Source organism: Labeo rohita, chromosome 22, assembly GCF_022985175.1.
Source record: "Labeo rohita strain BAU-BD-2019 chromosome 22, IGBB_LRoh.1.0, whole genome shotgun sequence".
Taxonomy (NCBI): domain Eukaryota; kingdom Metazoa; phylum Chordata; class Actinopteri; order Cypriniformes; family Cyprinidae; genus Labeo; species Labeo rohita.
Window position 1 is genome coordinate 9,044,258 of NC_066890.1, and position 72,089 is coordinate 9,116,346.

Below are 72,089 nucleotides of genomic sequence, written 5' to 3' on the forward strand. Positions count from 1 at the left end.
GATAACCTTTTTAAAAGCTTTTCTTTTTTTCAGAGTACTCACATGCACTGTATATTTACATGAACTGAAAAAGACAGAAGCCAAGAATCTTATAGAAAAATAAATTATTATTATAAAACATTGTACACTAATCTACAATATTTTCATGTCGCTGTGGGAGAATGTGAGAGACACCGATCAAATATTTTAATTATTGTAAATATGATCAACTCTATTGAACCCTTGGCACTTGAATCATCATTGGCTATAGGGCTATTTTTTTTTTTTTTTTTTAGTTTAGGCCTATTCATCAGACTAATATTAAATATCTGATATACATACATACATATTAAATTAATAAATAGACACTAAATCAAATAAATTATTGTTATAAAACATTGTACATACTACAATATTTTCATACTGTGGGATATGTATCAAATATTTTAATTATTGTAAATATATCATATAACCCTTGGCATATAATCATCATATATATTTTTTTTTTTTTTTTTTTTTTTTTTTAGTTTAGGCCTATTCATCAGACTAATATTAAATATCTGATAGATAGATAGATAAATATATCAAGCTTAATGGCCCAGTTCTTTAAAATATCTGAAATATCTACACTTAGCTTCAATCAGTGATATATATTATGATAATTTAGCATTAAATTAGTAAATGCATATTTGTCATGTTGACTAAACTTAGGAATGGTGGTGGTGCTTAAGATATTGTTTGTCAGTGTTTCTAATAAAAAAAGGGGAAAAAACTAATAATGATACTAATAAGAAAACACTACTATTAATACCTGCTATAATAAATAGCTTTTAGAATAAAAACATCCTCAAACCTTCATTGAAGTTATTATATATGAAGAGTTCGATGGACATATAATATGTGTCAGGAGCATTCAATCACTATCATTATCTCATTTTTGACCGAGATGGCTTTTAGCTGGTTTTGCATCTGAACTCTTCATATGTTAATGCACAGCACATTAGATAATTTCCACCACATTGCACAAAATGAGTAGAAGGTTTCAAATGCAAATCCTCTTCTGGTTTTTATGAAATCAAACTGAACAAATTAAATTCCTGTACACAGCCTCCCTAACCTTTTCTACCTAAACACTATTTTTATACGATAACAGTATTTTTATGAACAATAATAACAATAAAAAGTAAAATAACTTTGGCAAAAACATTGTTAAACTTGTTTTGAGGAAATATAAGTCTTCAGAAAATTTCTCTTGTAGTTTTATTATGCATCAAATAACAAAATATACAAAGATTTATGCACAAAACTATTGAAGGGTTATATTCAATATTCAGACATAACATTTAGCAAATTTTCTCATTCACTGCCATTAACAGCATCTTTATGAATGTGTTTGTCTCACTCTTGAGAACACAATGTGAGTTGTTTCAGACAATGGACTTGGGCTACTTTTGTACTGAACTTAGTAGAATTTTGACATTTGGTCACAAATGTTGTGAGACTCCTTGTTCATGCAAAAATGTTACTAGATTATCAGACAATTAATTGCAAAGTAAATGTTTAAACATGCAAACAGATATTTAGTGCACTGAAGCAAATGATTTAAAACATTCATTTTATTTATTTATTTATTTATTTTATTTGGCACTTACATGCAGTTGCACAGTATATTTACAGGAACTTGAACATTGAATTCCCAACAGTCATTTAATGGAGAAACGAGATCCAGAGTCTGAGAACAGTACTGAAACTTTCCCCGTGGAGTTTCTGAGAGGAAACTTCTCTATCAAACTCAACAATACGGGAAAATACATCTGCCTCATCACATTTGAACTTTAGACTGCACAGCTAATCATCAACCAATAAAATGGCATTATTTTTCAGTTTAAATAAAGTTAAATGCTTTAAAATTACAGGGATACTTTGTTTAAAATCTATACTTCAATATTTTCAGGTATATTCAGTGAAGACAATGAGCCTCGTTTTTCATGTCGTTTTTCTTTCTATATATGTTCAATATCTAAAAAATTGTGAAAGTTCATGAGTTGAAGTTTTTTTTGGATATTTGCAATGTTGAATATTGGATATTTGCAAATGGAAAAAAGAATGGTTGTGCAGTCAGCAGGGTTTTAGAAGTTTGACAGAATGATTGTTGTTATTTCTACATGGTTGTTTACATTTCTACATCTATGAACACTATCTATATATCTGCGAAACTAAACAAGTTTCATACTGTTAAAGGTTAAACCACTTGGCTTTGCAGTTCACTGTGTGAAAAACTACCAACCAAGGCCAACCACACTGCCTATATTTGATCGGCAAAGAAGCGTTTGGCTAGACATCATCTAGTAGGTGGATGATTCCATTGTTTATTTTAAAAAAGAGAGAAGTTCATTTCTGATGTCTATTTCTTAGTTATTTTATAACAGAAGTATAAGCAACCCACTGATATAATGTCAGGAACAAGCTTTCTTGTTTATCATTTTGGCTGCAGGAGAAAAGCAACATATCCTGGCAAGAGAAGAGAATTATTGTCACATTTTACAAACAGATTAAATTTCATTATATTAATAAACAGAACTCACCAATCACCACAAAGACCAGAACACCATGCATTAGACCAGATACGATGATAATAATCATCCATGGTTTCTGAATCTGGTCAGTATGATTCACCACTGTATGATTCTCCTCAATATACTTCACCACAGTGTGATTCTGACACTCAGGTAATTTAGTTGGTTCTGTACAAAACAGCCTTACATTCAAATAACCAAAGCATTAAACATCCATATGGCCTGATTAATGAATGCTCATTCACCAGTGATGTGAAGTCTGGTGCCGCTGCTGAATTTTGGAGGTGCCTCTGTGCTCATGCAGTAATAAACACAGAATTTGTCAATAGTGACATTTCTTATGAATAGATGATGTTTAGGTTGCACTGAGTATTTGGAGCTGAAATGTGCATCTTAGTAAAAAGGAGTTGGTGAAAATAACCACTGTATCATAACTGGAGGATTTGGTAGCTTCAGTAGCATCCAATAAATCTCTTTTTCTTCAAGATCACAGTTTATGGACGCATTTTGGCCCAAATTTGTTAGTTCTGTTAACATTTCCACAGCTTGACACCATACTAGTAGACCTGCGAGACACACACACAAAACACATTTTGATGAAACAAAGTATACTTCTTTGACAATAAATTAAGACAATAGATTTTTGTGTCATTTCCGCAACTAAAATACATTGATATGATGAAATCTGGATGCTTTCAATAAGGCTTTAAGGTGGTAATGTAATTCAGAGCTTCGAAACCAACAGAGGTTTCAAAGAAATTCACACTCACAAACCATACCTGCCAGTTTAAGAGTTCACCCAAAAATGGCAATAGCCATCCAAGATGTAGAGGAGTTTGTTTCTCCACTGATGTGGAGAAATTTAGCATTCCATAACTTGCTTACCGATGGATCCTCTGAAGAATAAGAGTCCAAAAAGCTGATAATAACATCAGTCCAAGCAACGGTATATGGATTTAGGTCAGAAGCAATGGTTTTAAGTTAAAAACGTCTTGATGTCAAACATGCAGCTTTTCGATTCACAAGATGTTAATTGATGGACTGGAGTGGTGTGGATTACTTGTGGATTATTGCAATGTTTTTATCAGCTGTTTGGAATCTCATTCTGACAGCACCCATTCGCTGCAGAGGATCCATTAGTGAGCAAGTGTTACATTTCATAAGGCTACATTTCTCCAAATCTGATCATATGAAAAAACACTCATCTACATCTTGGATGGCCTAAGGAACTATTTTTTAAAGGTAAGATCATCATTATTATATATACAGTGTGTAACGATGGTGTTATTGCTGTAGTGGTTGTGTTTTAACCAAGTCTAAGTTACAGTACAAAAACTGCATGTCAAATATTGCCCCGAGATTAAGTTATTATTATTATTACTTTTTTAATTTTATTTATTGATCATTCAAAATAACATTTATATTTAAAATCACATGAATCATAAAAATGCAGAATTGAAATTACAGGTTACATTACACCATGTAGAAAAAGCAATGAACAAATGTGCTTAATTCATTATGTACTGTTTCTATAATTTATTACCACATGAACTGAGAGCGGCACACATCTCTCTCTCGGTTTCTCTTCATTAAAATCTTGCCTGTATGAAACATGGCTTTCGAAGTAGAAGTCCAGATTTGGGATCATTAACATGTATTAACATTTTTTTTTACTAGGGGTTAAGGAGATTTGTCTTGTAAATGACTGACTGACTGATTAGTCAACCAGAAATCATTCACTGTCAGTATAAGCTGGCTGTAGTAAATGAGCAGCTAAGGGACAAATTGCAGTCCGGTGGTGGGGGGAGGGTTCTCGGGAGAAATTGTGGTCCAGGGGCCGTTTGCTGTCCTTAGATTGAACCAAAAAGGCACTTTGACTGTGTTAGACTATAGCCTAGGCTGTAATGTTTCTTTGAATATCAAAGCATGTACAGCCGGCTAATGAAAGCACTGTAAACTAAGTCTGTATCTGTAAGGTGTTTTATTGTGTATGAACTGATTTTGAGGACTGCACACTTGGCATTGCTCAAAGATCCGACGAGAGCTGTCTGTCTGTAGACAGCGTGTGTCATATGTGACCCCGGAGCACAAAACCAGACTTAAGTAGCACAGGTATATTTGTAGCAATAGCTAACAATATGTATGGGTCAAAATGGTTGATTTTTCTTTTATGACAAAAATCATTAGGTTATTAAGTAAAGATCATGTTCCATGTTTTTGAAAATTTCCTACTGTAAATATATAAAAACTTAATTTTTAAATAGTAAATATTGTAACTTTTTTTTCTTTTTTTTTTTTTTTTGACAACTTTAAAGGCAATTTTCTGAATATTTAGATTTTTTTTGCATCCTCAGATTTCAGATTTTCAAGTAGTTGTATCTCGGCCAAATATTGTCCTATCCTAACAAACCATACATCAATGGAAAGCTTATTTATTCAGCTAAATAAATAAATAATAAAATGTCAATAAAAAATGAACCTTATGACCAGGATCTCATATGGGGTTGCGTAGAGTCAGAGCCGTAGCTACGATTTGCGGGGTGCAGGTTGTACTCGCGGGCCATGTTTGAAATCACGTAGCACAAAGAAATAAATAGAACAAAGATACAAATTATTATTATTATTATTTTTTTTTTTAATATATTGTATGTGCTCAGGTACAGAAATTAAATAATCTAACGTAAAATATCATTGAATAGTCTTCACTGCATTAATTATATATAATTCTTGTTAAAACTACCAAGTAATTCAGTAAAGAGCAGTGAGTTATTTTCTCTCTTTTATTTTCTTGGATTAACATTAAGGACACTGACAGCAGCTAGTAAATCAGGCACAGCCTCTTAAAGTGACAATGCATCTAATATGATGATACACTGTGATTTTTTTTTTTCCGTACACATCAGCATACCAATGTCATATCGTGGACCATTTTAGAAACCTTTCCGTTAGTTACATTTCATTTCTGAAATTCTTCAAGTGCCACGTTAACAATCGAGTGCTAAAACTAAATACCATGGGACAAAGGTATGTTTTTGTAAATTGAGACAAAATTTGAGACCGTCAATGCCATGTGGGTGGTGAACTCCGGTCCTGGAGAGTCGCTGCCCTGGAGAGTTCAGCTCCAACCTTAATTAAAACTCACCTGCCTGTAGCTTTCTAGTAACCCTTCAAACCTTGATTAACTTGTTCAGGTGCGTTTGATTAGGGTTGAAGCAAAACTCTGCAGGGCTGCGGCTCTCCAGGACCGATGTTCACCACCCCTGTGCTATATCAATAAGGTAGCATAAAAGCTAATAGCTACAATGTTAGTGAAACTACAATTTATTTCCCATTAGGTAGCATGAATTATATTCATTACAGATAAGTATATTAATATCTATTGTAATAAATTCGTACACCATTTTTTTGAAAACCCATAGAAGGCTTGAATGTAGTTTGGTTGTTCGGTCAAGCTTTACAGCTGCTTAGGTTGGTCAAAGGCAGAACGGAGTGAGGTGCGTGGATCAGATTAATTGTTACTTTTTGCTGTTATTCCTAGTGTATGCTGTTGTTAAGTAATAATAATAATTTATTAATTTAGTTATTTTTAATCATTTCTGTACATAGGTTAAAAAAAAGAAGCTCATTTTGGGTTCATTGCTGGTCCACATGATAATTCTAGACAAAACATCCTAACAACATTTGCTGTAATTGAAAATAAGCTGCTGTTAATCACGTTTTAATTAAAATACAAAGAGTTGCACAGTATTTATAATGACATTCTTGAGTGACAGGAAGAGCATGATTCACAGTGATCCAGTTCCTTTGCCCTAAGTGTGAATATTGGTGAGGTACGGAGGCTAAAAGTAGGTCAGCAAACTTCTGATATCTTTTTATCTTCTCTTTCTACAGGTGGTACATCATCATCTCTGTGTTTCTGCTGTGTATCACAGGTGAGAATTAAACCATTTTAAATGAAAGTCATGTCACATGCAGAATGATAAATGTTGTGTTTGCTGTTTTTTAGGTTTTTTCTCTGCTCCTCACACATGTGAGGGTCACATTTAAAGGTTTTTTTGGAGACTCGGCTGTCTTTTCTTGTTCGATCCCTGAAAGTGAGATTCAAGACAACATAGAAAAATTCAGTGTACACTTCAGAGACAATGAAGAAAGGACTGTGTGTGGCAAAAGAACATGTACAGGTCAAGCTCCAGAGTACAAGGACAGAGTTAAAACGTTTTCTGAGGATCAAAAGAAAGGCAACTTCACCTTCAAACTCAACGCTCTTCAAAAATCTGATGCAAGGAAGTACCACTGTGTCATCATAGGACCATCTCAGAATCACACCATCACAGAGCTTCTTGTCGAAAGTGTGTATAATCTGAATAGTCTCACTGAAAAGTATAGTTTATGATTTACATTTCTAAATTTAGCTGTTAGTCAGTCACTGATCAAACTAATGTTACAAACTTTTGTCTTACAGAATCAAGAGGGAACCACAGAGAACCATCACCAATTGTGCTGCTGATCAGTTTGACCGCCATTCTGCTTCTTATCTGAACAATAAAATATTAGAAATCACTGTAGATTTAACAGCACAGTGCTGTAAAAACCTACAGTACAATACTCTAATTTATATCAAATTCTGGGTCATTTTGACTTAGCGGGAATATTTTACAGTATATTTTAGTGTTGCTGAAACCTTGCCGCAGCCTGATTGTAATTTGACAGGCAAAATAATACAGGGCTGCTGTAAATAGCGCACCACCTGTCGTCACATCACACAGAACACAAGTGGTGCAGACCGGAGAGAGAAGCAGAAACACCAATAGCATCCAACTGCAGACCCACAGAACCAGAAGTGAGGGACGGAGTTATTGACAATGAGATAAGCATGGTGAGTAAATTATTTGTAAATTGTTGTTCTGGAAGTGTAACGTGCAGTCGTTGCTAGGTTACCTGATGATTAAGTTGTACATTTTGTAAAAAAAAAAAAAGATCTTAAACAGTTATGAATAAATGATTTAATAATACATAAAAACCGGTCATTGTCATTAGAGTTTTGTGCGTCAGATAAGACGGCAGAGAATGGCATTTGTTTTCGCTTAAAAAATAAAAGCACTGTTGCAAGTTTTATTGCAGAACAGGTCATTGTTATTCGTGGCTGTTTCGTTATTATTGGTAGTATATTGTAAATATTATTCTTATTTACTACTCATTTAATTGATTTTTGTAATTATTTATTATGCATTTTACACCATTACAGTTCATAAAGTATATCATGGTCAAGATCTTATCTATTATATAAAGTAACAAGTTTAATTTCACCAGAATATCTTTATTTATATAGCCTATATGATGCACACGCACAGGATTGTGGGAAATCGAAGGCAGCGAAGGATACATGTATGCTGCCTTCAAAACTGGATCAGAAGAAGGTACCTCCGGAGACAGGAAGTAAAGCAGAATTTGAATTCGGACGTGCCTCGATGCCTTCCTGCCTTAGGCTACGTTCACACTTGTCGTCTTTTTTTAAACTGCCAGCGTCTGTTTTACATTATAATCCTATGGAGTAAACCGTCTTTTCAAAAAAGTCATGAGCGCTTTTTTTAAACGCCACCGCCGGCGTCTTTTTCTGCAGCTCAGAGCATCTTTTCAAGTTAAAAAAAGTTTTCTGAAAAGAACGCCCTACGTCAAGCGCCTTTTTGACAGCTGACCAATGACAAGCCAGTAGCGAGACCTGTCATTTCCATAACAACAAGAACAGCAAGAAAAATGGAGACTGTGCCGGTTGATAGACTTTTATTTTATTGTTGTTAACCGACATTCTCCTCCCCGTTAACGTGAACGCCGCTGCGCTTCGGGCGTCCCTTTTTCCAGTCTCGGCTCGCAGATCCTCCCGATCCCGTACCCCCCTCTCTCTCTCTCTATCCCACTTCGCTTCCTGTCTAAATACTGCCCTATCAAGTAAAGGGCAAAAATGCTAAAAAAAAAAAAATAATAATAAAAAAAAAATAATAAATAATAATAAAACAACAGCGCAAGAGCGAGCTTCCCCTTTTCTCGAGATTCATACGATTGCAGCTGTTGTTATAGCAACAAAAGATGCCCTCGGCTGCAACGCTGCCAGCTTCTTTTTTTACTAAAAAAGCGCCGTTGTCAACTTTTTCTTGTCAAAAAAGACGCCAAGTGTGAACATAGCCTTAGAGTGCTGCCTCCAAAGGCAGCATTTTAGAGCTTTCGGAAGCAGCCTATCTGACCCCCAAGAGTGAGTTTTTTTTTAGGCGACCGTTATTTTAGAACGTTCACTTTATTGTTTCCATGGCGACGCGTCATGATTAACACGTGACCGCAGCCACTATAGCGCTGTCTGACATAGGTATCGCTTTTACTTCGTTTTTCCTTTTTTTATTCAAAATGTTCACACACTTGCTTACCATGTCTTCAACTATCTGATATTCCGATTAACGAATACGTGTACGTGAGTGTATTTTGCCGTTTTAAAACCTTTAAAAATCATCTGGATCGTGATCTGAAACGAGAGATGGGCTCCGCCATGTTTTTTTCGCGCTGCCGTTCAGAGACTCCTGTCAGCCGGATTTACAGCACGTAAATTCACCCGTTTCTCTCGAAGCACATGCAAGTAAGTGTCTGGTGAACTGGGAAAGGAATGGAGTGAATTGTATCGTTACTTACACTGTGTGTATCTGATATGAATCAAACACGTCAGCAAATTATACTTGAATGGATTGTTATTGCTGCTTCCATAGACATCTGTGTGTAATTTACAAACTCTAAATGTATTGGTTTACTAGTACTTATGTGTATTTAAATTCATGAAACCTAAAATAGACGTTATGTGGTTGAAAACACTGCATAATTGTGATTATATGACAAGCGCAGCGCGCGAAAACGCAGTTTGAATTTGGCAGTTGCGTGACGTCACCGAACGTTCTGAATCCCATATGTGGGACCGTACCACTCAAAGGGTTTAAGGGATTGTTTACTCAAAAATGCAAATTCTCTCATAACTTACCCTTTATGTCATCCCAGATGTACATGGTTTTCATTCTTCTTTTTCCCTTTAATGTTTATTTAATATTACAGCCTACTGCAAGATGTTCTTACCTCTGAATAAACAGCAAAGTAGTGGCCTCCACTTGGTACTTGATGTAAGCACATAAACAAAGAGCAGCAAATGCAGAGGACGTATCTGGTAGGTCAGTCACAGGAAAGAAGACTTTGCCAGAATCTTTTTTTTTTTTTTTTTGCTGTGAATTAAATCTCCTAAAAAAAAAAAAAAATCATTAATTTGTGTTCATGTTTTTTATAGTGATATTTACAACCTTACAAAAAAACATTTCACATTCGATTATGGTGTCAGTAAAAATACGTAGATGTTGGAGCCTTTCTCATTAGTTAAAAGGGATAGTTCATCCAAATTCATCCCTTTAATTACCCTTGTTATTAAAACTTTTTTGAGAAGATGCTAGGTAGAAAGTTATAATTGAATTTAGTAGCTGTTGCTGCCAGTAATTTAACCATTTTCTTACCAATTATGTTTTTACAGTGCATACAAAAATGGGCAAAATATATTAATAGTATGTAAATATATTTTAAAATCTATTTTAACAAATATATTTTTTGGCCATTTTTGTATATTTTGAAATATATTTAAAAATATATTTGAAAATATATTTTTTTGCTGTATGGGATGTATTAATATAATGTATGTATTTACCACTACCCACCTACCCCCCCCCACCACCACACCGGGCCCACCTCGAATATCACTTGGCCCAGCCTTCATCTCATTTTTGGAGCCGGGCCTGGTGTGCAGTGAAGTAACCAGCACATGATCAGTAGTGCAATTTTCTGTATGAGTCAGGAGGAAGTGATCTAAGGTGTGCGGTGGAACTTTTAAACAAGACAGTGAGGTTGGGACTGTCTAGTCTGTGAGTTTAGTACACTCCCACATGTTTGTCACCCTGAGTGTATCTGAGTTTGTCCTCCCACCAGACCATCAGAGTATATTAACCTTAAGTCTAACAGTCCCTTAACAACCTGTCAGGATAGGACTCTGAATATCTGGTTTGAGCCTAGATCTGAAACACAAAAGGTAATTTCTTGTTATAGAAAAATGTCAGCTGTTTAAGTAATTTTTTTGAAAACCATTTGAAAGTTAAAGAAGTTCTGAAATAGTCAGGGTGGTTTCCTGGAATAAGGAAGTTTTGTGCTTTTATTTTTTACTTTGACAGTAAATGAAAAACATCACATTCAAGACATGACATTGTATTAAAGACTCCATGACCTCAGGAATATACACATTATTGAGAGAAGTATTTTACTTGAGGACCAGAATCGAGAATACAGTGTTTTTCCAGAAGAGACTAAAGGAAGTGTCAATCTAACACACATGTAAGTCTGAGTACATTTACTCATTTAATTTACTATAGTTCATTTCACTTTTTGGATCAGGCTACACAAATAACACTAAGCTTTTGTATGTATGTATGTATTTAATAAAATAAGGTCTAGACGTAACAGATAGATCATTGGACAAAGAAAAATCTTAAAGTCTTATACAAATGAGTAAATCTGAAAAAAAAAAAAAAAAAATATATATATATATATATATACACACTACCGTTCAAAAGTTTGGGGTCAGTAAGACTTGTAATAGTCTTTAAAGTAGTCTCTTGTGCTCATCAAGGCTGCATTTATTTGATTAAAAATATAGAAAAAAAAAAAAAACAGTAATATTGCAAAATGTTTTTACAATATAAAATAATGTTTTTTTTTTTTTTAACATGCTTTAAAATAGAATTTATTCCTGTGATGAAAAGATGAATTTTTATCAGCTGTTACTCCAGTCTTAAGTGTCACATGATCCTTCAGAAATCATTCTAATATGCGGATTTATTATTAGAATGATCAGTGTTGGATAATATCAACAGTTGTGCTGCCAAATATTTTTTGGAACCTGTGATTTTTTTTTTTTTTTTCAGGATTCTTTCATGAATAACAAGTTTAAAAAGTACAGTGTTTATTCAAAATATAAATATTTTATAACAATGTAAATTATTCATTATTAACTTTTAATAAACTTTTAATTATTAACTTAATACATCCTTGGTGAATAAAAGAAAGAAAAAAAGAAACAATAAAAATGTACTGACCCCAAACTTTTGAACGGTAGTGTGTGTATGTATATATATATATATATATCCGCCGCATATTTCTGACCAGCCTATTTTTATTATATTCCAAAACTTATTTATTTATTTATTTATTTATGTATTTGTTTGTTGTGAAACTAGCACAATATTATGTAGTCTAATGAATGGAAAAGGCAAATGAAACTTTTGGTTTAAAATTCAGTAGAAGATCAGAATCAGAATTAGCTTTATTCATCAGGTGTGCGCACACACTAAAAACTTAAAAATAAATAATAATGTGCATGAATCTGGAACAGAAGATGTATGTACAGATTTGCGCATTATTTACTCTACATACAGCTGTATAAATAAAGAGATGTGCATATGTATTTACATAATAATACTAGAGAAAGAGGCAATAATTAGAGAAGGAGAAAAAAAATACAGAAATTAATTGCAGAACACAGGTAATGATTCAAGTTTTAGCTGTTTAAGCTGGAGATGGCATTGTTTTTATGCCTAGATGTTCTAGTGCTCAGAGATCTGTAGCGTCTGCCTGAGGGGAGAAGTGCACAACAGGTTGTGTCTGGGGTGAGAGGGGTCTGTTTATAGTTCTTACTACAGGCTTAGCAGATTTAAGTTTCTGCCTGTACAGTGTAGCAGTGGTCCAGTATATTGCTGTCTTCAGTGGGGCATGTGATGTGCTGTCTACATTTAGGCAGTTTACAGGTGAGATTAGCTTTATTAAAATCACTGAGAACCATAATGAAAGAGTCCCGGTATTGCCCAACAGTTCTAGTGCCGTGTTCACACGCGCATCGGGAGGAATGTACACACCAGAATAAATCTGGAAAACTCCCGCGGCTAAGAAAAAGGCTTACAGTTAATAAAGACAGCTTCCAAGTTTAGGCAGCACATCTTCTTTAAAACTGTCACGTCTGTACACCAGCCTTCATTGATATAAAAACATAACCCACCGCTTCTCGTTTTCCCTGACGACTGGTGATGCAGTCCGCTCTGATCAGCTGGAAGGCCGTTAGATGAAGCGCTGTCCGGAATGGCTCCGTTCAACCAGGTTTCTGTAAAGCAAAGCACAGCAGAGTTTAAAAAGTCATTGTTTGTGTGGGTGAGGAGTTGTAGTTCATCTGACTTATTTGCAAGGGAGCGGAGAGTCGCCAGATGAATAGGCAATGGAGTCCTAAAACCGCTTCCCTCGCTTACGTCGCTTTGAGGACTTGTATAGGAACACAGCCCCTCTGAGAGCTTATTTCTAGTAAAGCTGATCAGAAAAACGTTGCTTAAGACAGGAAAAACAAACAAAAACAATAAAAGTACAGAGGAGCGACAAACCGAGGCAGCCATGTACCGCGCCATCTTGATCAGAGAAGATCAGATCACGTGACAGCATGTGAAAGTCAACTGGTAAATTTCAAATATTTGGTGCGCATGTGTGATTGTGTTAGTGTGTACGTCACTTAACGTCTGTAGTAAGAGAACACGTGGCATATTGAAGCATACTACGATACTTTCTTCTACAAAAATATTATTTTATCCTAATTTCAGAAGTATTTATATGCTCAAACAAAATATATTGATAATATTTGCCAGGATGTCTATCAGGTACGTTTGATGAATTCAGATTGTAACACTATTTGGATGAACTTCCTGACGATGGATTGCTACGTGTATCAATCGAATCGTGTTATCGAATGGTTTACTTAAACTAGAAGAAGGAGATCTTTAAGCATCATTAATACATTTAACATGAATTGTTTAATGAATGATTATTTTGACAATTTATTTGAATAGGATTGTTAAGTCTATGATTTCAGATTGAGTGATTCAGTTTCTGTCTTTCCGTCTTTCCACGTGTGTGTGGTAGAATAGTTGCTACACACATAAAACTGTCATATCCAACATAACTGACAGATCACTATTATGACAAAGCATGAGATCATCTTATCTTATCTTTGTGGGAATCAAACTTTGACTTTGTAATGGACGTTTTTCACATTTCCGGGTTGCTCAGCAGCGGAAGTCCATATATATTTTTATATATGTATTTTCTTTTATATCAAATTTATCGTCTCTCCTAGACGCTGCATTAGATTAGAAACCATTTTTTTTGTTTTTTTTTTTGGTAATTTGTTGCAAAGGTGATATAATTCAAATGATAGTGTTATAAATGCACATATACGTTTAAAAAAAAAGTCTAAATACAAAAAGATTTCAAGGATTTACGCTGCTGATGTCTTACAGGTAGTTTTTCCTTCTATTTTTGCAGTGGCTATGTCATCTTTGTGTTTGCAGTTCTGATAAACAAAGGTGAGCATGTAAAAAACACATCTGAGAGATAAATTCATGCTGTATGTATAAATGCCAGGTTCTGTGTTTACAGTTAAAGTTTCTGTCATTTTAGTGTGTTTGCAGGACACAGCAAAGGGTTTTATCGGTGATTCTGTTGTCCTGCCGTGTTCTTCAGCTCAACATGATCTTAAACTTCAAGACATAAACGTGCACTGGAGAGACAAAAGTGACAAAATTGTGTTTAGTATAATTAAGGGTGAATATTCAGTAGTAGGACAAGATCCACAGTATAAGAACAGAGCTGAAACTTTCCCATCTGAGCATCTGAGAGGAAACTACTCCATCAGACTCAACAATCTGACTCACGCTGATGCAGGAAAATACACCTACTTCATCACACCTTCAGATGAACACGAGACTGTACAGCTGATCATCAACGGTGTGTAAAATTGGTTGATTAATGTATAGTGATTTTTATTAAAGTTTTTGTACGATCTGAATACAACAAGTGTTTGACCAACTCTGTTTTGCATTTATCACAGTGCATAATGTTGTTTGTTGTTTACTGTTTTGTTGCAGAAAAAGCAAACAATGTATACGCCGGAGCAGTTCCTGTGGGGACGTCATCGTGCTGGTTCTACGTTGTATTATCTGTATTATTTACAATGTTTATAGCCTGATTCATTAAATTTCTCTGGATTTCAAGCTGCCTTGTGCTCTCCTTTCATGACTGAAGAACAAAAAATATTACATTTATTTGGTTTTCTTTGTGTTATTAAATGTTTATGTCAAAACTACTCATGATTTACCAAATCAGATTCATTACACATCATTTTTTTTTAATTGTCTTTGTATATACAGAGAAAACATGGTGCTCAGGGTCATCAGCTCTGCAGACTCATGTTGTAAGAACACAATTTATTATAACACTAACCACATGTCACAAAATGAATACATGGTGTCTTTCTTCTTCTTCTTCTTCTTCTTCTACTCTTCTTAATCACATGCACTATTCCAGTGAGCACAAAAGACTGTAAACTTACATTAAAGGAGAAGTCCACTTCCAGAACAAAAATTTACAGATAATGTACTCACCCCCTTTTCATCCAAGATGTTCATGTCTTTCTTTATTCACTCGTAAAGAATTTTTGTTTTTTGAGGAAAACATTTCTGCATTTTTCTCCATATAGTGGACTTCTATAGTGCCTCGAGTTTAAGCTTCCAAAATGCAGTTTAAATGCGGCTTCAAACGATCCTACATGCAGTTGTAAACAATCCCAGCCAAGGAAGAAGGGTCTTAACTAGTGAAATGATTGGTTATTTTCATAAAAATAATACAATTCATATACTTTTTAATGTCAAACACTCGTCTTGCTCTGCCTGAAATCAGTTTTTGTTCCGGTTCATGACAGTTAGGGTATGTCGAAAAACTCTCATCTCATGTTCTCCCTCAACTTCAAAATCACCCTATATCACTGTTTTACCTCTTTTGTTAAGGGTGTTTGATCTTCTTTACTTCTTTGCTACTTCTGCAGTGATGTAGGATGATTTTAAAATAATTTTTGAAGTTGAAGGAGAAAATACGATTGGAGTTTTTTGAAATACCCTAACTGTCTTGAGCCAGAATACACAGAGTTCAGGGAGAGTAAGACAAGACGAGCATTTGAGATTAAAAGTATTTTAATTGTATTTTTTTTTTTTTTAATGAAAATAACTGATCGTTTCACTAGATAAGACCCTTCTTCCTCGGCTGGGATTGTTTACAGCCACATTTGGGATAGTTTGAAGCCACATTTAAACTGCATTTTGGAATTTCAAAATTGAGGCACCATGTCAGTCCATTATATTGAGATTTTTTTTTTTTTTATGTTTTCCTCAAAAAGCATAATTTCTTTACGACTGAAGAAAAAAAAGACACAAGCATCAAGGGGGTGAGTACATTATCTGTAAATTTCTGTTCTGGAAGTGGACTTCTCCTTTAACAATCCAGATCAAAATTCAGTACGACTGTATGTAATGATATAGAACAAAACATAAAGGTTTCAGACCTTTTTATTAATCACAAATCATAAAATCCCACAGGTAATTTCTGAGAGAACCAATGTCCGGCACATTTTTTCCCACGTTAAAAACAAACAAAACAGCTTGCATTTCTTAGACTGCGTTTTAGTGCCACGTAAAAATAAATAAATAAATAAATATCTAAAATTATGACATTAATGTCATAATATTTTGAGAATAAAGTCAAAATAGTTTAGAGAATAAAGTCAAAATTACAAGAATAAAGTCAAAACTTTTAAGAATAAAGTTGAAATGTTTCGAGAATAAATTCAAAATTACGAGAATTAAATCATAGCAATGAAAATTATAATATTTTGAGAGTATAGCCTGCGCATGCAAATGGCCCAGATTGGGAGAAAAGGAGAAGTTGCCAGGCCACTGGAATTTATTTAAATATATGTGGGATTATTTGCAGAAATTATACCATGTGTTATTCTTGCAGGCAGTGCCGCCTGTAGGTTTGTGGGGCCCTAGGCAAGATAATGAAAATGGGCCCCACTACTGTAAAAAACTAGTCATAGAAAATTGACGAGCAAAGAGAAAGCACATAAAATGACTGTTTCAATATTTAAGTGTGAATGTGTATTAATTGTAACATATTAAACAAACATATGTAAAAATATTTAGGCAAAAAATAAAAAAAAATAGGAGTGCAAGTGTGACAAGGACAAGTCAAGGACTGCTTGAGTAATTAGATACACATGAAACGCAACTAAATAAATGAAGTATACACAAAAACTAAATGAACAGAGCATAAACAAAATAAACATAGGCCTACTAATATTCATAAATGATAAGACATGCAGGCTATTCTCCTTGTTTTTAAGGACTGATTGATGATCACAAGAAAAAAAAAAACTTTATTGCATTAGACATTGGATCCAGGTCTGTAATTATATTTCACGTAACATGCTAAATGTAGCTCATTTTTTCCTTATATGACAAGTCTGTCTGTGATCATGAGCATCATTGCATGTATAAAACAAGTACTACAGTAATAAATATTATGTATATAGCAGTCAAAACACCCTTTTTTACCACAACTTCACTTTAATCTCTCTATCATTCTTTCATATCAAATAATTTAAAAATAGCATTATTGTGTGCAAGACTAAATTTCGAGAGACTATTCTGAGAGGCAGTATTAAGTAAATTCTAGGTTTTCAGACTTTATTTACTAAAACTGATAAAGAACACTGAATTTGTTATGCCTGTTTGTAGGGCTGCACAATTTGGCAAGGCAAGGCAAGTTTATATAGCACATTTCATACACAATAAGTGCTGTTTTTTTTTATCAATATGACTAATTCTGATTATTGTTATTACTAAATAAAAACAATCATTATAATTATTGCCAAACAAAATAATGACTATTGTTAATGATTATCAATATATTTTACAGAAAACTGCACTATGACCTGTTAACATGCAGGAGGCTTAACTACAAATGTTAAATGTTTAAAGGGGTCATCGGATGCCCATTTTCCACAAGTTGATACGATTCTTTAGGGTCTTAATGAAAAGTCTCTAATATACTTTGATTAAAAATTCTCAATAGTTTTGTAAAACAACACCCTTTTTACCTTTCCAAAATCAGCTCTGCAAAAATCATCTCATTCTAAGGGGTTGTTCCTTTAAATGCAAATGAGCTCTGCTCACCCCGCCCCCCTCTTCTCGCTGTGGAAAGACGGTCTTGTTTACACTAGCCACATTTAGCCACGTTTAGCCGCTAAACTTCCTAACTACCTCGTTATAAGGAAAGGCGATCGCAAAGATTCATAAAAAAACGCTTATACACACTTCTGCTGTAAGTGAAGCTGGATCTATAACCGGCTATAACTTACTTGGGTAATGTTATATGTGGGCAAAATTTTATTTGGAAGTGTAAAACACCTGAATACCTTTTTCTAAAGAAAAAAAAATCCAAACTTCAGGAGTTTTTATTTGAGTATACAGTAAAAAAAAAAAAAAAAAAACACCCAATTGTTGCTAGCATTTTTCTTAAAATTCTGGACTTTAAATAAGCTAGTCATAGACTTCAAGTTCTCCTGATTATAATGATATATGGCACTTGATGCTGACTGCTAGAATAGGTCTGAAGAAAACTAAGAAAAGTACAGTCAGGTGCCCCAAAAATGTTCTAGGTCTTAAAGGGTTAAAAAATCTCTGACAAAAAAAAAAAAATCTTAATTTTTTGTCAGATAATCTTATGCTTTTACTGAGAGAGAGGAAAAAATCTCCTCTACACTGGAGAAAAAAATGCAGAAGTATTCCTGTTTTTACCCAAAATATGGTGTTGTGAGCATTAGTGAGAGCACACATGTAATATAATGTTTCATTCATACAGGAAATCCCTAATGCTTTTGCGTAGCTGAATAAAACTCAGAGACGTTTTAACTCAATGGTTCCCAAACTTTTTATACCAAGTACCACCTCAGAAAATATTTGTCTCTCCAAGTGCCACCATAATGACCAACATTAAAATACAGTAGCGTAGTAGGCCTAACTATTCCGCTACACCTCAGCACAGTTAAAAAACGAGGCAGTTTTATTCCTAATAAGAATATATGTTTTTGTTGTCAGCCACTTTAACATTGTAAATGCACAGTTTGAACATTATCACTGCACTGTGCTTACGAACAGGTTAATAAAAAACTTACATAATGATAATGTTTTGTACCTAAGTTAAATAAAAACTGTTCTGTACTTAAATGTAAATAAATAAATAAATAATAATAATAATAAAAACTTGACTCAAATAAAGATTAAATGAAAATGTATTCCCCTGGTTTCACAGACAAGGCTTAAGCCTAGTCCCAGATTAAAATGCAAGTCTGAGCTGTTTCAACTAAAAGAAACTTGCACTGATTGATCTTGAAATACTGTAGTGGCCTTGTTTCGTCTCAAGATGCAAACCAGTAATGTCTTTTATAAGGCATGTTTATAAAAATGACTTTAATGTCCTAATTGAACTATGGTCTAATCCTGGCTTAATCTAAGGCCTGTCTGTGAAACCAGTCCATTGTGTATTAATATTAATTTATGTTATATTTAGTGATTCCACTGCGTACCACTAGAGGGAGCCTGAGTACCACTAGTGAGACACTTTGAGACCCACTGGTTTAACTGATGAAACATGGAGACATAGCTGTACAATTGACTAAATGGTTTATCTCTGTTGTTCAAGCCCTATCAGGTATTTTTATATGAATTAACTATAGATGCAATGCAATGCTAATCATCAGCCTTAATCACTTTATAAAACAATGATTTTGCCTCATTCTGTGATGTGAAACCACATCAGATCCAAAAGGAAGTCATTTCAAACATTTGACTTATGTTATTAAATGGATGTAGAGCAAAACCTTGTCATTAAAATGTGCTCAGTAGACAACAGGTTTGTAAACAGACCCAAACCCATTCAAAATCCATGAAGCATTCTACCAGTGTTCGAATTGTGTCAATGCTCTTGGGGGGTCCCCCTAACCAGAAAAAAATGGCACTCTTTGTGTGATATTGATTAACTATATGAAATGATATATATATACATTTTCTGCCCCCATATTCTGAATTTTAGGAAAATGCATTTTATTAGACTGAATCATGCAGTGAAAGAACGCACTCTAAATGAGCACAGTCAGTCTAGTGTTTAAGCACTCATAACTCCTCTTATAATCAATGAAGCTGTCCATACACTGTATGATAAATAAATCTCTTACTTACATAGTTCGTACATATGCACTTTGTTGCTTATGATGAGGGAATTCGCGAGTTCAATCTGAACAAAACTCCAGGTTTCAGCAATGACTGTTCTGAACGCCTCTGATTGGCCACTGAATTCAAAACTCAGCAGAGTCGTGTGTGACTGGTTATAATGCGCAACACTGTAAAAACATGTAAAAATATGATTTAATGTGAGCAGGTCTAAATGTAATAGTTTTATGTTTAAAGTATTATATTTTTATTGAAACTGTACAGGACTGGTGCGTCACCCTATATAGTCAGAAGGTGCATGCGGCTTGAAGTTGCCCTTCGCACATGATCGGTGTATGACACTAAAGTACAGCAAGAGTGATTTGAAAGCATGCAGAGCTGTCTGCGCTCTATAGCTCTTGCGGTACTTTGATTTTTAAACACGGATCTTTCTGCACAGCGCCGCTTCAAGTCGAACGCACCTAAAAATCCAATTGACAATCTCGCAGCCGCGGGGCCCTAGGCAACCCTCCCCTTAAGGCGGGGCCGTAGGCGACCGCCTGTACTGCCTGTTGGACGGGCCGGCACTGCTTGCAGGGACAGTATGCATGGAAATAATATTTCAAATGCATTAATTAGGCCTATTTGTAGTTTGCCAGGCACCCAATAATAGCAATAAGCTTTGTGCTTTTGGTACTTTTAATATAAAACAAAGTTTTATATCAAAATACAAACAATGTGTCTTGCAATAATGTGTTTTTCATGCTCTTTAATGTGGTGGGACAGATCACTGTATTCAAATCATCTTTTTGATTACAACGAGACATTCATTTCATTATACTGTTTTATTTGTGAAAATTCTACCACCTACTCTGCAAAAATGTGTTGCGTCCAACCTTTTATTCCTCACATGTATTTAATTAAAAACAACAATAAAATGTTCTAAAGGTTGAAGTGGACTCAACTCGATAATATAAGTTATATTGTTGTCTTTTTTGAGGTATATACAGTAAGTGCCTATTCACAAGCTGTTTTATTTATGGTATAATACAGTAAATGATTGGAAATAATATTTAATGTCTTCCATTCATTATTTGCAGCACACCAGCCACCCAGTAATCACAATAATTGTATATTTTTTATATATTTATATTTTTATTTTAATAAATTATTTTCTTTTACCGCAAAATACTAATTATAAATATATTTTCCTCTTTATTTCAAGTTTATAACACAATATAAAAGTGAAGGAACATCAGAAGGAATGAAAAAAAAAAACAGTATAGCTTATTTGCATGTGCATTAGGCTAGAATGTACTCTAAAAATATTACTTTATAAATATAACTTTAATCTCGTAATTTCTACAAATTCTTGTAATTTTGACTTTATTCTCAAAACATTTAGATTTATTCTCATAATTTTGACGTTATTGTCGAAATATTTAAACTTTATTCTTGTAATTTCGACTTTATTCTCAAAATTTTATGATTTTAATATCGTAAAATATAGTTTTTTAGGTTTTTTTAGTGTTTTTTTTTTTTTTTTTTTATGGTAATAAAATGCCATTGTAGTTTATAGATCAACACTTTTTTTTTCTTCTTCTTCTTTTTTTTTAACATAGTCTTAATCATAACCCTACACCTAACCTAAACCATAACCCAGCCCTGATATCAGAAGACAGTTATTGGTTGACAGGAATGATGTACATTCCCTAACATTAACCCCAGCCTAACACTAACATTAGCCACAATGGTTAATAGGGATTTTGTTCCAGGATGTTGATTCAGGAAACATATCCTACTTGGCAAAATCATGTTCATTTCTATGGACACATTCTTCAGGGAAAGGGAGTGTAAAACAAGCAGATACATTACAGATGACCTGATGTGATCTGTGATAACACTGCGCTAGTTACAGCTTACAAATAACGGTGAAGAAAAAAAATCAATTTCCACATATACTAATCAATTTATATGAATATAATGTGTATATTATGATATATTATAGTATATGAAGGTATATATAATAATAGTATAATAGTATATTATAATGTGGCATATAATGATTATATGATAGATTATATACATAATATGACACAACTGTGTTATAAACGTATTGGCTTGAAATGAATGGGGCTATCAAATGTGTGTAAATCAAGTCTTTACTCATAATAGGCAGGAGGGGCAACCAAGCGGCAGACCCCCCGGTCTCTCTATTGAAGCCAACATGGAAGTAACTAAAACTGCAATTCATCGACTGGCCGCTAAAGGCTGGCTCCAAAAGAGAGTCATTCCCATAGACCTCCCATGTTAAAATGCCCAACTTTTCAGCCTGGTACAAAAAATGGTTTTGGTCTATATAGGTAAATTTGCCCTTCATGAAAACTGTGAGGGGGTGATTTTTTTCATAACTCATCCATTTAAATTATATTAAGTCTTAAAGTTCTGCATAATTAAGGGCGTGGCCACTTGAGTGACAAGTGGATTACCACTATGCCCTCCCAAGGCTTTAACTCGTTGAAGTGTGAAATTGAGAAAAAATGGCTTTAAAGATTTTTATTTTTCCAGAAAAATTAATTATAGGTAGGACACTGGAAATCTGGCATTTAGATGTTTTAATGAAAATGATCTCAAACTTGATTTTTACCGCTATTTTGAATTGTACTTTGTTCGCAAAAAGTGAGATCTTACGCCAAGGCAGTAACATTAAGTCACATTATATACAATATTTGGGTGCTGATCACCATTTACAGAATTATTATAGTAACATCTGTATAAAATCTAGTGATCATTGGTTATCTCATAGTCTATAATGTGATTCGATTTTTTTTCTGACCGTAACAACCAGACAAAAAGTTAAACGTGAGTGGATACCGTTTTGCAGCCAATTTAGTTGTTCCCTAACATTAAAGTATGCAAGACATACTTAACATATTGGAAGTGAATGAAAATAGCCTAACCTATAAGAGCGACTTATGGATTGATGTGAACGCCATCAAGTACAATAATATTGATGAATGGCTAAACAAATGCAGAGTTACGTAACTCAATTTGAGTGTTCCAAAACAAAAAGTCAAAGAGCGGTAACTAATGTTATACTGTGTTCTGCCTTGGTTTCTCCTTGGCTTTTCTCACGGCAGCACTACTGTCACTACTGTCGCGTTAGGTGGGCGTGGTTTTAGCAACCAGAGCTTTACCCACGTCCCGCCTTTTTGCCCATTTTCGATTATCCGGGAGTGATGCGCTGCCAAGATGGCAGCGGTCGGCTCGCCCATATTAGGCTTCAAAAATGCTCTCCAGAAACCTACGAGTGATGTCACGGACACTACGTCCATGTTTTTTACAGTCTATGGTTTGGGCAGAGGACTGTGAATTTGCAAGATTCGCACGCTTTCTGAACCATTTAGGCGGAGTCGAGGCTACGGACGTCATCAATGACGTCATTGCTCTAAAGCCATGCAAGCCTTGATACGTGCTTCACCAAAAGCTTCCAGGATTTCTCGACACACGATCCGAAACATCGGCACAGAACGTAACATCACTACTAAACATCCCTAAAACAAGGTAAATTCAACTGAGAAGCAAAACTTTTTTAAGATATTAAGCCTTGTTTTCAGAAAATATACTACTTGAGTTAAGTCATGAGTAAATTTAAATTGTTCTTAAGCATAAATAACAAAATAACGTGATAAAAATACACTGAATTTTGTCATTTACTGTGGTACCAATTACAAACCTCCTTTCTACTACTGCTCTATTACTGCGTGGAGTGTGTTGGTCTCCCTGTTGTGTGGCGCCCTCTACTGGATAAAGGCCTGAACCAAATCTTTAAGATTTACAGTGATTCTAAAAAGTATTTGGACACTTAAGCCACATCAAGGCACTTTTTTGACATTCATCTTAAAGAAAGAGGTTCTGTAATTTCACTTAAGTGAAAATTATGTCCTTTTGTTTCCCAGTAATAGCATCATTTAGTCTAACCTATACAAACACATAAAGAAAAAATGCCAAAAATAAGCTCAACAAGACTGTAGCCTCTTCTCATTTCTCTACTTTAATACTCAAGCATTAGCACTACTGGTGAAATCAGACTTTGTCTCTTAGATGGTCATCCTCTTCTTTTTTCTCTTCATCTTGATTTTTCTGATTCTGCTGGTTCTTCTGCATGGACTCCATCCTTGAGCCTTCAAAGAGCCGTGCCATGAAGGCCAGGCCTTCACGTTTAATGTATGACTTTCCAGCGAAGGTATAGAGAACAGGGTTTATGCAGCTGCTGACGAAGGTGATATTGGAGCTGAAGCCTCGGAATGAAAGCCAGATTTGATTTAATCTGTGAGAAAGAGGATAAATTAGTTGCTTTTAAGATATTAAATAAGTTATTTTATACACACAATGAAAGAACTCAGGATAATTTCTGTGTGTGTGTGTGAGTGATCAGTTCACCTGGCTTTTGCACGGGAATCGTCTGGGAGAAAAATCACAGCAATCTGTGCAGAAAAGTCAACCAAACAAGCTCTCAGATATGAAGATCACATTTTAAAGGTGAATATTCATGCATAAAAACACTTTGAAAAATAAAAATATTATAAATATTTGTAAAATGTTATAATTAAAATATTTAGTTTGTTAAGGGGATAGTTCATCCAAAAAAGTCATTGTTTGTTTTCTTTTTGTACAAGAAAGCATTCTTGTAGCTTTGTAACATTACAGTTGAACCACTGATGTCACATGGACTATTTTAACAATGTCCTTACTACCTTTCTGGGCCTTGAAAGTGTCAGTTGTGTTGCTATACAGGGTCAGAAAGTTTCGGATTTGGTAAAAAGTATCTTAATCTTTGTTCCAAAGATGAACAAAGTTCTTACGGGTTTGGAACGACTTGGGGGTGTGTAATTAATAACAGAAGTTTCAGAAAAAAATTATGTTTTCCCACTAGGTTATCCAAGTTGAGATGAGTCACACACCTCCACCATATTCATGGTATGGAAAGGAAGCCAGATCAGGCCGAAGGTGATGACAATCACCAGGATGAGTTTCTCACTTTGGATGTGCCTACGAAACCGTGTCTTGCGAATTCTGCGCAGGATGCACACGTAACTGCTTATGATCAGCCCATACGGAATTAAGAAACCCAGCAGAATTTCCAAACAGTGGTGCAGCATCACCTAAAACAGAGTGAGGTCATATATGACAGCATGAGAATAACCACTAAACCATCATTTCATGAGTTCGCCTGCCCATCCAGTCCTGATAGTTAATGGTAAACGAAGTTGGTTGCAGTCCTCAACAGAGACTTGAACCCGAGGCTCGACTTGAGCTCCGAGTTCATCCCCTCCATTGCTGTACTGCACAGAGGGAGAATAACAGAAATAGAGGAGGAGATGGGGAGGTGGAGGGATGGCGTAATGACCCCTGATAGCACAGGTACATCTCAGAGATGTCTATTTGACATCTGCATTTACATCTGCAAGATGTATTTTTTAGATTGTTTACTCATCTGCAATATGTCTATAGGACGTTTCCTATCAGATGTCAAGTAGATGTCTATTAGATGTCTTTAAGATGTTTATGATTTAGTACGTATGTAAAACTGACATCTTACAGATGTCTGTCAGATGTTTGTACACAGCAGATGCTTCCAGATCAAGTGATCTTTAACAGACATCTTGCAGATGTACGTGTGCTATCTGGGACTGCTGCTTATTTAAGCTCATAATGATGATTGACCAACATTGGAAATACGTGCCTCTATATACATTTCTGCAAAACTGAAAAAAACATACCTATATGTATGGATCACTGCAGTTTCCAGTTAAAATGAACACTAGAGGCAGTAAAACTCAGATAACTTTTATTCTTTTTCACACAAAGTTTTGATTAACCTAATTTTCACACAATAACTTGCAGAATGTTAAATTATGGCTTCAAAACAATCCGGCGTGATTTCAAAACTGATACTTTTGAATGTTGTCATCACATATACAGCTTCATATGCGTGAGTTTTCTAATTCAGTAGGTTTGCTCGGTAGCACACCCGATACTGTGTTACACTTGAGTAATGAAAGAGCTCCGGTACAAACCCTGTGAAACTACGGTTTGACAAAACAGCTCAAATCTGCATAAGGAAGTTAAAATAGCACAGCTGCATCAACAAATGCGTTTTTGTATCACTTTTGCATTTGTTAACACCATCGGCTAGGTTTAGGGTTGGGTTTGGTGAATGGGATATTTCCAACAAGATAGAGCATTAGACTTTAGTCACACTACTCGGATATTTGAATTCTGAACAGCCAGCTGCGATATGTACCTTAAGCAGTATAAAAAAAAAACGCAGCAATATGTACCTGTATCATCATAATAAAATGGTGCCACGGACACGTATTGAATGTAGGTTTTAGTGACACTCTCTTAACATTTTGCTGCCGTGAAACGTGCAGTAAGGTATGTAATTACAGTGTTGCAAAAATGTATATACAGTAGAGGCACATATTTCCAATAAGCCCGGGTTGTGATTGACAGGACTGAATGATTAGGCTCCTCCCAAATCTACATTTGGAACTTCATTTCATCTAAAGTTCATTTTCAAGATAATTTTTTGAAGATTAGTAATGATTGATTTAGACTTCTTAGTAAGTATGTTTATATGCACTAATTTTCTGAATTTTTGGCAATCAGAATGAATCCAATCCGATTTCAGACTCTGAAAGTTTTTTATAAACCCAACCATTAAACTTCAGCATATTCGCACATTTAAAACAGTATGATATGAGAGTATGTTAATGTCACTGGAGCTACCATGAGTATAATATTCATTTTTGTCTTGATATCTGAAAAAAAAAGCTGACATGTAAATCTCCTGTAAGCTTTTATTTTGTAAATATTCAGTATCGTCCACTGACCAGTTGCTCATTTTTTTCTGTTAATGGAAAAAAATCCAGGTTTACACCAACTTTTTCAATCACATCATCATTTCATTCAAACTGAGCTCAACTGAGGTTTCTGCATGAAGCCTTTTTGAGTCTGACTGAGCCATCTACCCGATTACTAATAGATATTTACATAGCTGGTAATAACTCAAAGAATGAGACATTCTAGTAGATTGGGTTTGATCACAGACTGTTCATTGAAGTGGTATGCATTATACATAGAAAAACCATGAGGTTTATCCATTAGGGCCCATACTTCAAAAACATTTATCTTACCACTAAGAATTCTCCTAAATAGCAGTAAATGTTTTTATATAATCTGTCTAAATCTGTGTTAGTGAGCACTTCTCCTTTGCCGAGATAATCCATCCACCTCACAGGTGTGGCATATCAAGATGCTGATTAGACAGCATGATTATTGCACAGGTGTGCCTCAGGCTGGCCACAATAAAAGGCCACTCTAAAATGTGCAGTTTTACTGTATTTGGGGGTCCGGCGGGGTCCGAAAACCAGTCAGTATCTGGTGTGACCACCATTTGCCTCACACAGTGCAACACATGTCCTTCGCATAGAGTTGAACAGGTTGTTGATTGTGGCCTGTGACATGTTGGTCCACTCCTCTTCAGTGGCTGTGCAAAGTTGCTGGATATTGGCAGAAACTGGAACATGCTGTCGTATACGCCGATCCAGAGCATCCCAAACATGCTCAATGGGTGACATGTCCGGAGAGTATGCTGGCCATGCAAGAACTAGGATGTTTTCAGCTTCCAGGAGGTGTGTACAGATCCTTGCAACATGGGGCCCTGCATTATCATGCTGCAACATGAGGTGATGGTCGTGGATGAACAGCACAACAATGGGCCTCAGGATCTCGTCACAGTATCTCACAATATCAAAATATCATCAATAAAATGCACCTGTGTTCGTTGTCCATAATATGCCTGCCCATACCATAACCCCACCGCCACTATGGGCCACTCGATCCACAATGTTGACATCAGCAAACCGCTCACCCACACAACACCATACATGCTGTCTGCCATCTGCTCTGTACAGTGAAAACTGGGATTCGTCCGTGAAGAGAACACCTCTCCAAAGTGCCAGACACCATTGAATGTGAGCATTTGCTCACTCAAGTCAGTTACGACGTCGAACTGCAGTCAGGTCGAGATCCTAATGAGGACGACGAGCATGCAGATGAGCTGAGTCTTTTATTGTGGCCAGCCTAAGGCACAACTGTGCAATATGCATATAAACACCCTTTTAATTAACAGAATAGAATAATCATGTAAGACATGTAAACGTAAAAGAAAACCAAACTGGACACAAGAACAGCTGTTATTCTTGCCTTGTTAATGAACATTAACTTGTTAATAAAAACAAGGACATAATCAGAGGAAAATTTACAGTTAGGATAACCTCCAAAACCAAAAACGTTGGATGGGAAAACATGTGTCAATAAACGTGTGCCAATAAAATTTCTGAAATGTTTATGTTCCAAGGCAGATTGCCAGCAACAGCCATTTTAGCCCATTTTTCAAAAATAGAAACCATCACAAAATTTGGAATGTTTTTACTGTTTATAATGGGAATTGTACTGGTTTTAATGGTAGCTGTAATGGTGTCTGTTGCTCTCTACTGGTAATTGATCACCTTCTATATAATGAAAGGAAAATTGTCTCTAACAAGTTCTACAACAGTCATAATACCCCCAACGTTTTAAGGTGATACCTGTATAAAAGGTCACTATCATCAAATTTTTCTAAAATGTTTACGTTCTGAGGCAGATTGCTGGCAACAGCCATTTTAGGATAGTTTGGGATTTAGTCTTAGTGACTTAGACTCTTCACTACTCCTAACATTTCACAGATTTAGTTGCTAGTTTTAGTCCTAAAACACTTTGTGAAATACTTTTTCCCCTAAATCAGCAAGGTATGAGCTACTTTTAGCCTTTAGATGTTTTGTGAATACAGGCCCAGGTTTTTAAGTAGTCAGGTAATTATTACTATATTAGCCATATGTGTGTCTGTAGCTGGAGAGGACATTAATATTGTTAATGATTTTTGTCTTCAGAACAGGAAAAGACATAGTAGTGGAGTTTACACTAGTATTTACCCTTCTATGACAACTTCCACTTGGAAACACAGAAGCTAAAATCAACCCAGGCTCATTGAAATACATGCCTCTACATGCATTTCTGCAACACCGTAATTACGTACCTTACTGTATGTTTTGCGGTAGTTTCAAAGTGAGTGTGGTACGTTTTTATTATGTTGGTGCAGGCACGCATTGCTTTTTATTACGCTGTTTGAGGTACCTGTTGCGGCTATTCAGAACTCAAGTATCCGGGTATTGTTACTAAAGGTTAATGCTCTGTTGTGTTGGACATATCCCCTTCACCAAACCTAACCCTAAACCTAACCAGTTTTAGGGTTAACAAATGCAAAAGTGACATAAAAACGCATTTGTTGATGCAACTGTGCTTTTTTAACTTTATCATGTGGATAAAGTTGAGCTCTTCATCGCTCAAGTGCAACGCCATGTCACGTGAGCTACCGAGCAAACCTACTGAATTAGAAAACTCATGCATACGAAGCTGTATATGTGACGACAATGTTCAGAAGTATCAGCCATAACATAATATTCTGCAAGTAACTGTAAAAAAATTAGGCTTTGTTAATGAAAACTCAAACTGTGTGTAAATCAAACTTTGTGTGAAAAAGAATAAAAGTTGTCTGAGTTTTACTGCCTCTAGTGTTCATTTTAACTGGAAACTGCAGTGATTCGTACAGATAGGTACATTTGCAGAAATGTATACAGAGGCATGTATTTCCAATGAGCCTAACTGGCTAAAATATGACAACTGCATCAGAAACCCCAGTTGTGAGGCTACATGTGCAATTCAGTTGTAAAAATCCTGCTTAAAACAGTGCTATTGTATTTTGAGACACTACTAAAAATACCTAAAAAAAAAAATAGCAAAAGTAAACATCTGAGCTACAAAAGAATAAACATAAGTAAGTATTGTATTTACATATACTGCCCCACACTGCTATGCATACACTGAGTGACTATTCTTTTTAATTGTTACTAAATATTACTAATTAAGTTTGTAAATGTTTATCTGGCAAACATAACTCACATCTCGTGGCTGTGGATGTTTACAAGCACACAGTAAAAACTTTGGCTCTTGCTCACTCGAGAAAGTGGTCCAGAAAACAGAGTTTGGTACCGATATTCCGAGAGCAAAAATCCACAGTCCCACCAACACCCGAATCATCACCTTCCGGTCTGTCAGGACACCAGCATGTTTCCACCACACTACAGCCACCATCCTGTGCAGACTCATTAGCGTTATCAAAAATATTGAGGCGTACATGTTGGTACTGCAAAGGTACAGCAGAATCTTGCACAGTGGCAGAGTAAAAATCCAGCTGCGTTGGAACAAATAAACAATGAAGAAAGGCATCAAAAGCATCAAAAATCCATCCGCAAAAGCGAGGTTGAGGATCAGGAGGGTTGTGATGGAACGCTGGCGGGTTCGAGCCAGGATGCTCCAAATGATCAAGAGGTTTCCAGAGATGCCAATGGGTAGGAAAAGGCAGAGGATCAGAGCCCCTGAAATTGATCCAGCTCTACTTCGTAGACTTGTGATATTGTTCATTCCAGAGTTAGTGGTATTGGTCAGAAAGTGGATTGACATGGTATGAGACAAAGTGCGAGAGGTGAGTGATTCCTTCTTAGAGAACAATACTCAGTCTGAGTAACTCTCGACTCCAAAGTGGCACCAGCAGCAACATCAATAGACACAGAACTATTTATTGTGCATTAGCACACGTATACATTGATAGCCTTCCAGGCGAATTAACAAAATAATATTTTACCAAAGAGCATACTGGAGACTGCATAATGTGATCGTTATCTCAACTTGTTTCCTGTTCAACTAGACATGCCCGTCATAGCAAACAAATTCAATGTCAGCCATCTGTCAAAGGGCCACTAACATGTTACACAGAGAGAATGAACACAAATGACTGGAATACATCTATATCAGATGAGGGATATGAAAAAAAGAAACAGAAGCCAGGTATAATAACGTCCTTACATTTTTATAGCTCTTTGTGTGGATACTTCCACTGAAACCAAACATCAATTTGGCCAGGAGACCAAAGGCACACGTGTGCTCTTATCAAGAAGCACCATGGGATTTTTTACAACCACACCTTCGATCATGGTGTCCTCTGTTCACCAGTTGTCAACGTTTGTAAATGCCACAAATAAAGATGTTGCTGTCAGCCACATTCGCCAATGCGAATGCAACCAGGAAAACATTTTGAGGGGGAAATTGGTTCTCTGGGAACCACCATGCTGGCTAGTTCCTATAACTGAGTTCTAAATAGTAGTAGATCCTTTAGCTCAAACAGTAGAGCATGGTGCTAGCAACACCAAAGTCATAGGTTTGATTCCCAGGGAATACAACCATCCATTCTGCAAGACATACCCTATGTAGGGTAGCAGGGATGCTGGAATGTATCCCAGGGTCTTCTGCCATAGGTACTGAAACACTCTTGACACATGGCCAGTGGGAATACAGTCATGGCCAAAAATACCTTGTAATTCTGTTACAAGAAAATGCAACACTTCTCTCAGAAAATTGTTCTAATTGCAAATATTTTGGTATTCACATGCTTATTGTTTTTGTTTGCACTGCAACAACACAAAAAAAAACAGAAGAAAAGTCAAACTTGATAGAATTTCACACAGAACTCAAAAATGGACTGGACAAAATTATTGGCACCTTGTCAAAATTGTAAGAAATAATTGCTTTTCGAGTATGTAATGCTCCTGCCATTTGTATTTAGACACACTGTGACAAGTAACAGGTGTGAGTAGTATAGTAATCAGACTTGTAAACAGTTAAAATGGAGAAAAGTTGACTCAACCTTTGTGTTGTGTGTCACACTGAGCATGGAGAAAAGAAAGAAGTGTAAAGAGTTGTCTGTGGATTTAAGAGAAACAAATGTGGAAAAACATGGACAATCTCAAGGCTCAGCCCATGGCACTGTAGCTAACATCCCTGGACGTGGACGGAAGAGCAAAATTAACAAAAAATTTCATTGAAGGATTGTTCGAATGTTGGATAAAGAACCCTGATTAACTTCCAAACAAATTCAAGCTGATCTGCAGACACAGGGTACAACAGTGTCAGCTCATACTATCCGTCGCCATCTGAATGAAAAGGGATGCTATGGTACTGTAGGAGATCCAGGAGGACACCACTACTGTCACAAAGGCATAAAAAAGCAAGACTGGAGTTCGCCAAAACTTATGTGACAAAACGACAATCCTTCTGGGAGAACATGTCAGACAAACAGGATGATTATCAGATTTGTCACTTAATATTATTTTGAGTCTCTTTAACAAGATGTGGGAGTCAGGAAGTTTACCAGCTGACTGGAAGCACGGTATTATAGTGTCTATTGCAAAGCCAGGCAAGGATCATACGCAGCCAACTAACTACAGACTCAAAGCGTTAACATCAAATATATGCTAATTGATGGAGCGTATGGTTATGAACAGACTGGTGCATGTCATACAAAGGTACACAGGTCACCTTTGGGGCATTGCTCCAGTGACAAGCAATTTCTCAGAGAATGCAGAGAGTCAGGATCTCTTCCAAAGAACAATATCTTTTTTATTCAAGGTCTTGTCCCAAATTGTGCCCTTAGCTAAGGGTAATGAACGCTGTTTTTTGTAGACCCACTGTTTCAGATACGTTCCAGCCTGCCTGTAATTTTCATGTGATCCTGAAGACCTTGTTAGTTCAGGTATGTTTGATTGAGTTTGGAGCTGAACTCTGCAGGACACTGGGTCTCCAGAAGCCGAGCTGAAGAGCAGAGCTGAAGTAGTCCTCTTTAAAGACAACATCTGTGTGGACCTGGCATAAATAGACCATTCTGAAATCTAAAGTCACAAAAGACAATACCTACTGCCTAGAGGACTTCACACAAACATACAGTCCATCACAATTTCATCACTAGAAGAGGGGTGTACTGGGATAGTATGTGCCATGATGTCATCACCGTGAGCACTTTATTATTACCTACACCAGTAACACTGATGTTACCAGGTAGGACTCCCACCCAGGTACCAATCTGGCTCAACCCTGCTTAGCTTCAGAGTGCAACTGGTTGTGAGGAACCATCACATCACACAATCACTGATCCACTTTAAAGGGATAGTTCACCCAAAAATGCATATTCTGTCATTAATTACTCACTGTCATGTTGTTCCTAACCTGTAAGACCTTCGTTCATCTTCGGAACACAAATTGAGATATTTTTGAAGAAATCCGAGAGCTTTCTGACCCTGTATAAAGCGCAATGCAATTGACACGTTCAAGGCCCAGAAAGGTAGTAAGGATATTGATAAAATAGTCCATGTGACATCAGTGGTTCAACCGTTATTTTATGAAGCTGCCAAAATACTTTTTGTGTGCAAAGAAAACAATAGAAAGTTTCTTTTTGTGTGCAAAACAAAAAGAACAACTTTATTCACCAATTGATACTCTTGCGTGTCAGTCTTCAACACACATTCATGAGAGTATCATGACACATCCGTGTGGTGCTTCTGACGCAGGAGCTGGTGTTCTGACGTAGAACCCAGATGAGCTGCAAGCAGAGAAATGCACATGTATGCACCATGGTACTCTTGTAAATGTGTTAAAGACTGACACGGAAGAGAAGAAATTTTTGAAAGAGAAGTTATTTTTGTAAGTATTCTCGTAGCTTCGTAAAACAAGGTTGAACCACTGATATTTCAATAACTATTTTAACAATGTCCTTACCTTTCTGGGCCTTGAATGTGGTAGTTGTGTTGCTGTCTATGCAGGGTCAGAAAGCTCTCGGACTGTGTTCTAAACTTGTTTGCTGTTGATTTTTGCAAAAAAGGTCAACTGACAACATTGCCTGGTAAAAGTGTAATGGCTTTTTTCTTCTAAGTATGTTTCCACAGGTAAGCTTCATTCATGGCTGTACTTTCTTTTGGTGTCTTCGGCAATGTTGACTGACCGGGGGCTGAACTTGGTAAGTGTCTAATTCATTTTAATAAATATTTCTGTGGATCACTTTTAATCTATATAATATATGGAGCTAAAATACAAATAAATTACACTTTAATATGGTGCCTTCTGCTGGTCAGTCATCCAGTGTTTCCTTACCTATGACATGAGATGCTGGGATAGGTCCTAGAAACCATATAATTTTACATTATATGGTTACACCATAAGTGGTTTAGAAAATAGATGACTAGATGATGTCAGTGAGCATATTACATTTTAGTAGAGTGATGAAACTTCCGAAAAGGTTTAATAAAATGGCCAAAATGGTCAGATATGGGGGTTGAGTGTACCAGTATAGTACTTTTAGTTGTCTTTTGGCTTTCAAAATGGCCAAAATGTGGTTAGAGTTCAAGCTGACTTCCTGTAAGTGGTGTGACTTTGTTGTGTGCAGGAAAGCAACACGAGAATTTTGCAGCTTAATTTCTGACTTTTTACATATAATTCCATCTACTTTGTAAAAAATAAATATAAATATCTACACATTCTATGTTATACATGTGTTGGAAGTTTACTGCATCTCCTAAAAGATAATCAGCATCAAATATGTGCATGCAAACCTATGACTCTCCTTAGCAGAAGTGTTTCCCGTGTGGTTTAGCTCAGGTAAGTGTTAAGTGGTAAGTGTTAAGTCCAGTACTTAGAACAGTTCCACTTGAGAAATAATGACTCATACGGTCTCATCTTTCTCTTAACAGGTGGTTCACCCTTGAACATCTGCTTTAAACATATTGCCGTCACATGATTTTCTGCAAAAAAGAATGGCATTGCAGTCAGCAGCCTTTTAGAAGTTTGACAAAATGATTGCTGTTGTTTCTACATGATTGTTTACATTTCTACATCTGTGGATACTATCTACATATCTACGAAACTAAACAAGTTTCATACGGTTAAAGGTTAAACCACTTGGCTTTGCAGTTCACTGGTGATCAGGTGACCATGTGTGGAAAACTTTACTGAGGCATTGTGGTCTGTCCAAGGCCAACCACAATGCCTCAAAGACGCGTTTGGCTAGCAATCATCTAGTAGGTGGATGATTCCATTGTTTATTTAAAAAAAGAGAGAGAAGTTCATTTCTGATGTCTATGTCTTAGTTATTTTTTATTCATTGGGCATGTTTTATGAACATTTACATTTATAACAGCAGTAGTGTTCCTGTTTAGGATTTTGGCTTCAGGTGAAAAGCACCGGTTTTGTTCTTCAACTCTTCATGCATCTGGGAGAAGACCACCTCAGTATACTGAAAGAGCAAAAGGCAAACAGTATTAGCATTTACAAATATATGAACAGTATGTGTTTTATGATCCAAACATTGATAAGGAATAAAAGAATCTTAATGAATAATTAAATAAATGTAAATCAAAAAAGACAGTTTTGCATAATTTACCATGGTCTTTGGCTCTTTAAGTTGTTTGCGAAGAGTCTGCTCGAAATCTGCTTCTTGATGTTTTACATTTTCTCTAGAGTAGCAACGCGAACAACCTACATGAGAAGATAAGTATTGTCATATTTTAGGGATTAAATTAGATTACATGAGATTATATTAATAAACAGAACTCACCAATCACCACAAAGACCAGAACACCATGCATCAGACCAGATATGATGATAATAATCATCCATGGTTTCTGAATCTGCTCAATAAACTTCACCACAGTGTGATTCTGATAGTTAGGTAATTTAGTTGGTTCTGTAAAAAATAGATTTACATTCAAATAACAAAGCATTGAACATCCATAAGGCCTAATTACTAAATAGTCACTCACCAATGATGTGAAGTCTGATGCCGCTGCTGAATTTTGGAGGTGCTTCTGTGGTCATGCAGTAATAATCACCTAATTCATCAGTAGTGACATTTCTTATGACTAGATGATGTTTAGGTTGCACTGAATATTTAGATCTGAAATGTGTAATATTATCGTAGTAAAAAGGAGTTGGTGAAGTTGAAAATAACCGCAGTATCATAACTGGAGGATTTGGTAGCTTCAGTAGCATCCAATAAATCTCTTTTTCTTCTAGATCACAGTTTATGGACACATTTTGTCCCAAATTTGTTAGTTTTGTTAGCGTTTCTACAGCTTGACACCATACTAGCAGACCTGCAATAACAACAAAATGAAATAAACACATACAAACATAAAAATAAGATAAATCAGTCAATCAAGTTACTCAATAATATACTTACAGATAAGATGCTGGATGATCTTTGTCATTTCCGCAACTAAAATACATTGGAAAGATGAAATCTGGTTGCTTTCAAACAGGCCTTAAGATGAACTGTAATTCAGAGTTTTGAAGAGGGCGATTCTCTACCAACCACTGAAAGGAAATCACACTCACAAACCACATATGAGAGATGTTTTTTAAAGAAACAGATCACCCAAAAATTAAAATGGCCATCCAAGATGTAGTTTCTTTCTTTATCTGAACTGTAGCATTTCATCAATTGCTCACCAATTGATCCTCTGCAGTGAATGGGTGCCGTCAGAATGAGAGTGCAAACAGCTGATAAAAACATCACAATAATCCAGTAGATCAATTAACATCTTCTGAAGCAAAAGCTGTGTGCTTGTAATAAACAAATCCATCATTAAAGTGTTAAAAACTACCACTTCTGGTCAAAATAATAGTGCATCATCCATAAAAGTCATGCAATTGTGACCAATTGCGCTATGTTTAAACTAATTTAAAATTGGGTTAAATTTTCCTTTTTATCCTTTGAAATTTATGAAGATACAAATACTGCTGAAAACTATTTTACAAAAAATAGCACCATTCATTTTTTGTAAAAAAATAAAATAAAATAAAAAATAAACAATTTTTTTTTAATTTTTCAAAATAATTTACTAGACAAATATTAATTGTCATAGTATGATTTTCTTCAGATAATATTTATTTATTCATTTATTTATTTATTTATTTAGATTTGAATTGGGGGAAATCGTGAAAATAAGTCACTAAGGATTTTCAACACTTCTGTATATCCTGGACTTTCAGTATATAAACATTCAGTATAATAAATAATATCATATTATTAATAATAAAAAAATATTATTTTTCTTAAAAATATATTTATATATTTTTAAAGGATTATTATTTTTCTTAATATTTTATATCTTTATTTGCTGTTCAGATTATTGTGAATATTTTTTTTAATCCTTTTAAATTAATGAAGATGAAAACTATGTTATGACATATGGCACCACTTAAATTAACTGTTTCTCAAGAGCTTTAAGAACTTTTGTATAAAATATTTTACAATCTTTCATCTTTTAAAATCTTTTAAATTAATGTAAACAAATTGTCCCTGTATGATTTGACCCTCATATTTCTGATTTGATATATATATATATATATATATATATATATATATATATATTTATGTATGTATTTCTGTATGTATGTATTTATTATTACTATTATGTTTTTTGTTTGTTTGTTTTTTTTTTTTTTACTGAAGCTTTTTTTTTTTACTGAAGCAAATAGTAAAAATAAGCCAATAAGGATGTTCAACACTTCAACATAAAAGCATCCCAGGATACACCTCTTTTTTTGTTTTATAGCATTTAATAACTTTACTGTTTTTGTTGTGTCCACACTGTTCTCTGATGCGAAACATCTTGAACATTTTTATTTTCAGTCACTGCGCATTACAGCCTGTCATCCATCCCTGCTTCCTGCTTTAGACACATCACAGTTTTATATCACAACAGACACACTGCTTGTTTTGCTTTCTCTGCTTTGTTTTGGGCTCCTACGGAGTAAAAAAAAAAGGAAAAAACGTGTGAGCAAGCGTCCTCATTCTGTATTTTCTGATGGAGGCTTGTGTTGAGACAAATGTGTTGATGTACAGTAGAGATCTGGCTTGAAACGGGTGTGCGAGAGAGAGACAGAGGGTCACCACAGGACTCATGAGCTACTCTTTCCAGCAACCCCAGCACAACCCTCCCCCTCTTTTCACCTCTGTTGTGCTATCTGCTTATTCTTTCATCTCTCACTCTTCTCTGCTGCCTTCCCACTCTCAACCTCTTTCAGCCTCTCTCTCTTCGCCTGACCACACTCTTCAGCCCACCGATCGACAGCACTTCACTTCCTCTCGGGGAGCAGAAGTGTGTGTGAGTTGAGCGTAGCAGGTGACGGAGGGAGGAGAGAAAGAGGTGTGGAGAGTTCGCGTTTGGCTAGCTAATAAAATTTTAAAGCTCAATTCAATATTATGTGTACAATTTCTTAATTCTGTCATCCTGGTATTGTGGACTCGCTATTGTTTCATACAAACACAGCTGCTGCCAGTTTTTTTTTTTTTTTTCTACACTGTAATGGATTATAAGATAACTAACAAACTAGTACTACTAGTACTACAAACTAGTACTACTTTGTCTTGCCTCTGACACACCTGTTTGCTGTTCATCGACCCTGCCTGTTTTACTGTTGTGCTTTTTTCTATTAAAACGCTGCATATGGATCCCAACTCTGCTGACTCGTCATTACAACAATGCACCATAAAACTCTTTTCATTTTTAGATTTTAAATTAGAATTTGAGTGGTCACTTTTAAAAACTTAAATGCTATGGCAGACAGGTACGTTTTTATTGAATTTTGAGGCAAATATTTCGGATCGTCAAAGGCAGATGCTATTGATAACTTAGCATGCAAACTAACTTCTTTTGATGCTTGTAAAACATATTTATTCCACTTTAAAAGCAGCATTACAAATAAATATAAGATGAATATCAATTGCAAACAGATTGTTTTACCAGTTTTTAGAAAACGGATTGATCAGGGGCTCAAAATTGGTTTTGCGGCCTAGCATCTAGCATCTAATCACTTTTTTGTTATAAATAACTCCAATGGTTCAATGTTAACTAATTAATTCAAAATAATTCAATGGTAACTTTTAGATTAGAGAACACTGTTCACTATTATCTGGTTGCTTTTCAGCATGCATATTACTAGCATATGATAGTTGTTTATTACTTATAGCACAAATTAATGCTTTATTCTGCATGACCATATTTTAGATCCATTAACTGTACCTAATAAATAAACATACCTACTACAGCAACTACATTACTTACTGTCAATCAGCAGCAAATGAACAGTTTATTGAAGGAAAACTATAAGAATGTGAGTTCTATAATCTAAACTGTTAACAATTTGATTAATTCTGATTAAGAGGAATTTTAAGTAAAAAGCTCATTTTGGGTTTCATGCTGGTTCTATGCTTTTTTCTAACAATGTAAATGTTTAGTTTAATTAAAATATGACCCTGGACCACAAAACCAGTCATAAGTAGCACGGGTATATTTGTAGCAATAGTCAAAAATACATTGTATGGGTCAAAATTATAGATTTCTCTTTAATTTTTCTTTAGTTCATGTTACATGAAGATATTTTGTAAATGTCGTACCGCAAATATATAAAACATAATTTTTATTAGTAATATGCATTGCTAAGAACTTTATTTAGACAATTTTAAAGGTGATTTTCTCAATATTTTGATGTTTTGGATTTTCAAATAGTTGTATTTTGGCCAAATATTGTCCTATCATAACAAACCATACATCAATGGAAAGCTTATTTATTCAGTTGTATACATCTAAAAAAAATCAACCCTTATGTCTGGTTTTGTGGTTCAGGGTCACAAATGTGGTGCTGTAAATTAAATAACGTGTTGATTGTGAATACTAGAGAAGGTGTGGGGGAAGATATCTGTCAAAATTGTTGGGGTATGAGAGCTAAAAGATGCAAACTGTATGTTTTTATCTTCTCTTTCTACAGTTGGTGCATCATCTCTGTGCATATCTGTATTTCACAGGTGAGAAGTTCAACATTTTAAATTAAATTCAAGTCACACACAGAAAGATAAAGGTGTGTTTGCTTTTTTTTTAGGTTATTTTTCTGCTCCTGTGAGGGTCACAGTTAAGGGTTTTTTTGGAGACTCAGCTGTCTTCATTTGCTCTATTCCTGATAGTGAGATTCAAGACAAAATAGAAGAATTCAGTGCACACTTGAGAGACGATGAAGAGAAGAGCGTTTGTGACATCATTGGTGGCAACAAAACAAGTACAAGAACAGAGTTCAAACTTTCCTTGAGGATCAAAAGAAGGGCAACTTCACCTTCAAACTCAACTCTCTTCAAAAAACTGATGCAAGGAAGTACCAATGTCACATCACAGGACCATCTCAGAATCACACCATCACAGAGCTTCATGTCAAAGGTGTGTTCGATGAAAAGTATAATTTATTATTTACAGTTCTGAAATAAGTTGTTAGCGACTGATCAAACTAATGTGTCACACTTTGCCGTTGTTGTTTTGTCTCCCAGATAAACCAAGGGGAAGAGAAAACCATCGAGGACGAGACAGATTTTTCCTTATTGGCCTACAGTTTTTTATATTTGTAGCAATAATTTGTGTCATATTCAGGGCTGTTGCTATTTAATCTCTCCTCTCTTGTCTAAGCAAATGTGTAGTCTGGTGAGGAGGGCGAAGGTGTGGATCTTCATCTGTTACTGACAATCAACCAGTGTCGCACATAGTGTAGCAAGTTTTTTTTTTTTTTTTTTTTTACTACATTACAGTGTTTTATTACATTTTTCAAATCAAAATAAGTTGGAACCTTGAGTGACCAGTATTTCCAAATTACTTGAATAAAAGTAAAATTAAATTAGATTCATATTCCACATTTCATTTGTCATATCAATTTTGCATTAACAGTGTGGACAAACACTTTAAATGTTGTTGTGTACTGAATGCCCAGAAGTGTATGGCATCATGGTCACAGCTCTCTGACAGTGACTTTAAAAACAACAACAAAAATGTACTGGAAATGTGGACAGGACAGTATCCAGCATTTTTATGGACATTCCCATTAACCTTAAAACACAACATAATGAGGTGCAAAATGTCAAAATGAAACACCTGTGGGAAAAAAAAAAAAAAAAAAAAAAAAAACAGTTTTCTTTTTTCTCTGTCTTTTTTACAATTTTAAATTTCATGTCAAGTTTCAAGGCATTTTTGGGGACTGAACTACAACTGGATTTCAAGCTTTGACTCATTTTGTCTCACTTATCTTGTCCAGAACTTACAAAAGTCTTATAGTTTCCATATCGTCTTAAAGATCTTACTTGTATTTCACAAACTGATTCAATCAGGGGTAGCCTTTGTTTTTTGGTTTTGTTTTGTTTTGTCTTTCCTTTTTTCCCTTTCTCTGCATTTCACTTGTATTAGAGTTTTTTAAAATGTTTAAAAAAAACTTTCCAGCTCTACAACAGCAAGGAAATTCAGAGAGGCATGAGGGAATACAGTGATAATGTTAAGACCACAGGTAAGAGCTGAAACCCCTATTGCAGACGATAAGCACATGATTTAGCCAGATGAATATTTAAAAAAAACACGGCAAGGTCAAGCCTAGAGCTTCAAAATCTTTCAGCGCTACTCTTTTTTAAGTGTCTCCTCCGTCCAGAGAAGTTTTCTCCAAGACAACATCTGAGGTCCTGGATTCAGAGGACTAAAGCCACTGCTTTGCTGACAATTGCTAACTGGCACGGATAAGATAATCTGAACAAACGGATCAGGGTTATGAACCATTGTGGAAAATATTATGACATAATGTACTTTAGAGTAATAGTTCACCCAAAATGAGAATGTTATCATCATTTACTAACCCTCAAGTTGTTCCAAACCAGTATGAATTTATTTCTTCTGTTGAACACAAAACAAGAAATTCTGAAAACCAAAGAGCTCCTGGTAGTCATGAACTTCCACTGTCAATGGATTAATTATCTCTTTAAATTTCAGTATTATCTTAAAACTTGCACGTCTAAAAGATGTTCACCTTTTCAGAAAAACTGCATAAATGTGATTTATTTTATTTATTTATTTATAGATGGTGTTGGATGGTTAATTTAATAAAACATATTTTGTCAAATAAAAATGTGTTTAAAATTTAGAAAGTTTAGTTTAGCTACAGGACCCCCACCTCACCATCCCCACCACAGCTGACTGCTTCTAGTCAGGTAAACAATGACAGCGATTTCCTGTGACAAAGCAACCGGAAATCACTCATTGTGTACAAAACGTGTCAATTTCCAGCGACAACTCTGAGCTGAGTTGCAGTTTATTCAAATGAACAGCTACACGATACAGACAGACTTATACATCGGATATTTATCCACCTGGTGTGCTGCACCAAGCTGATCGTGTCCTGATACAGGTGGATACTAAGTAAAACACCTCCTAGAAACATTCATGGTGTGTAAACGTTTCCACAATGAAATGTCGATGTACTGATTGCTGAAGAGAGAAAAGATTCACTGTTTCAAAGTGCTCAAAACTTCACAAGATGAGGACATCTGCTGGTAAAAGCGAGTAACTGCAATATATAAATAATACATATAGTACATTTTTGCCGTTTCTAATTAGAATCATAAAATTATTCAATTATACGTATTATTTGTATGATATATAGTCTTTCATTCGTTTTTATCACTTTTAAGTTTTTAGGGTTCCCTTAGGCATTTATTCACATGCTCTCTTCAAAAGCGGCGCTTATGGAGGACGTGCAAACATACATAGATTAAAAAGCATTTCTATTTAGATTGAATGTAAAATATAGATTGCACTGTATGTTAGCTTGCTAAATGTGCCCAAGAGCAGAATTTATTTAAGCCCATGTGTCTTAGTGGTGCGCGGGCCACAAACTAACGCGGGCTAGTCGTAACACACGTGGTTTAAATATTTCCACACATGCTAGCATAACTAAATTTACGGTGTTTACTAGTTGCCATAGCAACACTATACAGAAAAAAAGTGCGCCAAAATTCAAAAGTCTTTTGAGGATGTCGCTGAATATTTATTTTACCATAGTAAAAGTAAATTTCTGGCTGAAGAAATTTTTTCATCTCAGTTTTTAGTATTCATTTAAAATAAGACAAATATGCTATTGTTTTAATTGCCAATCTGTTATTTATCAGTTTATGTAGTTTATTAATGCTTGACAAGCCAGCAGAAAACACTAACCAGTTTTATATTCCAGTCGCGCTGATGGGGAAATTATGTAACTTTAAATAAAAGTCAAGTAATTATGGGTGTATTCACACGTGTTTTGTTTGGTTCGACTGAATTGAACTCAAGTTCGTTTCCCCCCCTTGGTCTTTTGGGCAGGTATGACTACAGCAGTCGCACTCGAGACCAAGCGGCAACCTCCCGGTCTTCCTTTTGAAGACAACACGGAAGTAACTAAAACTGCAATCCATCGACTGGCCGCTAGAGGCTGGCTGCAAAAGAGAATCAATTCCATAGACCTCCCATGTTAAAATGCCCAACTTTACAGCAGAAAAAAAAAAAAAAAAAAAAGTTACAGCCTGGTACAAAAAGTGATTTTGGTATATATAGGTAATTTTGCCCTTCATGACAACTGTGAGGGGGGTGATTTTTTTTTATTTATTTATTTTTTTTTATAAATCATCCGTTTTATTTATATTAAGCTTTAAAGTTCTGCATAATTAAGGGCGTGGCCACTTGAGTGACAGGTGGATTAATGCTTTGCCAGACTCCTTGGAGTGTGAAACTGAGAAAAATGGCTTTAAAGATTTTTATTTTTCCAGAAAAATAATTCTATTTATGACACTGGAAATTTGGCAATTAGATGTTTTAATGAAAATGATCTCAAACTTGATTTTTGCCGCTATTTTGAAGTTATTGTACTCCTTTGCAAGGTCTGCAAAAAGTGAGATGTCACGCCAAGGTAAAAGGCAGTAAGTGTTATATACAATATTTGGGTGCTGATCACCATTTACAGAATCATTATAGTAACATATAAAATCTAGTGAGCATTCGTTACCTTATAGGCTATAATGTGATTTATTTATTTATGTTGTTCTGACCGTAACAACCAGACTAAAAGTTAAACGTCCCTGGTGAAAAAAACAGCATATGCTGGTAGGTATGTTTTGATGCTGGGATGCTGGTTAGGTATGTTTTGGTGCTGGTTTAAGCTGGTCCTTTGCTGGTTTATGCTGGTCCTTGACCAGCAACATGTTTTGCATCGAATTAAATGAAAATAGCCTAATCTTTAAGAACAACGGTGGATTGATGAACGCCAGCAAGTAGGAATAATGCTCAGAACGATTGTGAATTAAACATCTCCGATGACGTTCATAGCCATGGATTATATGGAGTTTGGCTAGCCATCATCTAGTAGGTGGATAATTCCATTGTTTATTTCAAAAAAGAGAGAGAAGTTCATTTCTGATGTATAAGTATAAGCAGCCCACTGATATAATGTCAGGAACAAGCGTTCCTGTTTATGTTTTTTGCTGCAGGAGAAAAGCACCGGTTTTGTTCAAAGTCTTCATACATGAGAAGACCACCTCAGTATACTAAAAGAACAACAAGACAAACAGTATTAGCATTTACAAATGTATGAAAAAAAAAAAAAAGTTTTATGATCCAAACAGTGATAAGGAATGAAATAATCTTAAAGTAATTAATAATTAAATAAATAAATATGTGGTTTTGCATAATTTACCATTGTCTTTGTCTCTTTAAGTTGTTCGGGAAGAGTCTGCTCTAAATCTGCTTCTTGGTGTTTTAACTTTTCTCTAGAGTAGCAACATACACAACCAAGATTGAACATGCAAGGTTGAAAAAGTATATATAACATTTTTACGAAACAATAAATTAATCCTGTCACTCAATAAAATACTTACAGATAAGAAGATCAAAATAAAAAATAAAAAATGTAAAGAATAACATATATATATAATTCTATGTTCATGTGTTCATGTTTTTTCATCACTTGAATGCAGATAGGTTTCATCAGAAATACAACATTTTGGCCAAAAAAAAAAAAAAAAGAAACTGAGAAAAACTCACATGTACATCTGAACTCTTTATAACGCACACACATATATACAAACATACATACATATACATATTCAATTCAATGGGTTATCAGTCTATCTATGACACATCTATAAGTTTCAGTGTCAATAAGGCATCTCCCTCGTCCTGATCAGATTTAAAATGGTTAAAACATGAGTTTTCGGAATTTGAGTTCATCAACACCTTCACTCTTTCACATTATACAGACTGTTGCTTTGCACCCCGGACTACTACTCCCATCACCCATTGCGCTGATTGCGTCAACACCTGTGGCCAATCAGGCGCCCTATTTAAGCCCTGGACTTCCCCTCTGTTTCTCATGGATTATTGTGTTTTTTTTTTTGTATTGTTGTTTCCCCTAGTTTCCTAGTTCCCTTGTTCCCTAGTTTCCATTTTCCCTAGTTCCCTGTGTTTAGCTTTCTCGCCTGGCCATCTCGTCTCGTCTGTCTCTCCGCCTGCCTTTTGGACTGCTTGCTCGTTTCACGGATTATTCCCTCGTCTTTCCCCCCACAGATTACGTTCGCCCCGGATCAACCCACGCCTGCCTCTCGGACTATTCTTGTGTCTCGCTCCATATATGCCTGTTTGCTGTTGTCCTGTCCCTGCCTGTTCGACCATGTCTTTGTCTTGCCCCTCGTCTCACTCCCATCGTTACACACCAACAGCAACTAGTAAATTAGGCGCGGTCACATTAAGAGACAATTCATCCAATATAATGATACACATATTAACTTTTTACGTTCACATTAAAACATAACTGACTTCTTTTTTCCTCAAAGATACTCGTCAAAAAGGGTATTTCCACATATTTTTGAATATAAGTAAAAGACGAGGCAAAACTCAATTCAGTGTCCAAGGGCTGTGAGACACTGTGCTCTGCGGGTGCTAAATTGGGATCTTTCACATCATGTAAAAAGCAAATTCGGCCCTTGTGAGAAGTTTTATAACCACTGATTTAGTTCCTTTTTTCCACAGTAGTATAAAAGCCGTCCAAACATTTACTCCTCATTTCAAGATTTTTACATCAAAAAGCATCAGAATTGAGGAGTAATAGGCTATTTCCTGCCCTGCTTTTATCCACCCTCATCAGAACGCTCTGTTTGAATAGGTGTGACGGATTGTAAACTCGGAAGTAAACGCCCACTGCTATGACTGGCTACCAGTGTACATTCATTCCTTGTAGATGGATGCTGCTATGATTTACTTGGAATTTTTGTAAGGTGTTAAAAAAACTCAAAAGAATGCAATGCTTTATAAATATCTAAAAACAAAACAAATGTCTCATCTGAAATTATATTTGACAAAATAACAATATATATCAGTAATAATATTAGAAATAATAAATAACTAATAAAAAAAACATACTGGGATCTATTATTTTATGTTCTTATTAAGCACACTTGCAGTTAAAGTCGTGTAAATGCAACAAAATAAAAAAAAAATAAAAAAAACGTTCAATGACATTATCTATAAAACATATTCACTAATTATAATCTTTTACATTATTAAAGATTATCTGTTATCTGTTATATACCTTTTATTAATTTGTTTTATGTGCCATAAAATAACAGCACAGAATTTTAAGAACTTTATCAAAAGTTAAACAACTTTTATCTTACACTCAAGATCAGTTACAGCGGTACATTTATTACTGGCGCATGGGTTCACTTATCAACCCGTCTACTCACCGATTTTTAGAGCATATTGAAACAGCATAAGATAGTAAAGCTTCATTTGATGAAATCACATGAGTCAGGCTGACTGATGTGTGCTCTGGACGCACTGATTTGAAACAAAAGATTCATATGCAGCATTTCGTGCCAATTACTAGGCTCTAAATCCCAATCCAAATAAATACTTAGAAACATCAAATGTGTTATTATTATGTTATGTGGAATTTTCACTTTCAGTGTGGACAGACACTGGAAATTTGTATAATTTATGGATAGAACATGCATCCGCCCTGTTTTGCATTTCCCTGTCATTCACATTTCCATCTTTAAATATCATGTCATGACCAAGGCAGTTTGGGGACTAAACAACATTTGGATTTTAAGCTTTAACTTATTTTGTCTGATATGTCTTGTCCAGGTGTTTTCTTTATGTTTATGTTCTTTAAGTTTCCATATGGATTTAAGATTTCGCCTGAGGAAAAAGACTACGTGAAACTGGTTACAAACTCAATCAAGCTCATGGTGAAACAAACAATATTTCACCTTTGAAGTCAACTGAAGAATCAAGAAGGATGTATTCCTTCTTCACCAATCGAGCACAGTTCTTCATCAAAGGTGTGTAAAACAATTGTTGCACTGTCTTCCATTTGTTCAGTCATATTAAGTGATATTCAGTATCTGACACAAAACTACAGGCATGAAAAACTAACCAGGAAAGAATCATGGGTGGATTCTGTGAGCAGTGGTGTTGATAATAAGTGATTCTGAAGTGTAGAACATTTGACTATTAGCCATTATTGTAAATAATGTTGTACAATAATGCAATAACATACGATCAAATATATGATCAAATATATAGTAGTAAGAAAAAACAGGCAGCTCCTCTAAGTGAGGCTTAAATGCATTTTAGGAATATCAGAAAGTGGGTAGATCAATACAAACAACAATAGGCTGTTAATGGCAAATCAAATCATATTTCTAGCCAGCCCAAACAGATTAATACTTCCGTCTTTAGCCACCTGAAAACGTCACATCCATACACGAGCGCGCCAAAGCCATATTGACACAGCCACATGGACCGTTCTAGATAGCTTGTCATTAGTTACGATTAAAAAACTGTTTTTCATTTTTTTAAATTGTTCAAGTCCCACATTTTTGTATAAAAAAAACAACAACAGAAAACTAAATACCATGGGACAAAGGTATGTTTTTGTAAACTGAGACAAAATTTAAGACCGTCAATGCCACGTGCTATATCAATAAGGTAGCATGAAAGATAACAGCTACAATGTTAGTATTTATTTCCCATTAGGTGGCATGAATTATATTCATTACAGATATGTATATTAATATCCACTGTCAAAAATTGTAACATTTTTTTGAAAACTGACTGGTTAGAAGGCTTGAATGTAGTTTGGTTGTTCAGTCGAGCTTTACAGCTGGTTAGGTTGGTCAAAGACAGAACAGAGTGAGGTGTGTGGATCAGATTAATTGTTATTTTTTGCTGTTATTCCTAGTGTGTGCTGTTATTGAGTAATAATGTAATAATAACATATTAATTAATGATTTTTAATCATTTGTTCTGTTCTGTTAATCATCTGTTCTGAGCTAAAAAAAAAAAAAAAAGCTCATTTTGGGTTCATTGCTGGTCCACATGATAGACAAAACATATTAACAACATTTGGTGCTGTAATTGAAAATAAGCTGATGTTAATCACATTTTAATTAAAATACAAAGAGATTAATAGTACAGTACTTAGAATGACATTCTTGAATGACAGGAAGAACATGATTCTCGGTGACGACTATCCAGTTCCTTTGCTATAAGTGTGAATATTGGTGAGGTATGGAGGCTAAAAGTAGGTTAGCAAACTGCTGATATCTTTTTATCTTCCCTTTTTACAGTTGGTGGTACATCATCAACATCTCTGTGTTTCTGCTGTGTATCACAGGTGAGAATTAAACCATTTTAAATAAAAGTCATGTCACATGCAGAATGATGAACGTTGTGTTTGCTGTTTTTTAGGTTCTTTCTCTGCTCCTGTGAGGGTCACAGTTAAAGGTTTTATTGGAGAATCGGCTGTCTTTTCTTGTTCGATCCCTGAAAGTGAGATTCAAGACAACATAGAAAAATTCAGCGTGCACTTCAGAGTCAATGAAAAAAAGATTGTGTGTGACATTGTTGGTAGCAACAGAACATGTAAAGATCAAGCTGCAGAGTACAAGGACAGAGTTGAAACGTTTCCCGAGGATCAAAAGAAAGGCAACTTCACCTTCAAACTCAACGCTCTTCAAAAATCTGATGCAAGGAAGTACCAATGTCACATCACAGGACCATTTCAGAATCACACCATCACAGAGCTTCTTGTCAAAGGCGTGTATAATCTGAGTTTCACTGACAAAATTGTTTGTCAGTGATTGATCAAACTAATGTTACAAACTTTGCCTTTGTTGTTTTGTCTAACAGATAGACCAGGAGGAAGAGGCAAACATGGAGGATTAAATTCAGAACTAACATCGATTGTCTCATTTTTAATGAAATTTTTCTTAGCTGGCATACTGGTTTTTATATTTGTAGCAGTCTGTTTTTTGTGTAGCAAGGGTTGCATTCAGTTACTAGGTTATTTGGGGCACTGTTGCAATAATTGTCCTTTAAACCATTTTAGGGGGGAGGGGAGATGTAATTTTTGCAATCCCTATGCAAACAACATTTCTTGTTAAATCTAAATTTACTAAAACCCAGCTCACTTACTGTAATTAGTCCATCCATTTCCTCCAGTTTGACCCATTCATTTCATCATAATTTTCAGAAAAATAAGTGTTGAATAAGGGTTTGCCTCCTGTATTCATTAGTTTATTTGTATATAAAGTCAACTGTCAGTTGAAAACTTGTGATCACTGTTCTCAAAGCAAATTAAATTAAAATGAAACTAGATTCCTATTCCATATATTTAAATCATGACAAATTTTACATTCACAGCGTTTGTAATTGAATGTCAGTATCATGTTTGCTGTCAACAGTGTATTGTCAACCATGTTAATAAATGGCTAAATATATCTGTCTTTCATTGTTGTTACATTTAAGTAGAAAAAAAAATTCTTTGATTAAATTGATTTGGAAAAAATCAGCACAATTACCCACCACTGATTGATCCAATTAATGCAAAAATATGGGACTGTGGGGGCACAAAGAGTCCTACTTGATTAACTGTAGACTATACCAGAATTAAAGAGAAACACAGAAATAAATTAGACTGCAACACAAGTTTGTCTCTGAGTTTCCATTTTGTTTTGAAGATCTTTCCTGTATTCCACAAACTGATTCAGTCAGGCGTACTTTTCCCCGGGAATACAGTGATAATGTTAGGACCACAGGTAAGAGCTGAAACCCCTACTGCAGATGATAAGCACATGATTTAGCCAGATGAACATTTTAAATAACACAGCCAGTTCAGGCAGAGAGCTTTAAAATCTTTCAGCGCTACTCTTTACTAAGTGTCTCATCCCTCCACTAGAGAAGTTTTCTCCAAGACAACATCTGAGATCCTGGATTCAGAGGACTAGAGCCACTGCTTTGCTGACAATTGCTAACTGGCACAGATAAGATAATCTGAACAAAAAGATCAAGGTTATGAACCACTGTGGAAAATATTATGACATAATGTACTTTAGAGTAATAGTTCACCCAAAAATGAGTATGTTATCATCATTTACTAACCCTCAGGTTGTTCCAAACCAGTGAATTTCTTTCTTCTGTTGAACACAAATTCTGAAAAATGTACGTAACCAAAGAGCTCCTGGTATGAACTTCCACTGTAAATGGATTAACTATCTTTTTAATTTCGAGGTTGTCTTGAAAATCACATGTCTAAAAGATGTTCACCTTATCAGAAAAACTTAACTTGTCTATTTCCAGCGACAACTCTGAGCTGAGTTGCAGTTTATTCAAATGAACAGCTACACGATACAGACAGACTTATGCATCGGATATTTATCCACCTGTAGTGCTGCACCAGCGGTTCCCGGGCTGATCGACTTTCACGTCCTGATACAGGTGGATACCCAGATAGCAAGAAATGTTGGGCCAAATGTGGCCGATAGCTGGAACATATGGCTTAGATATTGCATGGCTGAACAGATATGGGCCAGATTGTTACCGTATATGTTTTGCCATAAGTTTAAAATGTACGGGAAATTATTGCTTGGTTCACAGCTCCTTTTGAGGTATATGGTCCAGATAACAACAAACACATTAGAACCAAGTAAGGTTTAGCTATGGCTCACACTGGTAAACATCGACTTCTGGCTAACATTTGGATTACACTTGGAAAACGCATCAAGTTTGGCTGATGTCCGGCAGGCCACACCTCGGTTGCTATGATGACCGCGTCAATTTGACCAAAAGGCAGTTCCCTCACGGATTTTCCTCACACAAGTGCTTCAGGTAAGTGATATTTTGGCATTTTAAAGTAATTTTATGTAAATATTCATGATTATGTGTCAATGTTTGTAGTTATTAGATGTTTAGATATTTGTTTCATTGAGAAAAGCGTCGAGTTAGATCATTTTTCTTTGTTGAATGTGGTGTTTGCGTAGCGCTCCAACAGATTCCAATAATCACGCAATCAGGGTTAATGCAAAATCACTTATTTTAGATAGAGATTGATTTGTGAAAATGTTTATAAAACATTTTTTTTCACGTGTTCAGTGTTTTTCACCACTCTGTGGTGTGGTAAAACAGGCTGTCTTGACGTAAAAGATAACAGTCGAAGCCATTCGAAAAATTCTCTTATATTTCTTATAATGGGCTTTGATGTAACCTAGTAATCCTGATTTCATAGTCCCATTTTTTTTTTTTTTTTTTAACCATTTTAAGCGGTTTTCAAAAACTCAAATGATCGACAACATGTCAAGCTTTCTATAGATGTCCCAGTTAGCAAATTTTCTTTGGCCCAGATCTGGCCGTAATCAACAGATAAAGTGTGGCCCAGATTAGTATTTGTTTGCCGGCCCAAAATCGGCCCATATGTTTTTAGCCAGAACTGAACCAAATCAGAGCCATAACTCCTCCGTTCATGAGTACTTGATGCAATATTGAGAAAAAACTTCATATATATTTTTCTTTATAAATATTTAAATAATTTTTGTATTTCAAGTCAAATGCTGTGTGCCCAGGAGGTAAGTATAGCCTAGTAAATGGTGTCTGTGTGAATGTCCACAAAACTTTAAGACTTTATATTAGCAGTAGGAAAGAAAATTTTAAAGATGAAAAAGAATTCATGAGATAATCATGAATAATTTGTTGCCATTGTGTGAATAATATATAATAAGTAAAAAGTAAGTATAGTTTGAAAATGTATTTGAAAATGTAAGAACTTTATATAATACAGATTACATTTATTTGGTTACCCCACATTGTTGAGCATTTTGATTTTTTAGTGTAATCCTGCAGGTCTACCTTTCAGTTTGTACTACTGATAATAATTATTAAATTTCCCTTCACTGTAGGTGCTGTCAGGCAGAATCCCCTGACTGGAAGGACTTTAGATAAAGACATTGAAATTAACTTTATAAAGTGGCTGCACCTGTCTGGAGAATGAGATGGTGGGAGGAAAGAGAGAATGAATAAACAACAGTGCATTGCTGACCCCCATTAGACAGTCTGCAGCATTAATAACACCAACACACTTTCAAGCAACTCTTCTCTTCTCAACACTTTTCTACTCAACACTCAACAATGTTATTTGTTCTTAAAAACTGGTTCTGACTCAAATTTGTTTATTTAGTATTTTTTAATGCTACATGTATATCTGTTGAATATTCTTAAAAACGGATTCCAACTCAAATTTGTTCATTTCATAATTTTTGGTTTGAATATTAATTGTGTTTGTTTTATATTCTTAAAAAATGATTCCAACTCAAATTGTAATGTTAAATATATGTGTTATATATTTATAAGAATATTCTAACTCAATACTGAGTAACTGTAAAGCACATTTAACCTGCACTGACAAAAATAAATTATTTTATTTACATTTTTGTTGTTGAGTGTATGATTTACTCTCTAGTTAATATGAATTTTACATATACAGTCAGGGCCACATTAGGGCAGTGAGGTCTTAACAGAACTCAGCCTTACTAAAATGAAACATAAGACCCATATATGGGCCACATAAAAATGTATTACATGGCTCATGAACGGCGGAGTTATGGCTCTGGTTTGGTTAAGATCTGGCTAAAAACATATGGGCCGATTTTGGGCCGGCGAGCAAAAACTAATCTGGGCCACACTTTAGCTGTAGGTTTGGGCCAGATCCGGGCCAAAGGAAATTTGCTAACTGGGTACTAAGTAAAACACCTCCTAGAAACATTCATGTTATGTAGACGTTTCCACAATGAAATCTCGATGTACTAATTGCTGAAGGGAGACAATTTGAATCAAATGAACCACTCGCTTCTCAAAAGATTCAGTGTTTCAAAGTGCTCAAAACTTTACACGCTGAGGACATCTGCTGGTAAAAGCGAGTAGCTGCAATATATAAATAATACATATAGGGGTGGTTTCCCGGACCAAGATTAAATTAAGACAGGAGTAGGCCTTAATCTAGAATAGTTAATCATGTTTTAAAAAATGGCTTTCTGGAACACAGATTAAGTACAGATTACTAACACCTGGACTATGGAGTCCTCAACTAAAATACACTCGATTAATTTAATACCACCCGTGCAAATCAGGATTAGCTGGATTGAGGTTGCCTATAAAACATGGAATGAACCAAGAAAAGGTTAAAATTGTATGCAACTGAGAAGCAAATGGCAGTGGAAGTTGAAAAGAGAGTACAATCAAAGAACTTTTCTGAACATGAGAAAAGTCTTTTAAAGCAAATAGTTTCGAGACATCCTGTTATCGAAGATAAACTGCACACATCAGCTGTTGAATCAAAGAAAAGGAATGCCTGGACATCTATTTGTAATGAATTTAATGCAAATGAACACACATCTACAAGAACAATACAACAACTTCAGGTAAGAATCATTAGTTTTATAATGGCTTTTTAAAATCACTGTTGTATTTATAATAGTTATTTAATACAGGTGTTGTGGAAAAATATCAAAATAAACCTCAAAAAAACTGTTGCTGAAGCTCGAAGAGAGAGGTTTAAGACTGGCGGAGGACCTGCAAATAAAGACTGCGATGTGTTGGATGAGTTACTGACAGGAATACTGGAGAATCAGCAACCTTTGGAGAACATACCAGATGATGACCATCTGGACAGTTCAGATGATGGATCACATGCACCTATATTAAGTATTTGAATTTGATTTTGGCTTTTGTTTCTCTCCTCTCAAACTTCTATTTGCTTCTGTCATATGATGTGAAACATTTTCCCATTTAATCTGTATTTATTTGACCATATATGAACTGTTCATGTTTCAAGGAGAAGGTCAAAACAGAACTGAAGAATTGGAAAGCAGCTTACCCTCCACATCCTCAGAAGCAAGGGTGGCAATGTCTGCCAGTACTGGTAACCAGAAGAAAAGACTCACTGTTCATGAAAAGTTGGCTAATGATTTTCATGAACATAAATTGAAGTATCTTAAGGAGGAGCATGAAATGAAGATGAAGATACTACAAGTAGAACTGGAGATAAAGATGAAGGAGAGAGAGATGCAACAGGCTCAAATGTCACATCAGTACATGAATCTTTGAAATAAATATTGTTTTATTAAGAAAAGATGGATGTTGTGGTGGTTTCAGTAACATACCAGACCAAAAAGTTGTACACTTTTAACAAATATTTGGTTTTATCATTACATGTATCAGATCTGAACAGAGGGTTGAAAGTTAAATAATGTAAACAGATCTATTTAAAGTGGCACAATGCAAAAGCATCCCTGTATGCAAGTCCTTCTCTGTGGTTTGTTGTAAATGGTGGCACATCTGGATTGTCATCCTCTTCTGTTGGGGGATCTGGGCATCCCTGCTTTTTTAGGTAGTTGTGAAGAACAGCTGTTGCAGTGATGACAGTGCAGCATCTACTTGGTTTGAATCTGAGTGTTTTCCTAAGGCACTGAAAACGACTCTTCCAAACACCAAACATGCGCTCGACTAAACCCCTTGTGCGCATATGAGCCTGGTTGTAGCGCAGTTGTTCAGCTGTTGTTGGGTGCAAGTATGGCGTAAACAAGAAATCCTTCTGAGCATACCCACTGTCACCAAGCAAAATTCCATTATGATCTCTTCTTTCAAATTGAGTATATAGAGATGAGTTGAGGAAAATTCGGGAATCATGAGTTGCACCTTTCCACCGTGCAACAATGTTTAAAACTCTAACTGGGGAGTGCATACACCTTGGACATTTATGGAAAACCAGTTCTTTCGGTTCCTGTATTCCTCAGCATCTAGAGTAGAGGGACGCTTAATGGGAATATGGGTTCCATCTATGCAACCTATGACTCCTGGGAAATTTCCATATTCATATAATAGTACCTTGTAGTTAGCCTGGGTTCTAGAATCAGGGAAGTTTATGTAATGTGCTTTTAATTCACAAATGGCCCTGCACACTCTGTGAATGACTTTACATACTGTTGGTTCACTGACACCACATAAATCCCCAGTTTCTCGATGAAAGGTGCCACATGCCAAGAACCTTAAAGTTATGAGCACCTGGAGACAAACCGGAATAGGCTGTCCTCTTCATTGTCCTCTCCATTCACAGATGAAAGCCTGGGTTCTAAGAGTGAAATTATCTCCACTGCATTTATGCATGCGGAAACGATCTCGAAAACTTATTTCATCAAAACGTTGCAATGGGTCACTTCTGTCTGCAAGAACTTGCCTGGCTGGTGGAAAGCGCTGATCATCATTGACATAGTCCAAGTAATCCATGTGTCCTCCAAATGAAATTAATCTGAAGTTAAACCTGCCTCCTGGTAGGTTTAATTTAAGACTCAACTTAGTCCTGAAGTTGCTCTAGTCTTCCTCCAGGTAATTAGCCTATTAAATTCTGGACTAGACTAAGTCTTAGACTTTTTAAAACCATGACAGAGAAAGCACATTTCTGTTAGTCTGATTTAAATGGCCATTTTAGTCTAGGACTAGGCTTAATCTTGGTCCAGGAAACCACCCCATAGTACATTTTTGCCGTTTCTAATTAGAATCTTAGAATAACTAAATTATACATATTATTTGTATGATATATAGTCTTTCATTCATTTTTTATCACTTTTACCTTTTTAGGGTTCCCTTAGGCATTTATTCACATGCGCTCTTCAAAAGCGGCGCTTATAGAGGACGTGCAAACATACATAGATTAAAAAGCATTTCTATTTAGATTGAATGTAAAATATAGATTGCACTGTATGTTAGCTTGCTAATTGTGCCCAAGAGCAGAATTTATTTAAGCCCATATGTCTTAGTGGTGCGCGGGGCACAAACTAACGCGGGCTATCTGTTATTTATCAGTTTAGATTAATGCTTGGCAAGCCAGCAGAAAACACTGAGCAATTTTATATTCCAGTCGCGCTGATGGGGAAATTATGTAACTTTACATAAGACAAGAATTAAGGGTGTATTCACACCTGTTTTGTTTGGTTTGATTGAAGTGAACTCCCCCTTGGTCTTTTGGGCAGGTGTGACTACAGCCTACAGACCTTAGCACACATGTGGTTTTGTTTACAATTTCTGATTCACTTACAAAAAGAGCAGTGTGAAAGCAAACTGCACCCAAATAAATAAGTAAATAAATAATCAACACTGTATTTGGTCCGGACCAAAGTAAGTAAACTAGCAGACTTTGCTGGTGTGAAAACACTCTCAGAAAATAGATGACTAGATGATGTCTCCTAGAGGTCAGTTATGGTACTACATTTTGGTAGAAGGATTAAACTTTCCAAAAGGCTTAATAAAATGGCCAAAATGGCCAAACACTTTTAGTTGTCTTTTGGCATTCAAAAAGGCCAAAATGTGGTTAGAGATCAGTCTGACTTCCTGTAAGTGGTGTTGTTTCTTTGTGTGTGTGTGTGTGTGTGTGTGTGTGTGTACTTGTTTTTGCTACATTGCTACAGGATAGTAAAACCTGAAATTTTTGACATTGTGGGGACTGGCCTGTGGTCCCCACAATGTTAAAAAATGATTAAAAATAGTAAATGATGTTTATCTGAAAGTGTAACGATGCAAACATGTTTTCTGTGAGGGCTAGATTTAGGGTAAGGGTTGGGTTAGGGGATAGACAATATCGTGCGGTCAGTATAAAATCTATAGAAGTCTATGGAAAGTCCCCACAATTCACAAAAACAAACATGTGTGTGTGCAGGACAGCAACATGAGTATTTTAGCAGCTTTATTTCTGACTTTTTACATGCCATTTATGTTGGGCATTGTTTGCTTGTTTGTGTGCACAGGAAGTGAAAGTTCATTGCATCTCCTAAAAGATCATCAACATCAAATCTCTGCATGCAAACCTTTGACTCTCCTTAGCAGAAATGTTTCCAGTGTGGTTTAGCACAAGTTAAGTGTTAAGTTAAGTTCAGTACTTAAAACCTCAGTTCCACTTAAGAAAAAATGACTCATACGGTCCCATCTTTGTCTAGACAGGTGGTTCACCCTTGAACAGAGTGAACATCTAAGTATACCTCAAATTGAAAAAGAATGGCAGTGCAGACAACAGGGTTTTAGCAGTTTTATAGAATGATTGTTGTTTCTACATGATTGTTTACATTTCTACATATATAAACACTATCTATATATCTATAAAACTAAAAAAGTTTCATACAGTTAAAGGTTAAACCAATTGGCTTCGCAGTTCACTGGTGATCAGGTGACCATGTGTGGAAAACTTTACTGAGCTTGTCTGGCCAAGGCCAACCACAATGCCTATATTTGATCTGCAAAGAAGCGTTTGGCTAGCCATCATCTAGTAGGTGGATAATTCCATTGCTTGTTTATAAAAAAAGCGAGAGAGTAGTTCATTTCTGATGTCTATTTCTTATTTTTTTTATTCATTAAATATATATTATGAAATTTTATATTTACAGCAAAAGTAAGCAACCTGCTGATATAATGTCAAGAAGAAGCTTTTCTCTTTATGATTTGGGCTGCAGGAGAAAAGCACCGGTTTTGTTCAAAGTCTTCATGCATCTGAGAGAAGACCACCTCAGTATTCTAAAAGAGCAACAAGGCAAACAGTATTAACATTTACAAATTTCTGAAAAAAAAATCTGTTTTATGATACAAACAGTGATAAGGAATGAAATAATCTTAGAAGCAATGAATAGTTCAATAAATGAACATTGAAAAAAAGGTTTTGCTTAATTTACTGTTGTCTTTGGCTCTTTAAGTTGTTTGCGAAGAGTCTGCTCTAAATCTGCTTCTTGGTTTTTTAACTTTTCTCTGGAGTAGCAACATACACAACCTACAAGAGAAGGGAACTATTGTCATATTTTAGAGATAGATTACATGAGATTATATTAATAAACAGAACTCACCAATAACCACAAAGACCAGAACACCATGCATTAGACCAGATATGATGATAATAATCATCCATGGTCTCTGAATCTGGTCAGTATAATTCACCGCTGTATGATTCTGCTCAATATACTTCACCACAGTGTGATTCTGACACTCAGGTAATTTAGTTTGTTCTGTAAAAAGTAGCCATGCATTCAAAAAACTAAAGCATTGTACATCCATAAGGCCTGATTACGATATAGTCACTCACCAATGATGTGAAGTCTGGTGCCGCTGCTGAATTTTGGAGGTGCCTCTGTGCTCATGCAGTAATAAACACCTAAGTCATCAGTAGTGACATTTCTTATGACTAGATGATGTTTAGGTTGCACTGCATATTTAAATCTGAAACGTGGATCGTAGTAAAAAGGAGTTGGTGAAGTTGAAAATAACCGCAATATCATAACCGGAGGATTTGGTAGCTTCAGTAGCATCCAATAAATCTCTTTTTCTTCTAGATCACAGTTTATGGACACATTGTGTCCCAAATTTGTTAGTTCTGTTAACGTTTCTACAGCTTGACACCATACTAGTAGACCTGCAATAATAACAAAATAAAATAAAACACATACACACATAAAAATAAGATAAATCAATCAAGTTACTCGATGATATACTTACAGATAAGATGCTGGATGATCTTTGTGATTTTTCTGCAACTAAAATACATTGAGATGATGAAATCTGGTTGCTTTCAAACAGGCTTTCAGATGAACAAACAGGCTTTTTAGATTCAGAGCTTTGAAACCCTGAAGAGGGCGATTCTCTACCAACCACTGAGGAAGGAAGTCACACGTACATACCGTACCTAAGAAATGCTTTTAAAGAAACAGATCACCCAAAAATTAAAATGGTCATCCAAGATGTAGCTGCTATCTATGTCTGAACAGATTTGGAGAAATGTAGAATTTCATCAATTGTTCATTTCATCAATGGATCCACTGCAGTGAATGGGTGCCGTCAGAATGAGAGTCTGAACAGCTGATAAAAACATCACAATAATCCAGTAGATCAATTAACATCTTGTAAAGCAAAAAGCTGTGTGTTTGTAATAAACAAATCCATCATTAAAGTGTTTAAACCATCACTTTTGGCCAAAATAATAGTGCATCATCCAAAAAAATGCTTCCTCCAGTGAAAAGTCACTTCCAAATTGTCCTCTCACATCAAAATGGACTGTTTTCATCATAATTTATTTAAAAAATGTTAATATTACAAGTCCTTCAAGGCAAAATGATTGATTTGAGAGAGGAATAGATACGATCGCAGTCTCCGTCTGCCTAAAAGCTCAGTCTGCTTGTGCGTAAATTCAAAAAATGCCACCAGAAGAAGCACTACGTCAGCCTTGGTTGTGAAATGCCATTGGCTCTTGTGTGTCTCATGACCAATTGCATCATTCTAATGTTCGGGAGTATCTGAGATGTGTGCGTGTCAACGGAGTGGGATCATTTTCAGCTATTATACCTTATGTTTTACTCTCTTCTTCGCTTTAAGATATCATATGGCTTCAGAAGACTCTGAATGCAAAACGACTTATTTGTAATGCTTTTATACAGCTTGTTTATTGTCAGTTTCTGCAATAAATACCTGTGACTGTACTTACATTTGTTTGTTGTGTGTTTTATATTGTTCAGAAGTGGGTACGTTTAGGGTACATTGTAAAAAATAAAAAACACAATTTGTTGAGTCAGCTTAAAATAATTTGTTACCCTGCTGCCTTAAAATGTTAAGTTCAGTCAGCTAAAATAAGTTTAGTCAACTTGAAATGTTAAGTTGTACTAAGTAACAACTTAGATATTTGTGTTTGCTAAACTTAACAGATGGGTAAGTAACCCAGCTGCCTTAAAATTTTAAGTTGATTCAACTCAAATATCTAAGTTGTCATTTAGTATAATTTAACATTTCAATTTGAATAAACTTTTTTTAGTTGACTGAACTTAAAATTTTAAGGCAGCCAGGTTACAAATTATTTTAAGTTGACTCAACAAATTGTTTTTTACAGTGTAGGGGTGGGGTTAGTTGCTCCAATGAAAGTATAAATTTACATAAAAATATGATTTTTTTTTTTTTTTTTTTTACAAACGCATGCAAACAATTAAAATAAGGCAAACAAATCAATGGAGGTGCCTACACATTCAAACATGATGTTAAAGGCGTACCTTGAGCGTCAAAAAGCGACACCAAAGGGTCCTGACCAAGTGTCAATATGTGAGGAGTTGGGAGTGAGAACGTGTTGATTTATCATGTGCTGTTTGAATTTTACCACAGGAATTGAGGCTGGTGCACTTCTCCCTCTTTGTCTCTCTTCATTAAAATCTAGCCTTTATGAAACTTGCCTTTCCACAAAGTAGCAGAAGTCCTACTAGTATTCGCTTTCAACTCTTTCCACTTTCCACTTCATCAATAACACCACATTTTCTCATACACAGTGTCAAGGAGTTTCGTCATGTAAATAACTGACTGACTAGTCAGGTAAACACTGACAGCGATTTACTGTAGCGCACCTATTATACCCCTTTTTACAAAATGTAATGTAAGTCTCAGATGTCCCCAGAATGTGGGATCAGTTCAGATCAGTATAATTTTCAGATCAAGATACCCCACAGATCATTTATTGTATCATTTTGTAAATGCCTACCTTCTACTTTCAGTCTGTACAATAATATATAAATTTCCTCTAGCAGATCTTCTCTATCGCTTTTTGTGGACATTATGCCACTCATCTACTAATCGGAAGTACGTATTTAAAGAAAATTCTGCCTACCATCGTAGGTGTAACATCGCCTCCTAGTGGCTTGGCTACAAGTATTTTTCTGTAATTTATAAATGTGGTACTGTTCTGTAGGTTTTTACAGTAGAGTGCTGCTGATTTCTAACAGTGCAGTTTGGTGATTAAACTCGGTTCCCCTCATGGATTACATTCCCACATGAGAAGTAGGTATGCTAACAAGGAAACAAAAGACCACAGTCTCAGTTTCCAGTGCACCTCTCGAGGTCAGAGCAGTGAAGTTCATCTGCATTCAGGCATTCATGCATGTTTTGTCTGTGAAAGCTTTTATTGGCTGCATGTTTTGTATGAATGCATGGGTTTGATTTGTTTGTTTTTATGTTCCATATTCTCCACTTTCAACTGACCCAGCTTTTCGTTACCTTATTATTTGCTCTCCCTGGTGAAAAAACCAGCATGTGCTGTTTCGGTGCTGGTTTAAGCTGGTCCTTAGCTGGTTTATGCTGGTCCTTTCCTGGTTGATGCTGGTCCTTGACCAGCAACATGACCAGCATAAACCAGCAAAGGACCAGCTTAAACCAGTACCAAAACATACCTAACCAGCATATGCTGTTTTTTTCACCAGGGCTATACTTGCTCACTCTTACCCAACTTGTTTGCTCTCCTTTTTTATCCTCCCTGTCATTCTGGCTCTTTGTTAATTCCTTTGTTGAATTGTTGTCCAATGTTCCAATTGTTTGTTGCCTTTGCGTTTGGCCTGTTCTTGCCCTGCTCTGCCCAGTTGCCAATTTGTTTTTGAAAATTAATAAAAGCCTTGTTTCCTTAACAAAGTCTTTGAGTTTCTGTATTGTTTTGAAGATCTTTTTAATCTGAATTCCATAAATTGATTTGAAGCTCATTCTTAAATTCTTAAATACTCTTCAGTGTTTATTCTTCATAGTTTTTCAGCCATGTCAGCTTTTACAGAAGTCTCTGTGAAATTTAGTTGCATTGTGTTTTAATCTGTGACAAGGAAACAGTTTTACTCCAAGTATGATAAATGGCTAAAGCACATTTATTTACCATATAAGGGTCCTTAAAGCTAAGCTTACCATACCAATACAATCTCAAAACCTAAACCCAAAACCTTATCTTCATGTTTCATATATGGTTCATCTCACTTTCTCTCTCTCTTCCTCATGCTGACTTCCTGAATACACTGATACTGTACCGTTTGTTCTCTACTTTTATCACACTACTAATACACACACCCACACACTCACTTCCACATTTACATATCCAGATGGGAAAATTGTGTTACCTAGCCCCCGATGGTTAGCTGTGATCAGGTGTTTGCCTGCTCCTCCTGTGACACTGGATAAGTTCTGTTTCACCATACCTGTTTAGTCTGTCATGATTTTCAGCAGCAGTCAACATTACACAGAGAAGATGAGAAAGAGGCAAGTCAAGGTATTTTTGTTGTTCTTCATCTATGTTTATGATGGTGATAAAAAAATGATTATGTTTCAAAATTTATTGAAAATTCACACTGATAAACTGTATTAAGTTCCTTCTTTTACTTTCCTTTTCTTTTCTTTAGGAGAAACGGGAAAAACTGGATACTCCTAAAATAGAAATTCTGAATTGCTGTGATTCACCCCGTGATTCAAAAAACCTGAATGACAGGATGACCGAAAGATCTTGGCATCTCAAGGCAGGATTTCGCCTGAGGGAAAGGACTACAGTATATCCTAAACTTGAAACAAACAATATTTTATCTTATAAATGTATCAAGAAGGATGTATTTCATCTTCACAAGTCAATCACAGGACACAAAGTTCTTTATTAAAGGTACGTAAAATGTTTGTCAGAACACTATTTCTATTCAGTCGTATTCACAAAACTGAAGGCATGAAAAACTATAGGTTAATGATAGCAAAACAAATCATATTTATAGTAGGGTGACCATATGCCCTCTTTTTCCGTGGATGTGCCCTGGCCATAATTTCTAAATTGCCTAAAACGTCCAGGTTTTGGCTTTGTGTACCTATTGGCATGCTCACTACAGTCCTAATATGTGACCCTGGACCACAAAACCAGTCATAAGTGAAAATGTCTCGAAATTGAGATTTATACATCATCTGAAAGCTGAATAAATAAGCTTTGTTAGGAAAGGACAATATTTGGCCGTGAACTATGTGAAAATCTGGAATCTGATGTTGCAAAAAATCTAAATATTGAGAAAATCATCTTTTAAGTCGTCCAAATGAAGTTCATAGCAATGCATATTACTAATCAAAAATTAAGTTTTGATATATTTACGGTGGGAAATTTACAAAATATCTTCATGGAACATGATCTGTACTTAATATCCTAATGATTTTTGACATAAAAGAAAAATCGATAAATTTGACCAGTCCAATGTATTTTTGGCTATTGCTATAAATATACCAGTGGAACATAAGACTGGTTTTGTGGTCCAGGGTCGCATATTTGCATTTTCTGTAGATCCCACTTTCTCACACACAGTGATTGGTTGATTGCAGTATGTACAATGCCTGCACCATCAAACTACTCAAAGCCAAAACCCACACATTTTAGAAAATTTAGAAGTCCGGGCTATAATGTCCAGGGGGGGAAAATTACATATTATAACTCTAATTCAAGTCAGCCAAAACATCTTAAATTAGCTAATACTTCTGTCTAGCAACCTGAATATGTACATGCATGTGCATGCGCATGAGCATTAAAAAGAACACATGTGGAGTATTAGCCATCATGGATGCTGCATGGTAACACCTTGTTAGTTAATTTGATAATAAACTGTTTTAATTTTTTTTATTGAAAATTTGAGTGGTCACTTTTAAAAATGTAAATACCATGGGACACAGGTATGTTTTTATGGAAATTTGAGGCATACATTTTAGATCGTCGAAGACGGATGGTATCGTTAACCTAGCATGCAAGCTAACATTTTTGTAAAACATATTTATTCCCTGTTAAAAGCAGCATTATTTATATTAATTACAAATAAATATGAGATTAATATCTCATAACAGATTGTTTCACCATATTTCAGAAAAGTGATTGAACAGGAGCTCAAGCTTGTTTATTTCCATCTAGCATCTAGACAAGTTAGGTTAGAGTGAGAATGGCTTATTTTAGGTGTGTTGATTAAATAAATAGCCACTTTTTGTTAGAAATAAACAACATTCTGCAAAGATTTGTATTTTTAATGCAATGGTAAATATTAGATTAGGGAACACTGTTCACTATTATGTGGTTGCTTAGTAGCATGCATATTACTAGCATATAATAGTTGTTTGTTACTTATAGCACAAATTAATACCTTATTCTGCATGAACATATTTTAGATCCCTGTACCTAATAAATGAACATACCTACAGCAGCTACATTACTTACTGTCAATATGCAGCAAATGAACAGTTTATTGAAGGAAAACTATAAGAATGTGAGTTCTATAATCTAAATTATTAACTGTTCTGATTAAGAGAAATTTGAAGTAAATAGCTCATTTTGGGTTTCATGTTGGTTCCATTAACAAATGCTAGACAAAGTATGTAAATTGTAATGTTACATTTTAATTTAATTCAAATGTGACCCTGGACCACAAAACCAGTTTTAAGTAGCACAGGTATATTTGTAGCAATACCAAAAATATATTGTATAGGTCAAAATAAATCATTAGGATATTAAGTAGAGATCATTTTCCATGAAGATATTTTGTACATTTTTTTGATTATAGTAACATGCATTGCTAAGAACTTTGTTTGGACAACTTTAAAGATGATTTTCTCAATATTTTGATATATTTTGCACCCTCAGGTTCCAGATTTTCAAATAGTTGTATTTTGGCCAAATATTATCCTGTCCTAATAAAACCATCAGTGGAAGGCTTATTTATTCAGTTGTATACTTCTAAAACCCTTATCAACCCTTATGTCTGGTTTTGTGGTCCAGGGTCACAAATGTGGTGCTGTAAATGAAATAACGTGTTGATTGTGAATACTAGAGAAGGTGTGGGGGAAGATATCTGTCAAAATTGTTGAGGTATGAGAGCTAACAGACGCAAAATGTATGTTTTTATCTTCTCTTTCTACAGTTGGTACATCATCTCTGTGCTTCTGCTGTATTTCACAGGTGAGAAGTTCAACATTTTAAATTAAATTCAAGTCACACACAGAATGATAAACGTGTTTGCTCTTTTTTAGGTTCTTTCTCTGCTCCTGTGAGAGTCACAGTTGAGGGTTTTGTTGGAGACTCAGCTGTCTTCTCTTGCTCTATTCCTGAAAGTGAGATTCAAGACAAAATAGAAGAATTCAGTGCACACTTGAGAGACGATGAAGAGAAGAGCGTTTGTGACATCACTGGGGCCAACAGAACATGTGCAGATCAAGCTTCAGAGTACAAGAACAGAGTTGAAACTTTCCTTGAGGATCAAAAGAAGGGCAACTTCACTTTCAAACTCAACGCTCTTCAAAAAACTGATGCAAGGAAGTACCACTGTCACATCACAGGACCATCTCAGAATCACACCATCACAGAGCTTCTTGTCAAAGGTGTGTTCAATGAAAAGTATAATTTATTATTTACAGTTCTGAATTACTTTGTTGGTGACTTATTTTACACTTTGCCATTGTTGTTTTTGCCTCCAGATAAACCAGGGGGAAGAGGGAACCATCCAGAGCTAACCAGATCTTTCTTTATTGGCATACCACTTTCTATATTCGTAGCATTTGTGGTGTAATATTTTATTAATTTTTTTTTATTACACTACAGGACATTTTGTCATGGTTCATGGATCTATGTACGCATTTCTGCGTCTGTGTTTGTGTTGTGCTCCTTGTGCTCATCAGCGTTGCCTAGTTACCACAGCTGACGAGCTACCCAGAGTGCTCACAGGTGTAGCTCATTTGCTCTGCCTATATCTGACTGGCGTTTCTGTGGAGTGTTGTCAGATCATTGTGCTTATGTCCTGTCCTGTCCTGTCCTGTCCTGTCTTGCTTTGACATAAACTTTAACGCATTTACTAGTTGGACTTTTTCAAAACTAAAATTCCTGACTAAAATGTGTGAAATCGAGTGCAACATTTTGAAATATCATACGTAACTTTTCAATGCATCTGTAAGGCGTCAGGAATGTTTTATGTTTCATAAACATATTGACATAGAAGTAGGGCTAATGTTTAGACGATATAAAAGTAATGTTTAAGAATGCTTAGACCAGTCTTTACTGTTGAATACTCTGTCTGCAAATATCTAATCAAATGTGTATGTGCTTAATAGTAATTTAGTTTCTCAGATGTGTTTTTTGTACTGTATAATAATAAATACAAAGCATGTGTGCATATGATAGCTATAAAATCACATGGGCAATATTAGTAATTGCTAATGTAACAATATTGCTCAAGGCCTATCAACAGGTTTTTTGTTTTGTTTTAGTTGTTTGTGATCTGATACCAGCACAACAGATGAATCCTGCCAACTTTTTCTCTGAGAGCGCTGTACCAGATCTTCAACTACACTGATTTTCTGTTGGTAACACAAGTTCCTTGACTACTGATGATGAGTTTTGCAAGCACTTAAATATCAGGTATGATATACTTGTGTTACTTGTTGAACAGAATTCAGAAAATAGTTTTCAGGAATTACACAATATCTGTTCACATCTTTGTGGTTAGATGAGTGTGCTTAACAATGTGTAATGTATGTTTATATTATACTGTGTTGTAAATAAAATACAGATAACCTAAAACCCCAATCTCTGAATCTTCTCACATTGTTTCTAACCTGACAGTCACAGACTCATTGATGGGCCATTAGGGGAGGGCCTTTTGTCTCTCAGGTGTGAATCACTAAATATTCAGTGCCCATTGTCACTCCCTCGCATATTCCCTTTGATCACAAAACACGTCTTAAGCCGGGCTCACACTGCAGGATTTTTTGTCCGATTTTGCCCCGATTTTACCCTCCCGAGAATCGGAGCAAAAATCTTGTTGAGCACCTCGATCGGTCCAGATGTTCGGCACGGATTATCTGGTAATATGAGACGTTCACAGATCGAATCTTACACCTCCGGATCTGCTCTCACACAAATCGCAGCCGCCCCAATCGTATCCAACATGTTTGATGTTCAGGATTTTAAATCAGGATGATCACAACTATGATTATGTCAGTACTTTCACAACAGCCAATGCGCGACCGCAAAACAGCTGCTGTACGGTCCACTGGATAGTGGAGATGGAGGAAACGGCTTCTTATTTTTTTGTAGTAAAGCCAGGCTCACACTACAGAATTTTTTAAAATCCTAACCGATTATGAAATTTGGTTGCAGCGCACACATAAGGAGAATCTTTGCAGATTATCTTCCCTAAAATCTCGAACATCCACACACTACAAGATATTATTAAGATTATCATGACGGAAGGAGCGCCTCACGTGATCTTACGCAACAGATCGTCATTTCATTTTTTTTTTTTAATTCATTTTGGTTATTTGGATGTCTTGTTATAATTGTATGTGTTTTGTTGTAGCTTATGATTTAAAAAAATACAATAAAAAATGTTTACAACTGTTATATGCTTTAACTGTTTTATATCTATAGATTTTACTTTAGGCAGGTCGTGATTTGAGAAGGCAAAACTGATTAAGCATAGTCTATGATCAACTCACTGTCTGCCGCTGACCGCTTGGTCGTTAATTAAAAAAAAAAAAATACATATATATATATATATATATGTTACGGATCTGGTCGGTGTGCTGCGGACCGCTCACCACCGGATGTCGCTCTTACCTTGTTCTCTCACATGGACTGTTGCACTACACCCCGGACTACATCTCCCAGCGTCCACCGCACTGATTGCGCCATACACCTGTGGCCAATCAGGCGTTCTATAAAAGCCCCGGACTTTCATGTTCTGGTCATGGAGCATTGTAGTTTTCATTGTGTTGTAATCCTGTGTTTCCTAGTTCCTAGCTCCTGTGTTTAGCGTTTCTGCCTGGCCTTCTCGTTTCGTCTGTCTCGCTGCCTGCCTTTCTGGACTCTAGCTTGTTGTAAGGATTACTCTTCTGTTTCACGTCTTGGATTATGTCCGCCGGTAATCGACCCACGCCAGCCTCACGTACTACTCTTAAGCCTCACTCTAATATACCTGTTTGCAATTGTGCCGACCCTGCCTGTTTTCGACTATGTCGCTGCCTCATGTTGTAAATAAAAGCTTGCAGATGGATCCGCTCGCCTCTCGTTTCACTCCCTCTGTTACAATATATATATTTAACGAACAAAAAATGCTCTAATCGTTTTTCTAAATTAACTTAATAAAAAAAAGAAACGAAATATAATCACTTTGCCATTACATACAAAACTGAACTATTTTAATTGCTAAAACTGTTTCGGGAGAAGGGGAAAAAAGATGGGCTCGGTCCAGACTCCGGTGGTATGTTTTCAACATATTAAGCAGACAGTGTTACTACAAAAACGTAAGATGCAGATTACTCCATTTCCACTATCCAATGGACCGTACAGCAGCTGTTTTGCGGTGCAGAACCTGATTTTACCAAGTACGACATGTTCCTGGATCAACATCTTTGTTGACCCTGGAACAACATTGTGATTAACCAATCAGATAAAAAAAAAAAACACTTTATAGTTTTTGTGTAGTTTAGGTTTACAATCAGTGTTTGGTGCTTGTACATTAGTGTCATTCATCTATCATTTCCTCTGATTTTAGGGATTACTCATAGGTAAGTTTAGGTTTAGGTGTAGGGATGTGGTCAAGATTAAATTTTTGGATTAAAATGTTGTTCCAGGGTCAACAAAATATGTTGAGCCAGGAACACATCTAACTTAGCAAAATCATGGTGGCGCATTGGCTGTTGTGAAAGTACTGACGTAATCATAGCTGTCATCATCCCGATTTAAAATCCTGAATATCAAACATGTTTGATATGATTGGGGCGGCCCCCGATTTGTGTGAGAGCAGAACCGGAGGTGCAAGATTTGATCTGTGAACGTCTCCAACAAGACCATCAGGTGAGCCACGGCGGAGCATACAGTACGGGATGCCATGGTGGATCAGGGAGCTCGGGGAGCCATGGCGGAGCATACAGTCCATAGCGCCATGGCGGGTCAGGGAGCTCAGGAAGCCACGGCCGAGCACACAGTCTATTGAGACGTTTAGGAATTTTACCGTAGTATTGACAGTAAGACACATACCCTTATTACTGGCACTATTACGCAGACACCTAATGGTGCAGAAATGGGGTCCCTTCCCGTTTATAACAGGTTTAATAAAATGATACATGCTACAAAATAGCGTTGTAAATACTCGCTTACATTGCTCAATGCTGTCATTTCCTTTAAACAATAATTGACAAAGATACGTAATTGGTGACTTTTCCTCGCCTACACCAAGTCTTTTTGAACAAACAATTTATAGTAGCTGTTTTCAAGGCACTTAGGGAACCTCAACTTTCCAGAGAACTTTTCTGAGAAATCGCAGAGTTTCCGTGAGTGCAATCTGTATAAACATGACGCCTACATGTAAAGCGTAAACCCCTCGTCCCATCAGCACGACGCAAAACAAGGCTTTGACCGCCCCTCTATGCTCCGAGATCTTTTCGATTTGTTTTTCAGCATTAATGAAATACACTGTAAAATCATTTTTGCAATCATCACTTTTTCTGCTGTGGTGTTTTCTGCTGTTTGTAGAGGAATATGGATAATGACTGTACAGACAGCAGGATTACGCCTTTAATCCTTTGGGTCATGACGATTGTGTGAAAAGAGCTCCCACCCTCTGTGTACTGCTCATAATGGACTGTTTTTATTCCACATTTCTGAAAGTGAAGTTGTTTGGGTTGTTTGATAAACAAAGTTGTAACTGAAGGAAGAGCACACTCAACAAAGGCCAATCTGAGCACAACACACACATGCACAAAGCAGTCTGGGTCCAACTAACAGTGTTTTCGGTGGTCTTTTCGACCTCCATGGGGGCAGCATGACAGCTTTTTATCCAGCATGTGATCAGCACTGAAAAACAGTTCATTATATCACATATTTGTATCCCAAAAAGGTCATAGTTATTAGCTACATCTGACCACATGACCTCAAGGAATCAAGAAAATTTGCATAAAGACAAACAGCTGTTTATGAAAGTGCTGTGACTGCACTTTCGATAAATTCTTGTGTTTTCTCGATAATTTCTTGTGTTTTCTCATCGGCTGTCACGCTGAGGACATCTGCTGGTCAAAGCGGTTATAACTGCAATATATAAATAACACATACACATTTTTGCTATTTCTAATTTTTTTTTTTTTTGATTATTAAAATTATAAAATAAATTAAATTAAAAACAATTTTATTTTAATTATATGGATCATCTGTATGATATATAGTATTTTATTCATTTTTAGCATGTATTTAGTGTACCAACAAAATAGCAGTACACATTTTTAAGAATGTTAATCAACTTTTATCACCTTAAATGATAAAACTGACTCAAGGTCATTTAATAGGCTACTACTGCTATTAAAAAGGTCAGACCATTTTAAAAACAAAAATCTGTACTGTAGAAGGTTTCATCAGCTCTTGTCAACGGGAAACTGCTCCTCCCATCACACCAAAGCTTTGTGTTTCCTCACTACCTGCACAGTCTCTCAGACCTCTGGCAGAGGTAAACACTTCTTTAACACAGAGAAGATGAGAAAGAATGAGACAGGTAACTTGGATCTTTTGAGATTGTGGCAAAAACAAAAAGTAAATCACCTTAAAGTGAGTTGTATCTCGTTGATGTTTTACTGGGAGCAGCAATTCATTTGGCAGCTTCTGTTTGCATTTTGCTTTTTTATTTTAAAAACTTTTTTATTTTTTTAAATACTAAGTACTTTATTTTACTGTTTAATTTTCTCACAATTATTTTAAATCTTCACAGGTAATTATTAGGAACTTGAAGAACATGAAGAACAACACTGGAGACCCATCTGCTATTTTAAAGCAAGATTTTGCCCGAAATGGACTACTTGAAAATGATTACAAAGTCTACTTAAACTTACACTAAAACAAACAGTATTTCAAAATCAGCTCAAGTATCAAAAGGAATATATTCATTTTCTATCAATCAAGGATGGACCTACAGCTTTTTCTCACAGGTGTGTAAATGTTTTGTCTGATCAAACCGTATTCTGTTTGTATATCATTCTGTGATACCAGTCACAAACGTATAGACATGAAATACTAATAATAATAATAATAATAATAATAATAATAATAATAATAATAATATTAAACGAGACATCTGCTTTATATCTGCGCATGCGCCGTCATTCGCATCCAATAAAACCGGAAAAGTCCGACATTTTGCTCTTGCCACGGATGGACAGTTGTCATCACTTGCATTTCAGAATTTGTTTTAGATTAAGTCTTTACTTTTTAATTTGGGTGGTTACCCCCCAAAAAAACGATTATACCATGAAACACAGGTATGTTTAATATATTCAAAGCAATGTGCTTTTGTGAAGCATGTAATCTAATCATTGAATGATTGTAAAATATAACTTTGTTCTCCTTAAAATAACATTAATTATGTTCATCACGGATATATATGAGATTATTATCGATGCCAAGTAATTCTGTATACCGTTTTTTTTTTTTAAATATTGAGTACGAAGCTTGAATGGAATTTGTCGAATAATGGACAATCTTAGGTCAGGGTTAAGATCAAATAAATATAGTCTTGATTTTTTCCAGTAAAGAACATTTCACAAAGATCTTCTAGATCTTCTTCAAAGATTTTAAATTTCTCATAAATTCTGAAAATTGCACTTTTTAAAAGTAACAGGCTTATGTTTGGCCTCCATCCTTATGCTTTGTTAATAATGTTAGACAAGGTGACCTGGTAGTTTTTGTTGTGTAATTTTTCTATGAAATCTCCAGATGTTTTAAAGCTATTTTTATCTTCTGTTTCTACAGTTGGTACATTTGTTGGTCATTTCTGAGTTTCTGCTGCATTTCACAGGTGAGAAATGAAACTGCATTTTAAATTTAGGTATTTAAATTTCTTGCCACAAGTAATGTGTCAAATCTTTTTCTTTTAGATTCTTTTTCTGTTCCTGCAGCCCCTGTTGAGGGTTTTGTTGAGGGGTCGGTTGATTTGTCATGTTTTGTCAATGACAGTGAGCTTCAAAACAAAATTAAAGATGTTAACGTACACTGGCGATTCAATGACAGCAAAATTGTGATTGATATAATTGGGGGCAACAGAACAGCTGAAGATCAAGCTCCAGAGTACAAGAATGGAGTTGAAACATTCCCAGAGGAGTATAAGAAAGGCAACTTCTCCATCAAAATCAACAATATTAAAAAGACTCACACAGGGAAGTACACCTGTACCATCACAGGGCCATTTCAAAAGGAGACGCACATTCAACTTTTTGTCAAAGGTGCGTAAAACTTTGGTTACAATTGAAAATTCTGAATTAATTTGGTAGTGACTGAT

General features: G+C 35.6%; 2 protein-coding genes and 2 long non-coding RNA genes across 4 annotated transcripts; 2 read left to right on the plus strand and 2 right to left on the minus strand.

Moving 5' to 3' along the window:
- Positions 1 to 10,520: 10,520 nt before the first annotated feature.
- Positions 10,521 to 14,703, plus strand: LOC127154057 (uncharacterized). Its single transcript, XR_007825397.1, has 5 exons — positions 10,521 to 10,653; positions 10,793 to 10,952; positions 13,977 to 14,017; positions 14,112 to 14,438; positions 14,579 to 14,703. It is a non-coding gene; the product is annotated as an uncharacterized LOC127154057 (long non-coding RNA).
- Positions 14,704 to 23,837: 9,134 nt separating this feature from the next.
- Positions 23,838 to 36,107, minus strand: LOC127154157 (leukotriene B4 receptor 1). Its single transcript, XM_051095565.1, has 8 exons — positions 35,982 to 36,107; positions 35,563 to 35,895; positions 35,358 to 35,486; positions 35,184 to 35,278; positions 29,822 to 30,415; positions 24,716 to 24,918; positions 24,462 to 24,471; positions 23,838 to 24,109 (listed from the first exon to the last, which is right to left on the minus strand). Exons 1-8 carry the CDS (start codon positions 36,007 to 36,009, stop codon positions 23,840 to 23,842), a joined length of 1,662 nt encoding a protein of 553 aa, XP_050951522.1. The 5' UTR covers positions 36,010 to 36,107; the 3' UTR covers positions 23,838 to 23,839.
- A 20,823-nt stretch (positions 36,108 to 56,930) lies between these two features.
- LOC127154053 (uncharacterized) lies at positions 56,931 to 59,130 on the minus strand. The gene is made up of 5 exons (XM_051095443.1): positions 58,489 to 59,130; positions 58,079 to 58,405; positions 57,843 to 58,001; positions 57,675 to 57,769; positions 56,931 to 57,519 (listed from the first exon to the last, which is right to left on the minus strand). Exons 1-5 carry the CDS (start codon positions 58,535 to 58,537, stop codon positions 57,421 to 57,423), a joined length of 729 nt encoding a protein of 242 aa, XP_050951400.1. The 5' UTR covers positions 58,538 to 59,130; the 3' UTR covers positions 56,931 to 57,420.
- A 2,721-nt stretch (positions 59,131 to 61,851) lies between these two features.
- LOC127154058 (uncharacterized) lies at positions 61,852 to 66,276 on the plus strand. The gene is made up of 5 exons (XR_007825398.1): positions 61,852 to 62,044; positions 62,175 to 62,425; positions 64,698 to 64,735; positions 64,807 to 65,154; positions 65,251 to 66,276. It is a non-coding gene; the product is annotated as an uncharacterized LOC127154058 (long non-coding RNA).
- Positions 66,277 to 72,089: the final 5,813 nt, after the last annotated feature.

Coding starts and splice junctions, on each gene's coding strand:
- LOC127154157 (XM_051095565.1), bottom strand. CDS start 36,009: ATGACAAAGATCATCCAGCATCTTATCT. Junction 35,487..35,562: donor CATCAGACTTCACATCATTG/GTGAGTGACTAT, acceptor TATTTTTTACAG/AACCAACTAAATTACCTAAC. Junction 35,279..35,357: donor TCTGGTCTTTGTGGTGATTG/GTGAGTTCTGTT, acceptor CTTCTCATGTAG/GTTGTTCGCGTTGCTACTCT.
- LOC127154053 (XM_051095443.1), bottom strand. CDS start 58,537: ATGTATTTTAGTTGCAGAAAAATCACAAAGATCATCCAGCATCTTATC. Junction 57,770..57,842: donor TCTGGTCTTTGTGGTTATTG/GTGAGTTCTGTT, acceptor CTTCTCTTGTAG/GTTGTGTATGTTGCTACTCC. Junction 57,520..57,674: donor TTAAAGAGCCAAAGACAACA/GTAAATTAAGCA, acceptor TTGCTCTTTTAG/AATACTGAGGTGGTCTTCTC.